The 59,921-nt window shown below is 40.4% G+C and overlaps 1 protein-coding gene and 2 pseudogenes across 4 annotated transcripts; 1 reads left to right on the plus strand and 2 right to left on the minus strand.

Annotated features, from left to right (window-relative positions):
* Positions 1–563: 563 nt before the first annotated feature.
* Positions 564–682, minus strand: LOC135276361 (5S ribosomal RNA; annotated as a pseudogene).
* Positions 683–4,395: 3,713 nt separating this feature from the next.
* On the plus strand, positions 4,396–51,628 carry LOC135268148 (zinc finger protein 492-like). Of its 4 annotated transcripts, XM_064373442.1 has the most exons (6): positions 4,396–4,600; positions 23,320–23,446; positions 23,955–24,050; positions 30,887–35,453; positions 37,192–38,253; positions 48,659–51,628. In XM_064373442.1, exons 1-4 carry the CDS (start codon positions 4,427–4,429, stop codon positions 32,176–32,178), a joined length of 1,689 nt encoding a protein of 562 aa, XP_064229512.1. In that variant the 5' UTR covers positions 4,396–4,426; the 3' UTR covers positions 32,179–35,453; positions 37,192–38,253; positions 48,659–51,628. The 4 variants fall into 4 exon arrangements, with proteins under 4 accessions (XP_064229512.1, XP_064229504.1, XP_064229528.1 ...); XM_064373434.1 differs by having other exon boundaries at positions 37,192–51,628; XM_064373458.1 differs by having other exon boundaries at positions 4,504–4,587; positions 37,192–51,628.
* LOC135276252 (U4 spliceosomal RNA) lies at positions 35,591–35,753 on the minus strand (annotated as a pseudogene).
* Positions 51,629–59,921: the final 8,293 nt, after the last annotated feature.

A 59,921-nucleotide genomic window follows, 5' to 3' on the forward strand; every position in this document is an offset into this window, starting at 1 on the left:
TGTATATGTACATGAATCTAAACTATTCTATCTTCTATTTCTCATTTTGCTTTACTTAAATAATCTTTCATATTTTTTAAGTGTTTTGTCCATGTGCTAGTGCAGCTTTGAAGTCACCAGGACTGAAATTCAGACCAAATCAGGAGGACTATCTTTTCGTGCCTTGAGTTGGCCATGGTCCTGGACCCAGCGAAAAGAATGATTATGAAGGTCAGAGTAAGATGAGCAATTGTTACATAATATTCTGTAATACTGTGTACTATAAATTTGTTCAGCTGTCCCCTTGTTTATTCACAGTTTGCTTATTTGCCACTATAAACAATGCTACAATAAAAATTCATGTGATCAACCCTTAAATAAATAAATAAATAAATATGCCCGAGAAGGGATAATTTATAAAGGAGAAAAAAAAAAGAAAAATAGATAAATAAAATCTTTCCTAATAATGTGGGAACTACCCTTCTAAGAATAAACTGTTCTAGCCATAAGAAAGCAGACAAAATCGGAAACCAACAATTTTTTTTTTCTAAAATGCTTTATTTGAAAGACATTTTTTTTTTTTAAGCCTACAGCTACTGGTATTCCTAGGCAGTCTCCCATCCAAGTACTAACCAGGCCCAACCCTGCTTAGCTTCCGATATCAGATGAGATCAGGCGCGTTAAGGGTGCTATGGCAGTAGAACAAAGATTTTTAAAAGAAAAGGAAAAAAAAAAATCTCTGGACAAGCAAATCACCAAGCCGAAAGAAAAAGCCAGCCTGGGAACTCGACTCCCATTCTATTATCAAATGAGATAGCTACAAAAATTAAAAAAAGATACATACAACCCTCACATTTTGCCTACACACACAAAAATTCCTTGTGTACAAAAGAGAGAACTCAACAGTTATCCCTCTTCTCACCTGAGGCCATGCATACCTAATTGTTTCCTTCGCCCTACTCTTTCACTAAGCCAGACTGAGGCAGAAGTGAGTATCCCTGTAAATTGCATAGTGAGTGAAAGACTACTTAGAAACAAACAAACAGTAAAGGAAACTTTTGGATTCACATTACTAATTTCAGGTAAACCTTAATTATTATTATTATTATTTTTTTTTTGGAGAGAGTCTCGCTCTATCGTCCAGGCTGGACTGCAGTGGCGGCATCGCGGCTCACTGCAACCTCCATCTCCCTGGTGCAAGCGATCCTCCTGCCTCAGCCCCCCAAGAAGCTATGATTACAGGCGCGTGCCACCATACTTGGCTAATTTTTTGTATTTTTAGTAGAGACGGGTTGTCACCGTGTTAGCCAGGATGGTCTTGATCTCCTGACCTCAAGATCCGCCCACCACAACCTCCCAAGTTAGTGGAATTACAGGCATGAGCCACCGAGCCCAGCCTAAAATTCTTAACATAGAAACATACAAAAGAACTCGTTAAACTGAGAAAAATTAATAAAAGTGTGCTCAAATTTACAGACAGAATTGTGGGTAAATCTAATTAGATTAGATTCGTTTTAGCTAAATAAAAAAAAAAAACATAATTATGAAGGAGCCCTTACCTTTGGGAAATCAAAAAGCCACTTTTGACCAGTTGTTCCTCACAGGTACACACCCGGGTCCCCGGCCACCTGCCAGGATGGCCGGTAACAGTGCCTGGAGGGCGGGGTCCCTGCGGCCTGGGGTTGGGGTTTGGGCTCAGACCCGCGCGGTGGCCTTGGGTCCTGCCCGCCCTGCCAGGTCCCCAGTCAGAGGGACCCAGCGGGAGCGGAGCAGGCCGGCAGAGAGCCACCAGGGGTGCGGATGGAGCGGGTGTCGGGGGCTCAGATTCGGAGCCATCCCTGCTATGGGGCAGGCTGGGGCCATCTTCCTTCTCTGGGAAATTTGCCCCCATTGTCCCAGCCAGTTGTCGTCGTAAGCCACCCTGCCTTGGGGCCCTGGCCAAGGAGCCCGGAGGCGCGGGACAGCAGCGAATGGGGAGGGAGCAGCGGGAGGAGGAGGGGTGGCCCTGCAGGCAACGTGGGGACTGGAAAGGGCGCCTGGATGGGAAAAGGCGCTGGCGGGTGATCTTCCCCACCACGCCAGGCCGCTGGCTCTGCTGCTGCCCCTCCCCAAATTTCACGGCAAGGACGGGCGCACCGGTGTGTGGCACCTGGAGCCCCAGGGTTCCCACTTGAATACAAGGGCCCACAAGGAGTCTGGACCTGGATCGTCCACAGTCCCAGCCCCAGACCCCAGATCCTGGCCAGATTTGTCAAAGTCAGAGGCTGGAGTCTTGGAGGGCGGATGTGAGGATGTCAGCTGAGCCCAGCCTCTTCCCAGCCATGGCCAGTCTAATGCGGTGACACTCTCCGGAGCCCCCACTGCCCCCACACTGCTGTCAAGCTCACTGGGCTAAGGGATTCATCTACCCCTAGTGTGCGCACCCTGCTCCAGGCAGAGGGTGCAGGTGTGGAGCTGCTGGTGGTCATGGTCCCCGGAGATGAGGAGGGTCTTCCCCTGAGGGGACAGGCCACTCACAGCTTGTGGAAGGGAAGCATAGACAGCACCATCCCTTGCCTGGTAGTTACACACACAGGGAGGCCATCACCTGAACAGCTGGGGGTGGGGGCCGGTTTGAGTTTGAGGGAGGGCTGATGACCCCAGGTCCTGAGCTACTGACAAGTGAATGAGCTGGGAATGTATGGGAATGAAGCCTCCTGGGGACGGGAGGGAGGGAAGGGGGTTGGACGGCGGTGAATGCCTGGACCTCTGAGGCCCCAGGCTGCCAGTGCCCCATCTGGGCTCACAGTGCCTGTGTCCTCCTCCAACCTCAGTTTCCTCACCTGTCCCAGAGGATGAATATGGCAGGGCTGTTTGGATGATTAGGCCAGATAATCCTGGTAAGCATCTATTAGCTTGACCGGTCTGAATACTATTTTTTCTGACTTTGTTAAGAAACTTTACTGCTCATATCTGAGTCACCGCACGAAGGAACAAAAAAAAAAAAAAGGAAAGAAAGAAAGAAATTTTGCTGCCCAATATCTCCTCTTGGAAAGTGAGCTGGGGAGGCAGGAACATAGGACTCTTACCCTTGGCTTCAGAGTCCCTTTCGGGTGCCCCCTCTCCTTAGGCTCAATGAAAGCACAGAGCTGGCAAAATTCCCCTACCCAAGACAGCTACAGAGTCCAGAACCAGAAGATCTTGGTTTCTGAACCAATGGTCTTTTTGTGCCATAGCTGACCCAGAGTTAGAACCTAAGCAACGCCATCTTAAACCCTGCACCCTGCGAGCACCAAAAAAAATGGTTTTTCCAAAAATAAGTTGTAATTGCTGCCCCGTTTCCTTTGGGATACTGCTAGCTACCCCATTTTCCTTGCAACTGTTGTACAAGGGCTAGCATAGAAAGTCAACACCAAGACAAAAGTATGTCAAATTGCAGGGTCTTTATTGCCTGCGGCCACGGAGGACTCGAATCTCTCTAACCTGTGGCCCCAAAAGGAGAGTGTTAAGACCTTTTATGCCTGTAAACCACCTCCTGGGCAGAGTGTGGGGTGTGGGGGTGGGGTGAGGGTGATGGGTTTCGGACATTCCAAGGGCCAGTGGACTCTGGACATTCCATAAACCACCTCCTGGGAGGGGGTGTGGGTGGGGGGCTACAGACATTCCGATTGTTACTTAAGTGGTTCACAGAAGTCAAGGTAAGCGTTAGTTTACACGTTGCATGGGTAGAGTGGAAATTACAGACCTTAGTTACTTATTACAAGTCACAGGGGCCAAGATGGCGTGGATTTGGACTGCTTGCCTGCCACATCAGGGTTATAGAGAGCAGTTTCAACAGAAAGCCGAGGTTTGGTTGAGGTATGCAGTTTCATGGGGCTTTTACCATGTCACACAATAACAGCTGGCATTGGCTTCTGTGAAAAATAACTAGCTTGCTCTACATAACGCTGATTGCAAAAAAAAGAACACTGCCCCACCAGGATGTGGGTTTTCTCTTAAAACCCTTGCTTCCCCTGAGCTCACGTGTTGGAGAGACACTAGTCCTCCGTGGTCGCCGGCCATAAATGACCCTCTGAATTGGCTTCATTTGGTCTCAGTGGTGATTCTGTACTCGCTCGGTACAGGACAAGAAGCCAGGAAGTTTATAAAAACTGCGATTTAAAAAATAATTTTTATTCCATTCTTTTAATGTGTGAGCAGCCATATAGTATATAATTAACAAATACAGGAGACCTTATGGACGCGGCTAAAGGCAAACACCCTCTGGGGTGGGCCTGGCTCAGCTCAGGGAGGAAGCCCTGTCTGAAAAGTCTGCACCTTCCGCTGTCACTCTTTCTTCAGTCAGCCAACACTTGGTCATGTCTTCTGTCACTCAGGTCTTGGGTCTTAAACCTTATCCAATAAGCGACGCTGCCCTGAGAACCGTGCGATCAGGCACGCAGCTGGGGCGGAAAAGGCGGCTTCTGAGATGTGGCGGCGGCTTTGTGTCTTGCTGCAGCTGGAGTTTTGGGTCTCATCTTACTGTCCTGTGTCCTCTGCTACTAAAGGTCCAGCCTCTGTGGCCTTGTGGCGTGCTGGTACTGGAGATCCACAGCTGAGATGCCAGGACCCCCTGGAAGCCCAGAAACGGTGTGAGTGCCAGGTCCGATCTCGGGGAAGGGGTTTGTTGGTATTCCTTGGAAGTGGCTGCGGCGCTCAGGCCTCCCTGCTGTCAGCTCCAAAATCTGTGCCCCGAGTTCTTGCCCAGCTCGGCCTCTGTCCCCTTCAGCAATAGAATGACGACCGTGCAGTGACTGTGCCTGGAGCCCTGTCTGGGCAGGTCTGCACCCGCAGCGCCGTGTCTCTTCCTTATTGTCCCTCCCAGGCACCACAGGAGGGTCGTCAGGGGAGAATCCTGACTCGGGGTGCAGGTCATGAATGAGAAGCCCTTTGGTTTGGTTTATGGCGTTCTCAAGTTTCTCTTTTCTCCTATTAAAAATTGATGGGAGTTATTGCAGAAAGGTTTTTTATGACTGGGTGATTTCAAGCAGAATTCCAAGGCTTCCTTTTTAAAATGCTACCAAGAAAAACAATAGGGAAAATCTCTCCTGCATTTTGGCTGTGGAAAACGAATACATTGCCGGCCAGGCATAGCAGTTCACGCCAGGTGTTGTACTGGAGCGAGCACAGAAAGTCAACACCAAGACAAAAGTGTGCCAAACTGCAGGGTCTTTATCGCCGGCGGCCACGGAGGACTCACGTCTCTCCAACCCGTGGCCCCGAGCTCAGAGAGAGGAGGGTTTTTAAGCTGAAAAATCACATCCTGATTTTAGGACCAAGAGGGTCAGGGGATGCAGGGCAGGCAACTTTACAGAAGCTATTTCTGGCAGTTTGTGATAAGCACAGGCAAGCAGCTTTACGTAGCGGGCTTTCTGGAATTTGGGGAAATTCTAGGTGGTGCCTGGTGGAGAGCTGCAAGTCAAACATTTCAATAGAAAATTTTTTCTTCCCTTTCTTTTCAGTCAGCATTTTTTCAGAGCGAGCTACCTCTTTTTATTTACAGACGCCAAGGTCAGCAGTTATCACAAGGAAAACGGGGCAGCAAGCAGTTATCACAAAGGAAACGGGGCCGCAGTTACAACTTATTATTGGAGAAGCCATTTTTCTTGGTACTTTCAGGGTACAGGGTTTAAGATGGCATTGCTTAGCTTCTAACTCTGGGTTAGCTATGGTACACAGTAATCCTAGCACTTTGAGAGGCCAAGGCCAGTGGATCATCTGAGGTTCAAGACCAGCCTGGCCAATGTGGCAAAATCTCGTCTCTACTAAAAATACAAAATGTGACCAGTTGTGGTCATGGGAGCCTAGAATCCAACCCACTGGGGAGGCTGAGGCAGGAGAATTGCTTGAACCCAGGGAGCAGAGGTTGCATTGAGCCAAGATTTTGCAACTTCACTGCAGCTTGGATGAAAGTAAAACTCCTCAAAAAAAAAGAAAAAAGAAAAAATTTTTTACAAGAAAATATGGTAGACAACTTGTGAGTTGTGTTGAGTCATACAAATATCACTTTCTTTGTTTGCAGAATTAATTTGTGACAGTAAATATCTCTGTTCTGTATCCTCTGAGTTTCACGCTAAATCTTATGAGCTAAAACTTGGTACCTCCTAGAAATGTTGCCATATGACTAATTGTTTACTACATGATTTTTAATGGAAAAATTTATAATAAGACATATATTGTCTGAAAGGAATAGATACTTTTGCTTTTCTCATTGAGGTGTAAAATATAAGCACCTTATAATTTTATTCCTTTAGATGAACATCGTGTTTGAGTAATGTTGCTAAATTTTCACACAGGTAGCTTTCAAAAACCAAGTTACATAACTGTGATGTGGAAATCAAAGCTTGAGCCTAACGCCTCCAAGCTAAGGCTAATATTGAACCTCCAAAAGCAGGTTATTAACAGCCCAGTTGTTTTCTGAAGAGGCTCCCTTGCATGTGTCCCAGCCTACTCACCCCAGTCATGGAAGACTCTTGTATAGTGAGAGAAGCTACAGAGCCCTGGAAAGCTGGGGACCCACAGGCAAATGCAGTTAAGGTTAAGAAGGAAAAAAACTGGTAGAATTTTTGTGAAGAAGAAGTTGTTATTGTTGTGAAGCAGTTTCGAGACTGCTTAAAATAAAGCAAAGTTCGATTGATGTAAAATAATTAAATTGCAGGCCGGGCACGGTGGCTCACGCCTGTAATCCCAGCACTTTGGGAGGCTGAGGTAGGTGAATCACGAGGTCAGGAGATCGAGACCCTTCTGACCAACATTTTAAAACCCCGTCTCTAAAAAATAAAATTAATTAATTAAAAAATGTTTAAATTAAATTCCAACTGGGAGCGGTGGCTCACGCTTGTCATCACAGTACTTTGGGAGACCGAGGCATGTGGATCACAAGGTCAGGAGTTCAAGGCCAGCCTGGCCAACATAGTGAAACCCCAACTCTACTAAAAATACAAAAACTAGCTGGGTGTGGTGGTACACACCTGTAGTCCCAGCTATTCAGGAGGCTGAGGAAGGAGAATTGCTTGGACCTTGAAGGCAGAGGTTGCAGTAAGCCAAGAACATTCCATTGCAGTCTAGCCTGGGTGACAGAGTGAGACTTCATCAAAGAAATAAATAAATAAATTCCAAAAGAGTATTGCAACAGAAGAGAATACCTGATATAAGAACTGTAAACATTGCAAAGTTCAGGCAGACAAGGGCTTTCTTTTAACGGAAGGAACAAATAAGATTACAAAGAAGGTAGAAGGTAAATAGCAAATGAGAGGTGAAAAAATCAGATTCTACATTAATGTTTTACCCTGAAGTCAGCATGTTTTTAGGAAGGACATAACGTGTTGTATTTTTATTCAAACGGAGTGTGGCTGAATTTTCAGGATCCTGTGGGCTGGAAATCAACATAACTGAAGTTTTGACCACTGAAGAAAAATTCAGCTAATTTTTAAAAATGAGAACAAGAAGAAAATGTGCAGAGTCTGTGTCTGGCTATGTGATAGATAAGAAAAAGAGCACCAATTACATTGTAGTGGAAAGCATGTTCCTTTCCATAAACTGTTTCTGGAGAACACAAAATGATAGAGAATTTTATTATTATTATTTTTTTTTTAGATGAGGTTTCACCATGATGGCCAGGTTGGTCTTGAACTCCTGACCTCAGGTGATCCACCCACCTAGGCCTCCCAAAGTGCTAGGATTACAGGTGTGAGCCACTGTGCCCAGCCGAGAATTTTATTAATCACAGCTGTTTATCAGGATTATCTCTGTGCTTCATCTTTCTCCATTTTTTCTTTGTCCTATTCCATTCGTCTCCCCTCCTCTCCTCTCCTCTCCCCCTCCATTCCCTGCTAACCCCTCCTCTCCCCTCCTCCCCTCCCATCTCCTCGCCTCCCCTCCCCTCCCCTCCTCTCCCCTCCTCTCCTCTCCTCTTTTTCTTGAGACAGAGTTTCACTTTTGTTGCCCAGGCTGGAATCATGGCACCTTCTTGGCTCACCATAACCTCTGCCTCCCAGGTTCAAGAGAATCTTCTACTTCAGCTTCCCAAGTAGCTGGGATTACAGGCATGTGGTACCATGCCTGGCTAATTTTTTGTATTTTTAGTAGAGACAGGGTTTCTTCCCATTGGTCAGGCTGGTGTCCAACTCCCGATCTCCGGTGATTACCCACCTTGACCACTCGAAGTGCTGGGATTACAGGCATGAGTCTCCATGACTGGCCACGTTTTCTACATTTGACTTTTTCTGATTTGTGTTTTTTATAATAAACTGGTAAATGTAGCTACAGTGTTTTGCTGAGTTGTGTGAGTAGCTCTATCAAATTATGAAACTTGAGAGAGGTTACGGGAGTCCACAATTTTTAAACTGTAGCTCAGAAGCATAGATAGGCCTATGGGGTTTGTGACTGGGATCTGCCATTAGGACAATGTTGTGAGACTGAGCCCTGAATCAGGGTCCTTGCTGACTCTGGATGGTGTCAGAATTCAAATTCAAATGTTAGTGAGTTGGTGTTGGAGAATGGCTTGGTGTTCAGCAAACTACAGATTTGGTACAAGAAAAAAGGTATCACAGAAACCTGACCTGGAATCAAACTCTGGTTGTCTGGGAATGGAAGGCTCTGCTCTCCTGTACACAGGCTGTCACACTGCCCATTGTCCTGTGATTCTGTGTCTCCTCTCAGGGTGAGAGGATAAAAACTTAGAGAAAAGGAACTCTGACAGCAGACTCCCTTTTCCCACAGCTGTCACCATAGCATTCCCACTCACTTGCAGGCTTACCCACTAAATATTAGCGTGTCCCTGACTTTTCCAGGACTGGGCACCACCCAGAGAAATTTCACAACAGCATTTTGATTCTAGTGTTTATTGGCAAAAACCTGCAAAAGTGTCTACACGTCTCCGGGCACGTCCACACCCTCAGATACTGAATCTGCAACAGCATCCTGTTTTCTGGACCACATCTTCCTGATCTCATCTGCCTGCATAAACACAAAAATACATCAGAGTACACCTCCCCCTCAGCCGCCATCTGTAGCACAAACCAGTTCTTTCACCTACATTGCACTGTTTCCCACTCACAGATTTTTATTCATTTACCTTCTATTTTTGGCTCAGGGGTACACATGTAGGTTTTGTATGCGGCTAAAATTGTGTCATGGGGATTTGGTGTGCAGATTGTTTTGTCACTGAGGTACTAAGCATAGCACCAAACAGGTGCTTTTTCTGATGCTTTTTGTCCTCCCATTCTCCAACCTCAACTAGGTCACAGTGTCTGTTGTTCCCGTCTGTGTTCCTGTGTTCTTATCATTCAGCTTTTACTTAGAAATAACATGCATCTGGTTTTCTGCTACTGCAATAGTTTTCTATGAATGATTTCCAGCTTCATCCATGTTGCTTCAGAGGACATGGTCGTGTGTGTGTGGTTTTAATAACCACATAGTATTCTATGATATTTATGTATCATATTTTCTTTTTATTAAGCCTTTATTTTTATTTTATTTTATTTTTGAAGACAGGGTCTCACTTTCTTGCCCAAACTGGAATGCAGTGGCATGATCTCAGCTCACTGCAGCCTCAGTTTCCCAGGCTGAAACAATCCTCTTTTACTTCATTCCCCCAAGTAGCTGGAACTACAGGCATGCACCAGCAGGCCTGGCTTATTATTATTATTATTATTTGTAGAAATGGGGTTTTGCTATGTTGCCATGGCTGGTAACAAACCTTTGAGCTCAGGCAATTTACCTACGTGAGCCTCCCAAAGTGCTGAGATTAAAGGTGTGAGCCACCATGCCCAACCATGCCATATTTTTCTTATCCAGTGTACAACCGAGAAGCATTTAGGTTGATTCCATGTCTTCGTTATTGTGAATAGTGCTGCAGTGATGCATATGTCTTTAGAATAATGTATACTTTACTGGGTATATGCCCAATTATGAGGTTGCTAAGTCAAAAGGTAATTCTGTTTTTAATTCTGTAAGGAATCATCACATTGCTTTTCACAGTGGTTGAACTAATTTACTCTCCCACTGGCCGTGTATAACCATCCCCATTTCTCTGTAACCTTGCCTGCATCTGCTGTCTTTTGACTTTCTAAACCTAGCCATTTTCACTGGTGTGAAATGATATTTCACTGTGTGTTTCTCAAAGTTCTGTAATCATTATTGATGAACATTTTTTATATGCTTGTTAGCCACATGTATGTCTTCTTTTAAAAAACAACTTTTTTGTGTTTTTTGTCTACTTTTTATTGAGGTCTTTTTTCTCTATAGACTTAACTTTCTTATAAATTATGGGTATTGGACCTCTGTCAAAAGCATGGCTTGCAAATATTTCTGTGTGTTGTTTGTTTACTGTGTTGATGGTTTCCTTGAGTGTGAAGAAGCTTTTTAGCTTAATTAGGTTCCATTTGTCAATTGTTGTTTTTGTTGCAATTGCTTTTGGCATCTTTGTTTTAAAATTCTTACCATTTTCTACGTTTAGAATGGTATTTCCTTAGTTATCTCACGGGCTTCTTTTATCATTTGAAGTTTTTTATTTAAATTTTTAATTTATCTTGAGTTTTGTGTATGGTTTAATGAAAGCGTCCAGTTTCAATCTTCTACATAGTGCCAGCTAGTCATTCCAGCACCATTTATTAAATAGGGAATTCTCCCCAGATTCCTTCTGTTAGCTTTGTCAAAGACCAGATGGTTGTAGGTATGTGGCATTATTTCTGGGCTCTCTATTCTGTTGCATTGGTGTGTGAGTTTGTTTTTGTACCAGTACCTTTTTGCTTTCTTTAATGTAGCCCTGCAGTACAGTGTGAATTTAGCTAATGTCATGACTTAAGCTTTGTTCTTTTTGCTTATGATTGCCTTGGCTATTTGGGCTCTTTTTTGTTTCCATATAAATTTATGAGTTTTCTTTTTTAGTTCTGTTAAAAAATATTTTGAGTAATTTGATAAAAATAGCATTAAATCTGTAATTTTATTTATAGTGTTCCCATTTTAATAATATTAATCTTTTCTACCCATGAGCATACAATATTTTTCCATCTGTTTGTTTCATCTCTGACGTCTTTAAGCAGTGTTTTGTCAGTCTTATCATAAAGATCGTTCCCCTCCCTGGTTAGCCATGTTCCTAGATATTTTATTCTCTTTGTAGTGATTCTGAATGAGATTTTGTTTTTGATTTGGTTTCTGCATGCCTGTTTTTGATTTACACAGATGGTACTAATTTTTGTTCATTCTGTATTTTGAAATTTTACTGAAGTTTTTTGTAAGTTTAGAAAGCTTTTCTGCCAAGATTACAGGGTATTTCATTATGTTGTCTGCAAGCAGAAATAAGTTTGACTTCCTCTCTTTCTGTTTGCAGGTCATGTATATTTTTATCTTGCCTAATTGCTCAGGCCAGGACTTCCAATTTTATGTTGAATGGGAGTGTTGAGAGAAGACATCTTTGTCTTGTGCCAGTTTTCATAGAAAAATGATTCCAGTTCATGTGTATGCAGTATGTTGTCTATGGGTTTGTGACAGATAACTCATTACTTTGAAATATGCCCCTTCCATGCCTAGTTGATCAAGGCTTTTTTTTTTTTTTTTTTTTTTTGTCAAGCCTTTTTTTTTTTTTTTCAGACGGAGTTTTGCTCTTGTTACCCAGGCTGGAGTGCAATGGCACGATCTCGGCTCACCGCAACCTCCGCCTCCTGGGTTCAGGCAATTCTCCTGTCTCAGCCTCCTGAGTAGCTGGGATTCCAGGCACGTGCCACCATGCCCAGCTAATATTTGTATTTTTAGTAGAGTCAGGGGTTCACCATGTTGACCAGGATGGTGTCGATCTCTTTACCTCGTGATCCACCCACCTCGGCCTCCCAAAGTGCTGGGATTATAAGCATGAGCCACTGCGCCTGGCCTTTTTTTTAACAAACAAAAAGTGTTGGTGTGGATTCCAATGTAGATCCCCCACTCAGTGGCTAGGCCAGAGAGTAACAGACATGAAAGAGAAACCATATGAAATTCTTCTGAGACTATGCCCCCTTTCTTCCTCATGTTAATGTTTTTTGTTTGTTTATTTTTTGAGACAGAATCTCAGTCTGTCACCCAGGCTGAAGGATAGTGGCTCAAACTCAACTCACTGCAATTTACACCCCCCAGTTTCAGGTGATTCTTCTGTCTTAGCCTCTCGAGTAGCTGGGATTACAGGTACTGGCCACCAGGCCTGGTTAATTATTTTTTGTATATTTTATAGAGACGGGTTCTCACCATGTTGGCCAGTCTGGTCTCAAACTCCTGACCTCCAGTAATCCACCTACCTCGTCCTTCCAATGTTTTGGGATTATAGACATGAGCCACTGTGCCCAGCACATTAATGTTTTTAATGCTGATAGTAGCTGTTCACTTTGAGTGGTTAGAGGGCAGTTTTTTTTATAGAGATATATTTTCTGGCTGAATTGGTCAATCTTATATCTAATCTGAGATTTTTCTTCAGGTGCTTTTAACTTGTATTTTTCTCAATGTAATCTTTCTCAGAATGAGAGCTGTTTTTCTCCAGGCTGGAGTATAGTGACAAAGTCTCAGCTTCCTGCAAACTCCAGGTCCCAGGCTCAAGTGATCCTCCCACCTCAGCTTCATCGGTAGCTGGGACTACTGGCGCCTAAAACCATGCCCAGCTAATTTTGTTATTTTTTATAGAGACAGAATTTCACCATGTTGGCCAGCCTGCTGTTGAACTCCTGACCTCAAATGATCCTCCCACCTCAACCTTCCAAAGTTCTGGGATTACAGGCACGAGCCACCGTGCCTGGCCAAAAGCTGTCTTTATCTCCAATGCTTTAGGTATCTTTTTAAGAAGACCTGTTAGTTTCCCTTTGTGTCTGTGAATGAGGTGGGCTGTCACAGGGAGAACTCTTGAAGCTATCTCTGTACAGACTACTGCTTGAAATCCAGCAGTATTTTTTCCATCATTAATAACAGAAGCGGAGGTTGAGACACTGCTCGCATTTCCATTATTATGAAGGAGCGGTTCCACCCAGGAGTCCTGCAGGCTCTCCTCCTGCAGCTCAGATTTTACTCTCTGATGTGACACTGCAGTGCTGTTGTGGCAATTTGGGTTCACATAGGTTGTGAGTTACCAGCTGTGAGTTCTGTGTTGTGGAATGTGACTCACTTGCAGATCGTAGGGGTCAAGACAGTACACTAACCCCCAGGGGAGGGCAAGCAGGAGTGCTAGATCCCAGCGCTAAGGAAGCAGAGAGCCATGGCTTTAAAATGTACACAGAAAGGAACATTCACCCTAAGCAATCATTTTTGTAGAAAAGTGAAAGCCTACCTGCAGCAGGCACCGGGCTTCTAGTTGCAAAACTACCTCCAGTCATGAAGATGTGAAAAGGTCATTCTGTCCTTAACTATAATTAATTAGCAAAGCTGGACGGCCTCCCCAGTTACAAGGTGAATTTAGGATGAATTATGTATGACATGGTTCTGTATGATTTTCTACTTGTGGACTAATTATGATGACCATCTTTCTGTCTTTGCAGTTTTTTAAGCAGATGGACTATGATACCATTTACAGTAAGATTTAATTTTGTAATCATAGTTTGTTTTCTTTTTCTCCTTCCTTCCTTCCTTCTTTTCTTTCTTCCCCCTCCCTCCTTTTTTTTCACCCTCCCTCCCTCTTTTGCTCTTGTTGCCCAGGCAGGACTGTAATGGCACAATCTTGGCTCATCACAACCTCTGCCTCACAGGTTCAAGCAATTCTCCTGCTTAAACCTCCCAGGTAACTGGAATTACAGGCATGTGTCTCCGTGCCCGGCTAATGTAGTATTTTTAGTAGAGATGGGGTTTATTCCTGTTTCTCAGCCTGGTCTCCAACTCCTGATGTCAGGTGATATGCCTACCTCAGCCTCCTAAAGTGCTGGGATTACAGGTGTGAGTGAATGTGACTGGCCTTACGGTTATGTTTTCTAACAGTCACATTATTGTGAAGCTTTTCTGGGGCTGGAGAACATATTTCTTTTAATGATATTTTCCAAACACTGTCTAGAGTTTGAAGACATGATATAAACACAAAAGGTTCCATCCAAGCTTTACTCTAGAGGGGCCTTTCCCTTTCAAGCTTTTTGTCAAGTTACAGTTGTACTGTAAAGTGCATGCTGCCTCCTAGATATGTAGGCAGAACTGTATCTCTGCCTGTTTGGTATCTATAGTCCTCTACAGTGACTTCTAGAGAGGCTGGATGAGATGACTACAAACTGTACAGGGGAGCATTCAATCATTTTACCCTGTCGTTGACTCTTGTATCATAAAACCTGAAACTGATTGAGAGCTCGTGGGTCACAGAAACACTGTTAGAGTGACATGAGTGCATTGAGTAGACATATAGACGTGAGAACCTCCACTTTCCTTTTCTCCTGTTGCTAAAGTGCTCAAATGTGCAGGTAGCATGTGCTGCTACTCCACCTAATTTGAACCTATACCTGCAACCTCAAATGGTAAATCTAGGTCTTGAGATTTTGGGAAATAAACTTTTATCTGAGAAATGCAAGCCCTTTCAGTTACCAAACCCAGAGAGACATTAAGAGAGCACAATTATGTTTTTCTCACCCTTTCAACTATATCTCTTGAAACTGTTCACTATGTTGTAGCCAAGTGAGTCAAGGAATGCCCACACACTGAGATTGAATTATGAGTCCTTTATTAAGCCAGTGACCGAGAGGTGGCTAATGCCCAAAATTCTCTCGGCCCCGAAGAAAAAGTTAGGTGGTCTTTTATACCTTAGTTTTAAAAGGGAGGGGGAACCCAGCTGAAGCAAATTTTTGACAAAAGCAGAGTAAGCAAAGGTTAAAAGATAAACTGATATACTTGAGAAATAAAACAGTGCTGGGTGGAGGGGTAAAGCTGTCCTGAAAGACATACAACTGATAATGGGGGCTCTGGGTGCCCGACTGCACCTGCATTCCCAGGCTCTGCTGGTACCACTTAACTCTGCCTCTTATCAACAGTGCATTCCTGGGTGCCCAGTGTCAGCCTGCCCTAGCTACATACTGTAGTTACATACTTAATGGTGAGAGAATAACTAAAATGAAGAAGCTAAGATGGAGTCTGTCTGGCTTAAGAAGCTAACATAAAGCCTGAACACCTTTTAGTCTTAGAAACAGTTCTAGCTGGCAAAAAGCAGGTTATCACAACTATCGTGACAAGTAGGTATAAATTAAATAATGCCACATAAGACACTATATCCCATACCCTAAACCTTAATGATGTGTAGCTAATCAATAATCAAAGTTATTTCTTTAAGTGAAGAAGACTTTCCATTTCTTTCACTTTTTGACTGAGTGTTGCTTAAAAGGAGTGCTGCCTAAACTAACCAATGGAGGCATTGTGCTTTCAGAAAAATCACAAGGAAAAGTATTATAAGCAACAGTCCTCCCTGTTGGACCAGGTTCCAAAGGAAAGGGTGGAGAGATTCAACCAGTTAGCATGAAAGATGAAGATAAATTTCACCCAGAATATGGAGGCACCAAAGTATTTCTAGGTGACAAGGATTACCTCCTATTTAGAGATGGTGACATTCTTAGAAAGTAGGTAGACTGAAATAAATCACTACTGAAATGGTGCAGTCCATTCTACTGAAGTTCTGAAATCTTTCATCATGTAAATAATTTTCATATCTCTTTTATAATAAACTAATGACAACTAATGACCAAAAGAAAAGAAAAAAAGTCTGCCTGAGAAACAACTTTTGTTTATTTGTTTATTTGTTTGTTTTTAAGATGGAGTCTCGCTCTGTTATACAGCCTGGAGTGTAGTGCCACTATCTCAGCTCACTACGACCTACACTGCCCCAGTTCAAGTAGTTCTCCTGCCTCACCCTCCTGAGTAGGGGAATTCCGGGTACCCACCACCATACCCAGCTAATTTTTTTTTTGTATTTTTAGTAGAGACAGTGTTTCACTATCTTGACCAGGCTGGTCTTGAACTCCTGACCTCGTGATCCACCCACCTTGGCCTCCCAAAGTTTTCGGACTACAGGCATGAGCCACCACACCTTTCCTTTTCTATCTTTATTTTTTGTTTCCTTTTTTTAAGATGAAGTTTTGCTTTTGCCTTCGACGCTGGAGTGCGATGGCCATCTCAGCTCACTACAGCCTCTGCCTCCCAGGTTCAAGCAATTCTTCTGCCTCAGCCTCCCAAGTAGATGGGAATACAGGCACCTGTCACCACACCTGGCTAATTTTTGTATTTTTTTCTTTTTCCTGTCCCCAGCCCCCTAATTTTTGCATTTTTGATAGAAACGGGGTTTCTCCATTTTGTCCAGGCTGGTCTCAATCTCCTGACTTCTTGTGATCCACCCACCTTGGCCTCCCAATGTGCTATACTTACAGGTGTGAGCCACCATGTCTGGTGAGAAACAACTTTTTATCTGTTTACTCTGTTGTCTCTTTGTCTGGTTTTGCAAATCCAGTTTTTGTTTTTGTTTTTTAAGAGGGAGTCTTGCTCTGTCACCCAGGGACATGATGTGAGGGCATCTCTCTTTCAACTGTACTTTACTTGGTGTAACACCCAAAAATGGAGAGTGAGGTTAATTCCACCTAGAATCTTCACATAAGTTTTGGCCTCTGCCTGAGATTTACAAGACAAGGTAGACTTTGGATAGAAAATGTACAGAAAACTAAGAGGAGGCATTTTCTGCATTGCCAGATGTCAACACAGACATCTTAAACCTCCGCTTTGAGAGTGTGGCTCTGAGCTTTTCAGGTCTTGCTCAGTGACCAGTTCTGTGAGAGGCTCTGAGGGAAAAGAGAATCTGATGGTAGAATCTGTAATTGTAAAGAACCATCTTAGGAGTGAAAGATCAAGACTATGAAGGATCCAGAGCCATAACCACAACTATACCTATGCATGAAAATGTGATACTGGAGTCGCATATTCTTGTCCTTCCTGTTACCCAAGAGCTAGTTCATCATGACAGGTAATCCCAGTTGTGGAGGTCAACCAGGGCAGGCACATTTTTTATTTAGAATCAGCCTGAATTTTCTGGGTACGGTGGCTCACACCTGTAATTTCAGCAGTTTGGGAGGTCAAGGTGGGTGCACCACCTGAGCTCAGGAATTGAAGAACCTGGCCAACATGATAAAACCCCATCTGTGCGAAAAATATAACAATTTTCCCAGTTTGGTGGCATGCACCTGTAGTCCCAGCTACTTGGAAGACTGAGGCAGGAAAATCGCTTAAACTTGGGAGGCGAAGGTTGCAGTGAGCCAATATTGCATCATTGCACTCTAGCCTGGGCAGCAGGACAAAACCCCATATCAAAAAAAAAAAAAAAAAAGATCCTGTCTCTCTCCTGCCTGACTTATCATTGGGCCACCAGCACAGGGTCCCTAGGAACCCTATCACAATCACCTAGGCATCTTTGAGTTATTTGAGAATGTCCAGAGCAGAATTTTGTTAGGCTGACAAGAGTGGCTAATTCTACTTCTGTCTCAGTCTAAGAGAAATGACTCATTCTGCGTTTGTTCTTCACCTCATACGAGAGATGCTTTTGGTTGGTGCTCAAATGAGAGTTTCTCCAGTTTCCTTGTACTTGAGTGAAAAGCAATGAGGAGATCTGGAGACTCAGACACATAAACCAATTGCTTTCATTTCATACAGTCATTAGAAAAATATATAAAGCAGACATGGTCCCTACAATCCAGAAACATTTAGCCTATAGCAGCAACTGGATAAAAGGTTGAATTGTGCATTATGTGGTGAGTATAATAAATAGAGGTGTGCAAAAGAAGTCGAGCTTTATTCGGACCACTTTCTTTTTACTTTTAATTTTTTTGAGAGAGAGCTTTTGTCTTGTGGCCCAGGCTGGAGTGCAATGGCAGCATCTTGACTTACTGCAGCCTCTGCCCCCCTCCCGCTGTGAGTTCAAGTGATTCTCCAGCCTCAGCCTCCTGAGTAGCTGGAATTAGAGGCATGTGCCACCATGCCTGGCTAATTTTGTATTTTTATGTTAGTAGAGATGTGGTTTCTCCATAGTCAGGCTGATCTCAAACTCCCAACCTCAGGTGATCTGCCTGCCTTGGCCTTCCAAAGTTCTGGGATTACAGGTGTGAGCCACAGCACCTGACCCTCACTTTCTTTATATTGTTGTGACTCGTGATGTTTTCACCTGAGGGGATATTTATCAACAGAAGAGTTGTTATTATTTGACTTTGTTTTTTTCTTTTTCTTTTCTGGGGTGTTTGGGGATGGAGTCTCACCTTGTTGCCCAGGCTAGAGTGGAGTGGCTTGATCTCAGCTCACTGCAACCTCCACTTTCTGAGTTCATGTGATTCTCCTGCCTCAGCCTCTTCAGTAGCTGGGATTACAGGTGTAGGCCACCACATCTGGCTAATTTTTGTATTTTTAGTAGTGACCAATTTTCCCCGTTTTGGCCAGGCTTGTGTGCAATGCCTACCTTGACCTCCCAAAGTACTGGGATTACAAATGTGAGCCACCACACTCAATCTATTATTTGTATTTCTTTAACTTAAGAATATGTATTACTCGGAAGGCTGAGGCAGGAGAATTGCTTGAACCCAGGAGGCGGAGGTTGCGGTGAGCCGAGATCGCGCCATTGCACTCCGGTCTGGTAAACAACAGTGAAACTCCATTTAAAAAAAAATATATATATATATATTTATTTATCATCTAATAAAATTATCCTATAAAACCTAAAGTGATTTGTTTTAATTGCTTATTAATATATAATATGAAATTGATGGAAAATTGGTTTAAAAAGTTTAAAATTTCACAACCTCTAAAATTTAGGATTCTCCTAGGTTAGCCTAGAAAAAACAGAACTGGAAATACACCTGGTGGCATAGAGAACCAGATTGTACATAGGGTCCACTTTCTGCCCCAACCCTTTTTAGATTCATCCTTGTTGGAGGCCTTATTTAGATCTGGCCCTACCTTTGATTCTCACCTCAGAACTGAATAGAAGAGATCAGAGTTTTGAATGATGAATCTTGTTCTACTTTTAGAGCTCATACTCACAATTTTCTGAAAAAAAATAAAAAATAAAAAAAATAAATCAGAAATATAAAGTATGTATTTTAGGGTCTTAATTTCAAATTTTTAACTTTAAAATTAGTGTTTGCAGAGACATTCTTTTTAGCAACTTGTTTTCTGTTCCTGCAGATCTAGTAGTTTCTCCACAAGGAACAAAAAGTAAATATAAACACAATATAAATTTTTGTAAATTACATTAAACTCTTTATTTCTGTATGACTCCCATTTGTCTGTATTTAGATTTTATTTTATACATTTTAAATAAAATTAATGACAGAGAAATGGGAAGAAATAAAAATTCTGGGTTTGTTTCTAAATATTTGGAATTATTGAGCCCTTAGGATCAGCACATAGGCTGTTATTAGAATTACGTCCCATAATGTGTTATTACAGTGCTCCGTAAAATCTTCTTGAGCACATAGTAACTGCTTAATAAACATTTTATTAGTACCTGTGTCTATATTATTTTCTAAATACAGATTTAAGGCCCAGCATGGTGGTTCACACAAGTAATCCCAGCGCTTTGGGATGCTGAGGTGGGCTGATCATTTTAGGTCAAGTGTTTGAGACCACCCTGGCCAACATGGTGAAACCCCATATCTACTAAAAATACAAAGAAACAAAATAGCCAGTCATGGTGGCACACACCTGTAGTCCCAGCTACTTGGGAGACTGAGGCAGGAGAATCACTTGAACCTGCAAAGCGGAAGTTGAAGTAAGCGTAGATCTCACCACTGCACTCCAGCCTGGGTAACAGAGCACGATTTTGTCTCAATAAATAAATAAATAATTGCAGACGTAGTCAGATGTTGCCACTTTCTGTTTTCTCTGTAAACTTTAAAAGCAAAGATGATGATACTTTAAGATGGAGATTGGTTGTCTTCATTTGTGCCGGAAGTGTTTGTGTTGTGATGAGAGTACAAAGTGTGAGAGGCTTTGTGCTGTGCCTGCTTTCTCTAACTAATGTTAATAATGAGCCCGGGGGAGCAACGTCAGCATTGGCAGGGGACTTATGGAAAACACTCATTTATTGGCTCTTTCCAAACCTGTAGAGTCACACTACATAGAGTGGGACCAAAGTTACCAAGTAATTGTAAGCTCATTAAAGCTTGAGAGGTACTGCTTAGTTAAGTGGTTATAAGTTTAGGTTGCTAATTAAACTCACATGACTAATTTGCAAAAATCTCTTTACTGGTGCCCTTCCTGTCATAGGTTTTGATTAATGTTCTGGGTGGAAGCATTCATGCTGTTTCTTTCTTTTTTTGTTTTTTTTCAAAGACCGGGTTTCACCATGTTGGTCAGGCTGGTCTTGAACTCCTGATCTCAGGTTATCCACCCACCTTGGCCTCCAAAGTGCTTGGATTACAGGCGTGAGCCACCACGCTCGGCCCATGCTGTTTAATTAAATGTCTCATGTGACTGTAAGTTGTGGCCAGAATCAAATATAGGGGGTTCAAGATACATTTGTGAGAGTTAAGTTTCACCTGTTCACTAAAGGGTGGTCCTAGAGCCACTTTTCTTTGGGTTACATAGAGACAGCAATGTGGCTTATATTTTCTTTAGTGTAGGAGAAATTGCTGGTAGGGGAGGGCAACCGAGAACAGGAAAGGAGAAACATGTATTTTTTACCTGTGGAGCAGCTTATTGTTCCTGAATCTCTTCTGTTACAGAGTACAGAAATGGCTGGAGTTTTTCTGTCTTGGTTCTTCTGCCTATGGGTGTGGTGGCAGCAGGTAAACATGTGGTGCTGACACCATTCAAAGCATATTCTCAAGACACAGGTGTAATTTGTCCAGAGAATCTTATCTGAGAAGAAATCCTAGAGATGGAGAACAAGAAAAAAGTGGCTTTCTTAATAACGAATTTTTTTTTAGATGGAGTTTCGCTCTTGTTTCCCAGGCTGCAGTTCAATGGCATGATCTCAGCTCACTGCTAACTCCATGTCTCGAATTCAATGATTCTTCTGCCTCAGCCTCCCAAGCAGCTGGGATTACAGGCTACCACATCTGGCTTGTTTTTACAGTTTTAGTGGAGACAGGGTTTCTCCATGTGGGTCAGGCTGATCTGGAACTCTTGACCTCAGGTGATGCAGCCACCTCGGCCTCCCAAAGTGCTGGGATTACAGAGTGAGTGACCATGCCCAGCAATGGTAACATATTGAATACTTATTTTATTTTTAAGTTCCAGGATACATGTGCAGAATGTGCAGGTTTATTGCATAGGTTTATGTGTGCCATGGTGGCTTGCTGCATGTATTGACCCATCCTCTTGGTGCCCTCCCTTTCCCCCCACTTTACAACAGGCCCTGGTGTGTGTTTCTGTCCCTGTGTCTATGTGTTCTCATTGTTCAACTCCCACTTGTGAGTGAGAAGATGAGGTTTTTGGTTTTCTGTTACTGTGTTAGTTTGCTGAGGATGATGGCTGCAATCTTAATCCATGTTCCTGCAAAGGACGTAATTTTATTTCTTTTTATGGCTGCATAATATGCCCTGGTGTATATGTACCATGTTTTATTTATCCAGTCTTATTGATGGGCATTGGGGTTGGTTCCATTTCTTTGCTATTGTAAATAGCACTTCAATAAACTATTACATGCATGTCCATGTGTCTTTATAGTAGAATGGTTTGTATTCCTTTGAGTATATTCCTAGTAATGAGATTGCTGGGTCAAAATATGTTTCTGGTTCTTGATCCTTCAGGAATCACCACATCATGTTCCACGATGGTTGAACTAATGTACATTTTCACCAACAGTGTAAAAGCATTCCTATTTCTCCACAGCCTCACCAGCATTCATTGTTTCTGATGTTTTAATAATCACCATTCTGACTGGCGTGAGATGATATCTCTGTGGTTTTGATGGTATTGCTCAGGCTGGAGTGCAGTGACATGATCTCAGCTCACCACAACCTCTGCCTCCTGGGTTGAAGCAATTCAAGTGGTTATCCTACCTCAGCTTCTTTAGTAGCTGGGATTCTTGGCATGCACCACCATACCTGGATAATTTTGTATTTTTAGTAGATTCAAGATATCTCCATGTTGGTCAGGGTTTCTCCATATTGGTCAGGCTGGTCTCAAACTCCTGACCTTAGGTGATCCACTCACCTCAGCCTCTGAAAGTGCTGGAATTACAGGCATGAGCCTCCACACCTGGCCTGATGTTCTTGCTGTCCATAGTTGAGCAGTGGTTTGTAGTTCTCCTTGAAGAGGTCCTTCTCATTCCCTGTTAGCTGTATTTCTAGGTATTTTATTCTTTTTGTAGCAGTTGTGACTTTCATGTATGATTTGGCTCTCTGTTAATTGTTGCGTTATAGGAATGCTTGTGATTTTTTTTATTTTTAGTGGAGATGGGCTTTTACCACGTTGGCCAGGATGGCCTTGATCTTTTGACTTTGTAATTTTCTTGCCTCAGCCTCCGAAAGTGTTCGGCTTACAGGCATGAGCCACCATGCCTGGTGAATCCATTGTTTCTTTATGATTAAATTCACACTGTAAGTTACTGTTGAGGGGGAAGTGATATTGTGTCCTTGTGTGTACCTCAGCACATCATAGAGATCTGTCTTCATGCAGTTAATGTTAATAACCCACTTAGTTAATAAGCTTTGTGACAGAATTTTTTCTCTATAGAGTTAATTATTTTTCACTTCATTATTAAGTATCTTTATGCAGCTGATGTGGATAAACAATCACTTTTAATCTGGTAGCTTCCCTTTCTCAGGTTTTCTTTGCATTTATCTATCTTTGGAAAATGAAAGCTCTCACCTTTGTTTACAGGCTAGAAAAACTGAAAATTACATAGGCTCATTCACTTACTGGATGTTTGACAAAATAGTTTTCTTTGGCCAAAAACATTGGCATTAGTGGTGAGCTTGTTAGAGATTCAGAAACTCAGATTGTTTTCCAGATTCTCTGAAAAAATAATCTGCGTTAGTATCTCCAGCCTATTGTACACATTAAAATTTGAGCAGTACTTGCTAACTCAGTATGTCTTTTCCATCTGAAAAATTTACACAATTCATTCTGTATGACATAAATATAGCACTCAAAAATATACATTAGTGTTTATACCCTCAGTTTTCTACCTCATTATCCAGAAAAGTATCATCTATATGTTGATGTTGTAGACCTTATGCCATTCTCTTTTCTCACAGAGAATACGTTAGAGAATATTTCTATGTTGAAAGTTATTTATTAGATATTGTCAGTCAGTGTTGTAAGTGAGAAGCAGCTGTCAATTTATTTTTATTTTACCTTGAGTCAAATTAAAAATTCTGCTCCTTTTCCATTTGTTTAATATGTATGTGTGCGTGTATTTTTCAGGGAGTGTTGACATTCAGGGATGTGGTCATAGAATTCTCTCAGAAGGAGTGGCAATCCCTGGACACTGCACAGCAGAGTATATATAGAAATGTGATGTTAGAGAATTACAGAAACCTTGTCTTCCTGGGTGAGCATAACTTCAATACACAATTTAATAATATATCCTATATATTTGTTTTCTTTCTTTCATTCTTTTTTCTTTCTTTCTTTCTTTCTCTTTCTTTCTTTGTAGAATAATTTTTGGTAATTTTTGCTTTCAGATCTGTTAAAAAAAACTGCAAGATTTGTCTAATAAAAAAGAATTTTAAGATGTTTAATTTTGACCTGAACTTTCCACATTCCTGAGCTGATCTGTGTCCTTCACTCTAAATTAGTATCAAGTTTAGAAATTTAGTGGTGTGACATTCTGTTTATTACATCTTAAAATCTTATTGCCACTACTTTTTGATTTAATAGTACCAGGTAGTGAAATTACAAACTTGCAAAATTAAGATGTGTTTTTAAACACTTTATTATAAATTAGTATTTTAGAATTATTTTACTAAAATATTTTACTACATTCTTTTTACTGAGCACACTACTAAGTTCATAATTGGAGAATATGAGCAAGATTCATGTAATTTTTAATAAAACAGGTATTGCTGCCTCTAAGCCAGACCTGATCACCTGTCTGGAGCAAGGAAAAGAGCCTTGGAATGTGAAGAGACATGAAATGGTAGCCGAACCCTCAGGTAGGTGAAAGTGAATGTGAGTACAACAGATGACTCATGGAAACACCTTCTGTCTTATCATTTAAAATCTCTAAAGACTTTACTTTTCCTTCAGTGATCTTCCTTTACATTTATAGTGACAACCAAAGTCCTCTTCATGGCCTCTAAAAGACCGCAAAATCCGATCGCTCCTTCATTGTTTTTGAAAATCAGTTATCTGCATAATTTGGAGAAACTTTTTATGTTGAACTGTCTTTGTATCATGTCTAAAATGCGTGAGTAGTGGTTTCCCTTCTATTATTGTTATTATTACCTTTTAAGATGGAGTTTTGCTCTTGTAGCCCAGGCTGGAGTGAAATGGTACGATCTCAGCTCACCACAACCTCCGCCTTCTGGGTTCAAGTGATTCTGCTGCCTCAGCCTCCCAGTTAGCTGGGATTACAGGTGCCCGCCACCATGCCAGGCTAATTTTTGTATTTTCAGTAGAGACGGGGTTTCTTCATGTTGGTCAGGTTGGTCGCAAACTCCCAACCTCATGTGGTTCACCCCCTGCCTCAGCCTCCCAAATTACTGGGATTACAGGCGTGAGCTACCCAGCCCGGACACGATTATTTTTGTATTGCTAATTTGTCTGCCTTTTTCTTTTGTAGCCTTGAAGTATCGTTTGAAGTTATAAATTATGATGTTCTGCTTTGTTGTTTGTTTTTCCAAGATTGCTTTGGCTATTCAACATTTATTGTGGTTCTAAGTGAAGTTTAGAAATACATTTTCTATTACTGGAGAAAATATTGAAATTTTGATAGATAGCTTATTAAATCTAAAAATCACTATAGATAATATAGCACGTTAACAATAGTCTTTCAACCAACAGACATGAAATGTTTGTATATTGATTTTTGTCATTTCAGTTTTTGTAATTGTTGTATCTTTTATTTGAAAGATATTTAAACTCCTTGGTTATATTTGTTCTTTGAAATATATTATTTTAGTGCTATTGTAAGTAAGATTGCTTCCTTTCTCTATTTTATCAGATTGTTTGTTTAAAGTGTATGGAACCATAACTTATACTTGTATGTTAATTTTCTATTTTACTAATTGATTGAGTGTAATTATTACTTTAATTAGGTATTAATGTAATGTTTATTTTTTATACAAGATCAAATGATCTACAAAATGCAACTTTTTAATTATTTGTCTTTAATTTCAATAACCTAAAATATTTTTTGACTAATTTTTATTGCACACACTTCCAATGCTGTGTTCATATAGAAGCACTGAGAATAGGCACAATATACTTTTGCACTGGTGTCTATGAATTTGAAGGGGCCAACCCCTCTTCAACTTTCTATAAACTGGTTTCAGAAGGTAAAGACATTTTCTTGAGCCCCCAGGGTGATGGGATGCCCTATGGCTTCGTAGTGGAGGGTGGTTTTAGCTTGGTTACAAAGGTTGCTGGGTCTGCATTAGGGTCCATCTTTAGTTGGTTTGTTACAAGGGGATTGGATATTTGTAATTCCCATTTTATTTTTGAACAGACTGAGTATTCTTCAGGACTTGGCTCTGTTTGGCAGACTGTACATCAGTTTTCTGCACTTGGGTCTTCATATGGTAGGCTTTATATTAAGATGTAGATGAGTTTGGCTTTCACTGAGTACCAGAGAGGATTGCCCAAGGTCACTGTGGGTTTCTACATAAGCAGAACTTGCCATGCACTGTGGCTCAGGGAACTGAAACTGAGTCAACTGCTTCCTGGAGCACAGTAAGGGCCAATGTCTTCAGGCCTGACAGCATGGCTATAAATGGATGTCTTCCTCCAGGCCTCTGGAAGGGGAGGATCTTTCCCAGACTGTGGCTGGGAGGAGTTTGGGATTATTACAGGATAAGTTCAGAATTCTCAGTGGGACCAAGTTCACTGGGCCATTTTCTGGTCTATAGCCAAGAACAGGGGTCCCAGAATTTGCCACCTGAATCAAAGCCTGTCTTCTGAAAAGAATGTTCCTCCATCTTGGGTATTAGCAGAGTTGTACAACTTCCTCCCTGGATCTTAAAGCTCTTTTAAGGGCACTTATTTTGGAGATGGGGTCTTTCTACATAACCCAGGCTGGTCTTGAAATCCTAGCCTGAATCAGTTCTGTGACTCAATGTACCATGTAGCTGTCATTACAGTTTGAGCCATGATTCCTGTTTCTCTCATAAAGTCATTTTTGTTAGGGATGGCTGATGAATTTTCTTGCTGTCAGAAAATAGGCAAATACGGCACCTTTTATTTTTCCATCTTGGTGATGTCACTCTCCCTGGACATTTTTACTTTCTATTTTCTATTTTGATTTTGTCTATAATTTTAGATTTAGGATTCATGACAATATACTAGAATTTACATTTATGCCTGAAGTGAATTAGATAATCATTAGGCAGGCAAAAAGTAAACATAGGCAGCTAAGAAAAGATTATAAGATTTTGACTCATTTTTGTCAGCCTATATTTAAAATAGAACATAAATCATTACCAAATATTTGTTTTATATATCAGAGGCTCTGACAATATTCGCAAAATCTATATATATTTTCTTTATTTAGCAATGTAAGGGTATTCTTTGCTTCTGAAGTTAGATTACAGAAGTTTTATTTTGTGTAAGAACAGCATATGTTTAAAACTTAAAAATTATCTCACTTAAATGCTTATTTATCAAAAGTTTGTCATTAGAATCTTCTGTTTATGATTACGTGGCATTTTATATGAAACTTTACTGTATTACAGTGGATGCCAATGATTCAAAATAGTCATCTTCAATGAGCTCACAGTTACAGTAAACTATTGTAGTTACTCACACAGATTCTTTGTAATGCTTCATCAATGTTACATTCCAGATTTTATGAGTAAACATTTATTGTTTTGCAGTTCCAGATTAGCGTGTTTTCTCAGTGTAGGTTTTTTAACATAACTTTATTGTGTTTTTCATTTTACAATTTTAGGCAATTTGCAATTCTGTTTATACCCGTAAGTAGGTGTGAGGTTTAATTAAGAGCAAAATCAACCATATGTCTATTATAATCTGATTATATATGTGTGTATGGCTAATCTTGTATTTATGTTTTCTTAGCTGATTTTTAATGATTGCTTTATCTTGTCTAAATGAGTAGTCACGGAAATAGTCTGATTTTCACCTTGTATTTAATAATAAATATATATTTTCTTTGTGTGAGAAAAACAGTTTTGTGACTTGAAGGTAGTTTTTGCAAAGATTTATAATTCTTTAAAATTTACATCTTCAATCTGTTTAAGTGTGCCTTTCATGGCCAGTGATGGTGGTGGTTTACATCTAATCCCCTGATTTTGGGAGGCCACAGCAGGAAGACTGCGTGAGTCCAAAAGCTTGAGAACAGCCTGAGAGACATATGGAGACCTCATCTCTATAAAATATTTTAAAAGTTAGCCAGACATAGTAATGCAGTCCTGTCTACTTGGGAGAATAAGGAGGGAGGATTATTTGAACCTGAAAGTATGAGGCTGCTGTGAGCCATAATTATGTCATGGACTCCAGCTTGGGTGATAAAGTTAGACCCAGACTCAAAAACAGTGTCCATTTCAGGCACGTTAAGTATATTTACATTGTTTTATCAAAGATTTCTGGAAATTTTGCCATACACACTAAACAACTACCAATTTTTCCCATTTTTTGGCACTTTTCAAACACCATTCAGTTTTCTCTTTCTATGAGTAACTGCTTTATATATCTCATAACATCTCTGTTTGTGGATGGCTCATTTTATTTTACATAATATCAAGATTTCCCTTTCTAGTTAGAATACTTTCTGCTGTTTTGCAAACTGAGTAAATATTTTTGTATTTTTATATTTAAATTATATCTACTGAACTATTTGGTAACAGAAATTTTCATTGCTTTTACCTATTGGCTTTTAGTAACAATGGTAAGATAATTATGGGTATGCAAATTACTCTTCTTTATATTATCATATATGTGAGAGTTTTCATATATGTGCTGCATCCTATTGCATTTATTATTATTATTATTTATTTATTTTTTTTTTTTTTGAGATGCAGTCTCACTCTGTCACCCAGGCAGGAGTGCAATGGATAGCTCTCAGCTCACCACAGTCTCCATCTCCTGGGTTCAAGCCATTCTCCTGCCTCAACATCCTGAGTAGCTGGGATAACAAGCACCTGCCACCATGCCCAGCTAATTTGTGTATTTTTAGTAGGGAAAAGGATTCACTATGTTGGTCAGGCTGGTCTTGAACTGCTGACCTCATGATCCAGCCTCCTTAGCCTCCCAAAGTACTGGGATTACAGGTGTGAGGCACCGCTCCTGGTCCATTCTATTTTATTCATCTACTTTTTCACCTTTATGCTCATATCAAATTGTTTTAATTCTCTAACTTTCTAATGTGTTTTGAAATCAGGAACTATAATGCACCCAACATTGTTTTTTTTTTTTTTCTTTTTAATATTTTTGTCTGTAGAGATTCTATACACTCCGGATTGCTGTTTGTATTTCTTACAAAATGCAGTGAGAAATTTGAAAAACTTTGTATTAAATCTGTTCATTGCAACAGGGTGTGGTGGCTCACAAGTGTAATCCCAGCAGTTTGGGAGGCTGAGTTGGGCAGATAATGAAGTCAGGGGTTCAAGACAAGCCTGGCAAACATGGTGAAACCCCATCTCTACATAAAAATACAAAAATTAGCCAGGCATGATGGTGCACACATGTAACCCAGTGACTTGGGAGGCTGAGGTAGGAGAATTGTGTGAAGCCAGGAGGTGGAGGATGTGGTGACCTGAGAGCCCACAATTGCACTCTAGCCTGGGTGACAGAGTGAGACTGCATCTCAAAAAAAAAAAAGAAATCTGTAGATTGCACTGACAAGGATGGACATCATTACAATATTACCTAGGATTACAGCATAGCTAGTATTACAGGCACTTACCACAATGCCTGGTCAGTTTTTGTGTTTTTAGTAGAGACTGGGGTTTCACCATGTTGGTGAGTTGAGTCTTGAACTCCTGACCTCAAGTGATTCGCCCTCCTGCGCCTCCTTACCTGCTGGGATTACAGGCATGAGCTACTGCACCTGACCTAAATTTGTAAGTTTTAATGTCCTTTTTTGTCTCCTTGGAATTTTGGCTTGAAGTACATTTTTAAAATGTGACAATGTTTGACTTAAGATGTATAATATTGCATTTCCTTTGCATAATATTATTTTGATTTCCTCTGCCCTCATGTGATTAATATTGGCATTAAATGTCTACTTCCATCTTCCCCTTTCTGTTTTTTTTTTTTTAAACAATTGATCTCAGTTGACTTTTGTGGGAAAAAAAGGGATCTTGGTTTTTAAACTTTTAGTAAATTTATGTATTGAAAGTATGTCTCTTAATTTGTAAGTTAATTTTATATATGTATTTAATTTTCTGAAAGAGAAAGGCAATGTTATGCTTTTAACTATTTTATTGGATTTTTACATCTTTGTTTCTTCTTTACTCTCTGTCTTGTTTTGTGTCTATTGATATGATTTTACTTATTTCTGATTTCCTTTTTTGTATCTGTACAGATTTTTTTATAAATGGTATCTTAGGAGTTACATAAAACCTATATAAAAACAACCAGCATATTTTTATTTTTTTACAAAATAAATTTCAGTTGAATAAAAAAAAAAAATTTCTTATATCTGCCCTGACATTTGTCATTGATGTTGGTAATTATGTTGTTACATTGTATATTCATTAACAGATATTTCTGATTTTTGTGTTTTGATTTTTAAAATATTAGGGAATAATTTGAAATGTTTTCTGCATCATTATGTAATGCCACAAGATTCTGTTTTTGTGTATGTGCAAATCTTTCACAAAATTAATGTATATATATTTGATTATGTGTTGTTTTCTCGAATTGCCTTACTTTAAGAAACTGCTTTTAGCATCATTTATATGTTGGAAATAAGGAATATGCAGTGCCTATATATGTTTTCAGAATTCATTTGTTTTAGAAGGTTGTTTTTGGAGACAGAGGTTTTCTTTATCACCAGACTGGAGTGCAGCGGCGTGGTCTTTGTTCGCTGCAGCCTGCGCTTCCCAAGTTCAAGTGATTCTCCTGTCTCAGCCTCCCACATAGCTGCCATTACAAGCATGTATCTGCATGCTCAACTAATTTTGTATTTTTAGTGGAGACTGGGTTTTACTGGGCCTCCCAGACTGGACTCAAACATCTGGCCATAGGTGATCCACCCACCTCAGCTTCCCAAAGTCTTAGGATTACAGCTGTGAAGCACTACACTCAGACATTTATGTTTCTTAATAACCAATAATCACTTTTTACAATTGTTTTATGTCTGTGGTGCCACAGTCATTCTGTTGCTACAGAACTTACCTTCGGTCTCAGCAGACTCAAATTGTCATTTGAAGGAATACCATAATTTCAGCACTTGATGTAATGAGAGAGAGGAACCAGTGTCTGTAAAATACTGTATCATTCAGAAATAAAAACGTATAAGGCAGCATTTTACTTGTCTTTTAACAAAGAAACCAGCAGTTGGCAATTTATTTCAAGTCACTATGTGATATTGGGAAGCAGGAATATCTGTGTTGGGAAAATATAAGAGACTTCTGTCCTATGTGGCTCTTTGCATTAAGCTCTGGGGCATTGCACACAATTTAATTTTTTACAAATGTAACTTGGTCTGCATGTTTTTATTACCTTTATATGTCTTGTAAAAATTTGAACCTGTAAAATTTTGCTATGCCATCTTGTGTTGTAGTTTGTATAATTTTATAGGTAAGACGTGTATTAATCTGAGTCAAGTAAGCGGAGTAATTTGTTTATTTATTTATTTTTTTTCTCTCAGTTGCATCTTCTTATTTTGCCCAAGATCTTTGGCCAAAGCAGGGCATAAAAAATCATTTCCAAAAAGTGATGCTGAGAAGATATAAAAAATGTGGACATGAAAATTTCCAGTTAAGAAAATGTTGTCAAAGCGCGGATGAGTGTAAGGTGCACAAAGAATGCTGCAATGGACTTAACCAGGTTTTGACAACTACCCAGAGCAAAATATTTCAATGCAACAAATTTGTGAAAGTCTTTCATAAATACTCAAATTCAAACAGACGTAAGATAAGACAAAGTGAAAAGGAACCTTTGCAATGTAAGGAATGTAATATGTCAATTTGCACACTTTCACACTTAGCTGAGCATAAAAGAATTTATACCAGAGAACAACCCTACAAATTTAAAGAATGTGACAAAGCCCATAATGAGACCTCAAACCTTTCTACATATAAAAAAATTTATACTGGAAAGGAGCCCTACAAATATGAAGAATGTGGACAAATCTTTAACCAGTTCTTACACCTTACTACACATAAGAGAATTCATACTGGAGAGAAACCCTACAAGTGTGAGGAATGTGGCAAAGCTTTTAACCAATCCACAACCCTTATTAGACATAAGATCATTCATACTGAAGAGAAACCCTACAAATGTGAGGAGTGTGGCAAAGCTTTTAACCAATCCTCAACCCTTACTAGACATAAGATCATTCATACTGGAGAGAAACCCTACAAATGTGAGGAGTGTGGCAAAGCTTTTAACAACTTCTCAAACCTTTCTAGACATATGATCATTCATACTGGAGATAAACCCTACAAATGTAAGGAATGTGGCAAAGCTTTTAACCACTCTTCAAGCCTTGCTAGACATAAGAGAATTCATACTGGAGAGAAACCCTACAAATGTGAGGAGTGTGGCAAAGCTTTTAGCCAGTACTCACATTTTACTAGACATAAGATAATTTCTTCTGGAGAGAAACGCTACAAATGTGAAGAATGTGGCAAATCTTTTAGGTGCTCCTCAGCCTTTAGTAAACATAAGAATATTCATACTGGAGAGAAATCCTACAAATGTGAAGAATGTGGCAAATCTTTTAGGTGCTTCTCAACCCTTATTACGCATAAGAAAATGCATACTGGAGAGAAACCCTGCAAATGTGAGGAAGGTGGCAAACCTTTTAACCACTCCTCAATCCTCACTAGACATAAGAGAATTCATACTGGAGAGAAATCCTACAAATGTGAAGAATGTGGAAAAATCTTTAACCAACTCTCACACCTTGCTAAACATAAGATAATTCATACTGGATAGAAACTCTACAAATGTGAGGAACGTGGCAAAGCTTTTAAACACTCCTAAACTCTTACAAAACATAAGATAATTCATACTCAAGAGAAACCCTAGAAATGTGAGGAATGTGGATAAGCTTTTAATGAATCTCAAAAACTTACTACACATAAGAAAATTTGTACTGGATAGAAACTCTACAAATGTGAAGAATATGGCATAGCCTTTAGCCAGTCCTGAAATCTTACTAGACCTAAGATAATTCATAATGAAGAGAAATGCCAAAAGTGTGAAGAATGTGGCAAAGCCTTTAACTAGTCCTCAATTCTTAACAGACATTATATGATTCATACTGGAGAGAAACTCTAGAAACCCAAACATGTGACAATGCTTGTGACAACACTTCAAACATTTCCAAACATAAAAGAAACTGTGCTGCTGAGAAATCATAGAAATGTGAATAATGTGAGAAAGCCTTTAAATGATTGTCACAATTGATTGTAGGTAAGGTAATGCATACCAGAGAAAACTTCTACAAGTATAAACAGTCACAAAACTTTTAAATAATGCTCACACCTTATTGCACAGGAAAGCATTTACACTTGAGAACAAATGTACAAATTTAATGAAAGTAAAAAAGTGGTAAATACATGCTCACAATCTTACTGTACATGAAAGAGCTTATACTTCATAAAAGCACTAAAAATGCAATTCTCTCAAAAGATTCTTCAGAAAATATAAACCTTTAAAGTGCTGGAGAGCATTTATTTCAAAGGCAAACCTTACAAATATAAAGAAAGTTGTAGTAACTTTACTTGTAACAGACTTTGTTGTGCTTATTTTGTATTAGAGGCAAACCATGAAGCAATTGCTCAAACTTTGTTCAGCATCAGAGAATTCTGCAAATGTAATACATTTGGGAAAGAAATACATTAATAGCCAAAGAAACTCCAGAGTGTTCATACTAAAAAATATTTTTTTGCAGACAAAATAAATAGGAAAGAATATTTAATGCAAAATTAAGTCTATTAAAATATCAGAGAATTAGAAATGTATAAGGCACTGACGCTTCAGACTACACTAAAGCCGCGTTCTGTGTCTACAAAATAATCTAAAACTAAAGTTGGTAGAAAAATTATTTGTATGCAACTTTAAAAGAGTAGAAAATTTTTTGGAGATTTATAGTTACGAGCATACTTTGTTTTGGCAAGATTACAGATTTTTTTTTAAGTAAATAGTGTTGTAACCAACTCTTTAATTCATACTAGTAATGTTGTAATAAATGCTAAAATTACTTCATGCTAAAACAATTATTATTTTTTAGTTTTTTGTGACTCTGTCACCCAGGCTGTGGTGCAGCAGTGTGACCTCGACTCACTGCAACCTCCAACTCCCAGGTTTAAGTGATTCTACTGCCTCAGCTTCCCAAGTAGCTGGGCGTACAGGCACATAACGGCACGCACAGCTATGTTTTATATTTTTAGTAGGGATGGAGTGTTGACATGTTGGCCAGGCTGTTCTCAAATTCGTGACCTCAGGTGGTCCACCCAGCTCAGCCTTCCAACGTGCTGGGATTACAGGTATTAGTCACTGTGCCAGGCCCATCCTGTTTCTTTATTCCTATTATATTTATACCTGAAAGCATGTGACCAATTGTTGCTATATGAAAGATACGAGAAATTGTTTTTATTAGGTGAGCATTTATGATGTCTTTTATGAAAGAGTAAGGATATTAAAATGTAAGATGCATTTCAAAAATCTAAGTAAAAAGGTTCTTTGTGGTTAACTTACAATATTGAGTGATGTATGAGGTAAGTGTTCAGAGTAGTATTCTTGTGCATTGCATTAAGCGACAAATATTTTTAGTTTTAGTTAAAATTAAATTGGCTAGGTACAGTGGCTCACATTGGTAATTGCAGTGCTTTGGAAGGTTGATGTGGGGGAAACACTAGGTCTGTAGTTTGAAACCAGCCTGGCCAATATGGTGTAACTCCATCTCTACTGAAAACACAAAAATTAGCCAGGCATGCTGGTGCATACCTGTAGTCCCAGCTACTCGGGAGGCTGAGGAGGAAGAATCGCTGTAACCCAGGAGGTGGAGATTGCAGTGAACTGAGATTGTGCCACTGCACTCCAGACTGGGTGACAGAGTGAGACTCCATTTCAAAAAAAAATTAAAATAAATTGGTAGTATATTATTTTACTAATTGTACTTTCATGAAACAAAATGTAGCACATTTTTAAAATTTCAGATTATGTATGTACTTAATTTCTTCAACGTTTCACATGTCAAATATTGTGCATTAAATTAAGTCTTGTTATTCCACTTACTTTAACCTAGTCCCCCTTACTCAAGTGTGTATGTATAAGATGGTAAGAATACTCTATTTGGTTAAATAGAGTTTTTAACCAAAGTTATTGGTTAAATAACTTTGTATTTAAAATAGAGTATTGGACTAACATCTCTAACCTTTTTGCCAATGGCTTAAAACTTCAAATAAGTTAAGGAATATTTTTCCCATAAGTAAAAGTTTTTTCTCTCTTTTTTCTGTTTTTGCATTTAAATTTATTTCTGTGAATTTTAGTGGGTACATATTTCCATTATATATACATATTCTGATAAAGGTAATACAGCATATAATAATCACATTAGGTTAAGTGAGGTATTCATCACCTCTAGAATTAATTTTTTGCATTACAATCAATTCATTTCTACAGTCTTAGTTATTTTAAAATGTACAATTAAAATGTATTTACTACAGAATCATTTTTGTAATACTGAAAATTATATACAGTTATAAATAAAATTTACAAATCTGAGTCCTGAATAAACACTTTCAAAAATTTATTGTATATTTTTCTTTGAACATGTGGCCTGTATGCTTGCAAATACCCAGACTTTTAGTTTTGATTTACATAGAGTTAAACATACACATCTATTTGTCTGAATATAAACAGTAGGTATAAACAAATTATGAATTATTTGTGTTTGAGGATGTTTGTAACTTTTCAGAATAAAATATCCATATTTGAAGAAGACAAATAATTTTAATAAGGTGTCTAATTATCTATTTCTTTTGTTTAGAGACAGAGTCTAGCTCTGTTGCCCAGGCTGGAGTGCAGTGATGTGATGTCAGCTGGCTACAACCTCCCCCTGGATTCAAGCAATTATCATCTCTCAGTCTCTCCAGTAGCTGAGACTACAGGTGTATGCCACCACGCCTAGCTAATTTCTGTATTTTTTGTACACATGAAGTTTCACCATATAGATCAGGCTAGTCTTGAACTCCTGACCTCAGGTAAATCCACCCACCTTGGCCTCCCAAAGTGCTGGGATTTATAGGCATGAGCCACCAAGCCTAGCCAGATGTCTAATTTTTTAGAAAACAAAAATCCTCAAAAATGCTGAATGCAAATCTTTACTTTGTTTTTCTTTTCTTTTTTAAAAAAATAATTCATTTCCCATAAAGACTGCCAAGAATTGCCTGTGCTGGCTGTATTTCACATCCTCCTAGTAGGATATCGAGAGAAGTTTTCAATTCCATTAATCGTGCCTCGGGTAAACCTCTTTGACTATGATATTGCCACTACTCAAAGCTGCAAATTTATACCTTGTACATTGTATTGAATTTATTACTGTAATATATTATGTCTTATGGTTCAGAATCTTCCCATACAAATTTTCTGTTTTTATTTGCCTGATACTTCTGTTAGACCCATCACTTTCTTGTTTATTATATAAATTTTTTTGTTTTGTAGTTTACAAAGTACTAAGTTTGTGAGCTGCTCTGTGATTATAAAAATGATTTTAATGAAATGTAGTCATGGGCCAGACACAGTGGCTTACACCTGTAATCCCAGCATATTGTGAGGCCGAGGTGGACATATCAACTAAGGAAGGTCAGGATTTTGAGATCAGCCTGGTCAAAATTGTGAAACTCTATCGCTACTAAAAATACAAAAATTAGTGAGGCGTGCTGGTGCACACATGTACTTTCAGTTACTGGGGAGGGTGAGGCAGGAGAATAGCTTTAATCTGGGAGATGGAGTTTTCAGTAAGCCAAGATTGCACCACTGCACTCCAGGCTGGGTGACACAGGAAGACACTTTCTAAAAAAAAAAAAAAAAGAAGAAGAAGAAAAAAAAGAAAAAAAATTAGTTATGCACAAAAAATAATTTATGTGTAATTCCAAAATTAGTGTATCAAATTTTATTTAGTTGGAACGTTCAACTTTGTTCTTTTATTCGAAGAACGCTATGTAAGCCTACTTTTCATGAGTTACTGTTTTTTTCACTTTTTATAATGGACATAAGTAAATTTATTTATTGATTGTGTCAATTTGTTTAGGTAATTACTAAGGAAGCTTCATAAGCCATCAGAGTGTTTTTTTTTTTTTTTATAATAAATGTAGCAGTGCTTGCAGTTTAACTGAGGTCCCATAATAAATATTCCTGTTAAAGTCAGATTGTGACTTCACGTTAGAGGTAGAAAATATTGAAGGTAAACAAATAAGGCTGATTCTTCATGTGGAGAGGACTTTCTTTCAGGCTGCAAAGCTGATTTTGCTGAATTTAAAATGAAATTCAGCTGTATTGATTTCCTAATTATCTTACGTTTTGTTTGCCATTTTATGTGTATTCCAGCCATGTATACATCATAGCCCTTCTTTTTCGGTGTTATGCCTACAGTTTTTCCACTGTTTTCTTCATGCTATGTCATTTCACATGCTATTTTGTGGGTATTGATCAGAACGTTGGTGTTTTCTAATGCCCTGAAAAACTGGTTTCAACTGGAGAGTGTGCTTATAAATAAAACTTTCAGATCATTTAAGATAAAAGCATACACTGTCCACAGGGGAGAGGGGTAAATCAGCATGGTGCTTCATTGTTTGTAAAAAACAACGCTTATTAGATTCTTACCCAAAGTGTGACAAATACAAAATTTGCTCGAAAATATATCATAGAAATTAAAGATTTAATAGCGTTTATGGTAAGTGAACCATAATAAATTATTATTTATTTTGTTTTTTTCCTTAGATGAAGTCTTGGTCTGTCACCCTGGCTGGAGTTCAATGGCACAGTCTGGGATCTGAGCAACCTACATCTCCCAGGTTCCAGTGATTCTTCCATCTCAGCCTCCTTAGTAGCTGAAATTACAGGCACCCTCCATCATGCCTGGCTACTTTTCACATTTTTCTAGTGATGGAATTTCACCATGTTGGCCAGGTTGGACTTGAACTCCTGACCTCAGATGATCAGTGTGCCTTGAGCTCGCAAAGTGCTGGGATTACAGGTCCCTTGGGCTTGGCGACCAAGGCAGGGCCCCTTGATGGGTGGCTGAGGTCGAAGGGGGACATTGAGCTCCCGGAGCCTGTGAACTATCTGCTGACACCCTCCCCGAGAGTCTCCGGCATGTTTCTGGAGTCCAGCGACCCCCACCCGCCACACCTCACCAGACCGAATCTCCAACCCCATGGGACCCAATCCCTGCCCATGCGGTCTGATCTGGAATCCAATGGGGAGGGCAGTAACGAGTGCCCACCTAATGGTCTCAAGCGACCTCCTCTGGTCGATCCAATCAGGAAAGCCGGCTCAAGGAGGTACCAAGGTCAGGACTGTCCGGCTCCTGCGCTGCTTGTGACATGCAGCCTCCTTGCCCGGGACGGCCTCGGCACCGCCCGCAACATTTTCCTGTGCAGCTGAGGCCAGAGAGCGCCAACATTGCGACCTGCCAGCCGGGAACCCCAATACGCATGTGCAAGCGGCTCGTCAAAAGCGCGAGCGCTGAGCCGGAGATCATGTCACAGTGACCGCCACTGGCCTGGGGAACCGTCTCAGCTGCTTGGCAAAGCAGGCGCCCTCTGTGGCAGTGCCTCAGCATTGGGCGACAGCTCCGTCTTCCGGGGATCGTCGACACGGTCCCGCGATTTCTGGAGTCCAGCTTGGCAGAACCAGGCTAAGAAAAGGTCCAGCAGAGCTTCAGGTTTGCCAAGGGCGATGGATCCCCAAGGATCCCCAAGGATCCCCTAGATACTTCAGGCCTGCCCAGATGCTGTTGGGGTGCGTCTCCTTGAAGGCTGTCCCTTCTGGGATGTCCAGGTAAGGTCAGCCTGTGTGCTGCAGGGATGCTTTATCCCCGAGGGGCTTCCCGGAAGAGAGCAGAACCGCACAGCCTCACCAGCTGCCTGCGACTGTTGGATTTCTCCGCGTGGCTTAGTCTCCGTGTGTGTGTGTGTGTGTGTGTGTGTCTGCTTGTATGTCTCCGTGTGTGTTCACGTGTGTGTGCGTGTGCTTGCGCTGTATGCTTGACAAGGGGTGTGGCCAGTGCACTCCAGCGCGGTTTCTCTGAAGTCCGCCTAGGTTCCCGTGTGCGTCCTTGGCCCAGCTTAGGGGCTGAGAGGCCCCGCGTGTTTTGTGTTGCTCCTGGTTTCTAAAGCCTCAGTGTAGTGGGGGTCGGGCTCCCACCCGAAAGACTGCAAATCAGCTGCCCGTCGCGAAGGGGTCCCTCTCCAGATGGAAGGTGAGTACAGCACCCCCAAAACCAAACTCTTCCAAGGGCCCTTGGTCCTGCAGCACATCTAGGGCTGGCCCCGTGCTCATGACCCCTTGAGGGACTACCCTGGTGTCCTTCAACGGATGTGTATTTGACCTACTGTGGATTCTTGTCAAAAGACACATTGAGCGAGCCTGTGATTCTGCACTTCTAGTAGGTACTCGGGGATGCCATTGATTATGGGTCATGATTGGGATTTCCAGGAGCAAGTCTCTGCAGTGTTCTACGGAAGGAAGTGTTGTAGATGTAGGGTCTGCATGTCAAGAGTATAGTCTGGATATAGTGTTCGTTTTTCTCCCTAACCACTTTCATAATTCAAACACACTGATCGGCAATATAGATGGAAACAGTGCGATCCTATGTTGACTTTTCTTGAATGGCTCATTTAGTTGACTCCTGTTTATCTAGGGACAGATTAAATTGTATGCAGTTAGCCACGTGATGCAATCACAGAGGGCTTGGTATCATGAAGAATTGAAATCACAGCAATTTTAAGGCAACATTAGCATGTACATAGCATCATGCCCTTCTGTTTAGGAATATTTTGTACCTACTCTGGCTTGGGAATGCTCCTTGATCTCAGCTGTCCAAGCAATTTTTGGGAGCAGGGCCTGCTGTCTCTTCCGGCCTCTAAGGAACAGGGGTCTGCACATGGGAATGGCAACATCTATCTAGAGTCTGTGCTGTGATTGCTGGTGGTTTCTAACGCTTTAGCTGCAAACACTCAGGTACTTACAGTTCTTGTAAAATATCTGTATGTATTCTTTGAAATGCTAAATGTATTCTGTCCTATAGTATGAAAATGGCACCTGAATTAGCTTAAAATGAACTTTTCTGTGGCATTTTAATTGGTTTTACCTTAACTAGGACTTAGGAGCTGTGAGACCTTTTCCTTCTGCTCTTCTTTTGGTGCTGAAAAACCCTTTCTTTAAATGAACACCAATGCACCTGCATACACATGTGGGCAAACAATGTGTGTAGTATGTTCCCAGGATTGGCCTTTCAGCTAAAAGGCCATATGTGGTAAGTTATGAAAACATGCAGGCTGTGAGTAAATCCTAATGATGGGCAGTTGTGAAAGGATGTATATGGTATATTTAATTTGTTACTTTCTTTCTCCTACGGCACCCACGGTCACATCATTCTGTGGTCCAATACAGTATTAATGAAAAGTAGACAAGTTTGCAAACACCTAACTAAAGTAATCAAGGTTAACAGAGGAGATTCATTTTTATTATTGATGAAACAGGTATTGTTTGGATTTCTTTTTTTTTTTTTTTTTTTCTCCCAGAGAACCAGAGGCGGAAAACAGAGCTTCATTCCTGAGGGAGAAAAATATGAGGTTGGAATAAGTGAAACTTTTCCACAGCCTTACCTTTGAGAAGTTTTCTTTCTTAAAATTGTTCCTTCGTATCCTTCTGATGTTTACTGTTGTTTTCTTTTCTGAGCCCTTGTATGGCAGTAAAGAGTTCCTAGAGAGAGAAGACAGACAGTAGGCTTGGTGGCAGTAGTAAGAGGAAAAATGAAAATACAGATACCAGAATACATAATTGTTTTCTGTCTCATCAAAATTGATGTGTCGTCTTCAAATTAGTAGTTGGAGTCTTTGCTAGAGTATCCAGACAATGGGCCTCTCTCTCTCCTCCTGCCTGACTAACCATTATAGATATAAAAAGCATACCTATAAATCATTTGAGTTTCACTTACTGTCATTGTAAATAGTATCACATGGTTATTGTATTTTTAATTATATTATTTTTTTGGTTACAGAGCAGTTAAGATTTATCTGGTTTCTGTTGTAAGAATTTAAGAATTACAGTCAAATATATATATATATATATACACACACACACACACATATATATATTGCACCTGCTTTTCTAAGAAGAATTTCATTATGTGTATATTCAAAAGATCAAGATTAAAAAATAAAGTGCCTCTTACATAAGGAAGGTGGTGTAAAACACCAAGAGGAAGGATCAACCCTCTGCTCCATACTTATTAATATTTTAAATATGAATGAATTGCCTAATATTTATCTGACTAAAATAAACTGTTTGCTATGGCTCTTAGTAGATTCTGCAGAAAGCTTTTGCAGTTCATTTTTGTCCGACTTTCATATGTTCCATCAGATCAGGTTCATTGTTTTAGGAAGAAGAGGAGAAAGATTTGTTAAATCATGAAGTGGTAATACACCTTTCAGCTGCGAAAGATACACAATGTACAAAGCAGTTAAAACAGATTATACGGTATAAACTGTTAAGGATGTAAGTGAGATACATGTAATCATTAACCTTGGAACAGACTGGAAATCTGCTAATGAATCAAATCAATACCCTCTCCACTGATTCATAATAATTTGAAAGAAGTGAAAACTTTAACAGTTACTGTATGTGACATTATCATGGACTGTAATTAGCTAACCTCCAGGAGATTATGTTACCTAGTTACCAGAAGGTAAATATAATTTCTGTAGATGTGCTGGAGAGATTTTCATAAAGACAGGTGCCAGATGTGGAAAAGGGTCAGGAAGGAATATTTGCTATAGCCCAAACCTGGATCATCTTTCAATAATTTTATTCCATCTGTCCTCCTTATGACATTTCATACTCCTAGTTCAAGTGAACTTCTTGCTTTGAAAAGACTTTACAATCTAATTTTGCCACTTAAAAATGTGATTATCCCTTTTATATCTTTCTGCACATTTAGATCTCACATGAGATGGCAAAGAAGTCAAGGCAAAAATTCTGCATCTGGAAAAAGAATAACACATGGGCTTCCTCTTACAGGCAAGACACTTGTATATAAAAGTATTTCATGTTTATACAAACCCCCCACCACCACTGTCAACCTCCATCTCAACAGTTCCAGCATGGCCATTATTGCCAATAGAATTATATAGAAGAATAGTGAAAAGGAATGAATGCTTTTGTGTCTATTGCATTCTCACAGTTTTTACACCCCCATTTTGCAAATAGTACATAGTACCCTACAAAGTAGTACGTAGAAAGGAAAATGGTCCCAGGACCCACTGCATATATATATATATATATATACACACACACACATATGGCTTTGATGTAAACCTTAGAAGAAACAATCATGATATATGAAGTTCCATAGGAAAATCTCAATTTGGGGAAGATATAAAAAGAGATATTGCCATTCTCTAAGGAATCAGTAAATAAAATAGAGAAAATGCATGTAAAATATATGCGTATGGAAATGTGAAGAGCTTTTTTTATAATGCCAAAAGGGAGCACAAGATAAAAACTGTTGTCATTTGTTTCCAGGGGAAGCTGTCGGTGACACCAGGCACAGTAGGATAGTTAGTTAGCTACCACATGTAAAGCTATGAGCAGATGATGCCGTTGACATAGAGCACAGGAGGTACGTGTTTTTATGGGTGCATTTCTGTGCGTGTGCATGTGGAAACCAGCAAGGAATCTGACACTGATGTACTTCATCAAGTCCAATTATAAAGAACAAGTAGAAAGATGAACATTCTGTGCATCTGGCAGCCTAACTAGCTCTGTCAATTTGTGGATGCTGCCAATATTGTAGTATAAGCTTCCATTCTATCTGTGTTGTTTATTTTGAGCTAGATTTACTGCACATTATGTGAATTGATGATGGCTAGAATGTCCAAAAGATTCTGAGTCTGTTTAAAGTTCCAAGGTGTCAAATTATGCAGGACTGTGTCACAAACATTATGAAAGGGTAAGTGGGTAGGCAAGCTGATCTCAGTATTTGTTAGACGTCCAAGAAAAATTGCCTAAAATATAGATGAAGAAGGTTTATAAAAAGATATAGAGAGTACATATGAATACGTGCAATCAAATGTTTTATTTTCAAGTTGTATTATGTCATTTTCCAAAATTCAAAGTATGTACAAACAAATAGACAAGTCAAATCAGTTCTTCTGAGGTTGTTACATGCATATTATTCAAACTTTCTCATCAGTACCATATTAAATTGCCAGAATTAAGGAATGGACTTGATGAGTGAGGGTTGTGCCTGGCTTCTTTCTGACTGGCTAGATCTGAGGAACAGGTATGTTTCTGTGCACTCACTATTAAGTTATTCTGTGATGATCATTTTGCTTTGATTTCTTTCCGTATAATAGAATGTTTATAAATCTTTCTACCACACAGTTTAGGAAATAGACTTTGCTATCATCATTAAGAAATCACTAAGTAAATTCAGAATATACTTTTTAATGAAAATCATATACATTTATGAGAGAAAGTGACACTAATACGGATAGGTCATCAATTTCAAGGCTTCTGTCCATTTTAATTTTCAACACAATGTGCAGTTGAATGCTATGCCTGAATGATGCTGGGACATTCTTATGAATGGAGAGAAGAGAGATTTAATGATTCAAGAATTATGTCTGCATCTGCATATAGGATATCATTTAATTTATGTGGCTACTCTTGTCTGCTTATGTAGCAAGTAGCTCAGATCAGAATTTTCCTGTACCAGCCAAACTCTATGCAGTTCAACTACAGTCATCGAATAAGAAAAGCATTTTGTTTATGGTATAGAAATTTTAATTAGTGTTTTCAGCCCCCATTCAATTAGTGGTTCATTGTGGTTGAATTGTGTCACTGAATACACATATATTTATATGTAACTCTGCCTTTCTTCAATGAATAAAATGTTAATCATCCTTCCTTATTGGTTTCAGAGCTATGACATCAAACAGAATCTATGAATGTAGTTCATTTGATTGGCAATATTTGATATTCATCTGTTGAGTAGATACTTATACATATTCATAATATATGCTAGGTAATGTGAGATATATAAGCCAATACAATATGCAATCATTACCCTACAGATATTTTAGCATCTAGCTGAGTAGGTAAGCCATTCTTATAAAAAAAAATCAAATAGCAATGCATACAATCCATATCTATTAAAAAATACAAGGCTGGCACAAATTGGACTAATATTAAGTTGACAAGTATTTGTTACAGTCTTCTATCTGCCAGACACTATATTGGGTCCTTCCTCTCATTAGTTGTCTCACTTAACTCCTCAATAACTCTGTGAGATGTTTTCCCCCACGTTTGAGATGAAGATAGAGGGAAGAGTAGCTATAACTTGTCTGGGCCACATAGCCATTAAATGGCTAAACAAGATTTTACTTCAGTTTACCTCCAGAAGGACATATTGAACATCTGATCTATACCAGACATAGTGTTTGACACTGAGATAAACAAAATAAAATATCTGTTTTAAGAGGTGTAGAGCCTTGTAAGAAATAAAATATGAAAAGTTTAAAGTGAATATAATGGACTAAGTGCTGAAATAGGTGTACACATAGGGAGTGATAAGAACAAAAGTGATAAGCTCAGAAACGTAATTGAGTTAGATAGAGGAGGAAAACATGAGAGGCTTCCAAGACAGGCACAAGCATAAACAAGGGTACAGTGGCACAAACAAGAGGATAGTGGGAAATGCAGCTTTTGCAGCACACAATGGTAACTCATGTGACCAGTGAGGGAGAAACATATTTAACAGTGTGCATTTTGGTAGGAAGTAACCCCAGTGGGCTGACATATTGAGACAAGGCTTGAATGATGTAGATTTTCTGTTGCCTCATGAACTTTGGGTATATGTATTTTGATTATCCAGATAAAGAATGATCAGATGTTTTAAGTGAATATAAATGGGATCAACAAATGCATAGAGACAAAGATGGTAGGTTGAGGAATGTACAGGCCGATATGGTAGATCTGCTAACTTTCTATTCTTAGGGTTAGTTGCCACATATACACTTGAAGCTTCTTATCACCTAGAGATGATCTTCCTCTAAAATCTTAAATTCCACTCACTGGCAACAACTTCTTTACTGTCCAGGTATTATTGTCATCATAATTCTCCAAACTGACGAAGACCTTTAATCCCTCAATCCTCCAATTTGTTTATCTCTATTAGCCATAATCTATTCAATTTCTGACTGATCTAGATTCCCTGCCCCACCACTTCAGCCCCTCCTTTTGCCATAAATTCCTTGTTTAATTTTACTTTACATCACACATTCCTGCAAAAATTTCAAGATTGGAACAATTCATTCTTATTTCTCTAGCTCTCTTTTCCGTTATTGGAAGAAATGATTTTCGCGACCTTTTCTCTCTATGCCGGTCACCTTCTGACTCTCAGATCATTATCTCTTATCAAAGAAATGGAAATTATCATCCAAGCACTACAAACAAATGGAGATAAGGTCCACTGCATCCAATCACAAATGTAGAGGTAGTATTCCTTCAACATGAGGCCAATCCTTCTATCTGTGCTTTGGATTCTCCTTCTTCCTTTCTTACCCAACATTCTTCCACTTTTTTCAGATTATTATATATTTACTAGCTCTTTTTCAAGAACATTGTCTAAATATACTATGTCTTTCCAATCACAAAAGCAAAACAACACTCTTTTCCTCAAGTCACTCTTTTGCTACCGTCTTATCAACCTCTAGCATAGGCAAACATCTTGAAAAAGTGGCTTAGAGTCATTGTTCTATGCTTCCTTCACTTTCAATGCATTCTTCAACTCGTTGCAATCTGAAAAACACTGCCAAGAGTTCTCTGAAACCGTTCTTGTTAAGGTCATCAATGAATGCCTTGTTTCCAAACCCTCATGGGTACTCTTACTTTACTTTACTTGTAGGATTTGATATTGCTAACTAACCACTCCCTTCTGAACATGGTTTCATTGGTGTAATGACACCACTCTCTCTCATTTTCTTGGTAGACTTCTTGTGCACTGCCATTTCCCTAAATATTAGTGTCTTCAGGGATATCGCTTAGGCATTTGACTCTTATCTTTCAATACATCCTTCCTGAATAATATCAGTTATATCTTTAATCATAATTTATGTTCCTATACCATCATTTATCATTCACATGTGGAACAATCTGATCCAAGGAATAAATCCTCAACTAATCCCTTTTTGCTGAGTTTTAGTCAGTCCTATATGTTTAAATTATTACTCAATTTGGAGAAGACCATGAGTTCAGCTTTGAAGCAGTGCCTTTCACACAGCCATCGAAAGGCCGTGGGTCCAAAACTGGATGTATCATCTCCTTCTCTCCTTCTTCCAGCCAACTTTTCTAAATATTCTCAAATACATGAACTTTTTTACCAATAACATTATTCTAGTAAATGACTAGAATTCGATAAGAACAATTGTTGCATTTACTAATGTAAATGAAGAAACCTCATCATTTAAGACATCTGTAGCTGAGTAAGAAATATATAATCCAGGTAGGTGTAGCAAAAAATTACATTTAGTTCATTTAAATTATATTTGAAAGTATATATATATATATATATATACCCCTTTTAATTAAGTTGAGACAGTTGAGTGAACTACACCTAAACTGCTAAATTTCAGAAGTCTAACTCATAAGAAACCAGTATTTTAATCAAGAACAGAAAGCACATCATTTTAATATTTATATTCCCAGTTCCCAGCAGCATAAACTATAACAGAGTTGCTGATCAATTGATATTTATTAGTAAATTAGTCTGTTTGTTATTCAATACTACCTAAAAGTGAAAAGCATTTTCAACCATGTCATTCATACATGAATACGATATAGTTATAATTTATTCTATATACTAAATGGCTAAGTAAATAAGAATATCCCAATTGTCTTTATACCTGAGAGAATTATATATTAATTAGAATATAGTAATGCTACAAGGAATATAAGGTATTAAAGTGACTAGTTGTGTTAGCTTTGTGTTAAACAAAGACTTATTTTACAGCTATAGTTTCAGTGTGAAAGTGACCACTATTCATGGGGGAAAAAAAATGTTTCACTAGCTTGATGCCACTTATTACCATAAATGGAATACTAGTATTTTATGCATTCTGCTAAGGAAGAAGGTTGACTCTTCTTCAGCCAAAACAAACTTTATATATTTTCCCTTCAATAAGGTCATTTCCTCCCTGAGCAGTGAGTATGAACTACTATGCTGATAAGAAGTTAGTAAGTCTAGTTCATATTGCAGTAACACTCTACACTTAAAGCAAATAGAAATGAATTTTACTGTTGATACAGTTTGGATTTGTGTCCCTGCCGAAATCCCATGTCAAATGGTAATCCAAAATGTTAAAGGAAGGGTCTGGTGGGGGGTGATTGGATCATGTGGGCGGATTTCCCCCTTGCTATCCTGGTGATAGTGAGTGAGTTCTTACATGATCTGGTGGTTTTAAAGTCAATAGCACCTTCCCGTTCTTTCTCTTCCTCCTGCTCCTGCCCTGTAAAATGAGCCTGCTTCCCCTTTGCCTTCCATCATGATTGTGAATTTCCTGAGAACTCTGCAGCCATGTTTCCTGTACAGCCTGCAAATTTGAGAGTCAATGAAACCTCTTTCCTTTATAAATTACCCAGTCTCAGGTACTTCTTTATAGCATTGTGAGAATGGGCTAATACAACTGTGGTCCCATTCTCCTATTATTGTGAAATATACAAACACAAAAATTATATAAAAAACATAAATGCACAGTGTAAATTTATAGTAAATGGAGTTACAGTAAATAGAATTATAGTAAATCAAGCATCCTTGTAATTCACCATCAAGTTACAAAATAGAACTTTGCCAACGGCTGTGCCCAATTATAACACCTTTTCTCCCACTCTAAGACACCACTGTCAGGATATTTACAGTATTATTTTCCTTGATTTGCATTATGGTATTAGTATGTGAAAATGTATCATTAAAGTACATAATTTAGTTTTACCTGCTCTGAAATTTATACGAATATAATAATGTAGTATAAATTTCTGTTGTGTGACTCCTTCCATTAAATGATCGGTTCAAGTAGGTACTGAGGTCAGGACTGTCGGAGTCCTGCGCTGCTTGTGGCATGCAGGCTCCTTCCCCAGGGCGGCCTCAGGGAGCGCCTCCACCATATACCTGCGTGACCTCAGCATGAGAGCACCGGCATTACAGCTCTCCAGCCGGGCACATGAATGCGCATGCGCAAGCAGCGAGCCACACACACCAGCGCTGAGCCAGGGCTCGCGTCACAGTAACCGCCAATGTTGCGTGGGGAACGGTCTCAGTGGATTGACAAAGCAGGGGCCATCTGTGGCAGTGCCTTGGTGTTGGACAACGACACTATCCCCGGGGGAATCGTTGCCACAGTCCCATGATTTTAGGAGACTGGCAGGCTGAACTAGGCAGAGAAAAGGTCCAGCAGGGCTTCAAGGATATCCAGGGCGATCCCCAAGAACCCCCACAACGCTTCAAGCCTGCCCAGACAGTTTGACGGTGCGTGTCCTTGAAAGCAGTACCAGCCAGGATTTCCAGGTATGGCCTGCCTCTGTGCTAAGGGACTTCTCCCTCCCTGAGGAGCTCCCTGCAGAGAGCAGAATCTGGCAGCCTCAGGGGCCGCCTGGCAGTGTGTGTTTCCGTGCGAGTGTTAGATGTCTCTGTGTGTCTGTGTGTGTGTGTGTGTGTGTGCATGCATGTATCTTTCTGAGTGTGTTGAGTGTGTGCACGTGTGTGTGTGCGACATGCCGACATGAGTGTGGCCAGTGCACTCCAGTGGGGTTTCTCTGTAGTCCACCTGCCTTCTGGTGGGGTTCTGCCTTTGGCTCAGCTTGGGGACTGCTGGCCCCTCATTCTTTGTATTCCTGATGGTTTCTAAAGCCTCAGTGTGGTGGGGTCTGGCTCCCACCTGCAGGTGTTCTAATCACCTGCCCTTCCTGAGGCGGACCACTCCTTGAGAAAGAAGACGGGCATAACACACCCAAAACCAAACTCCTCCTAGGGCCCTTGGTCCTGCGGCACATCTAGGGCTGGACAGACCCTAGCCGACCCATCCTCAGGACCCCTTTGAGCCCACTTCTAATTCTGGGGCTGGCCGAGCTGGAGCTTCAGGAGGTGAGGCGGGCGCACCTTCCTCCTCTTGGGATTTCGTTCCAGGTCAGAGGATGTGCACAGAAATCAGAAGGTCTTATAAGGGTGAGGATACAATCTGCTGAGCTGTGGAAAGGATCAAGCACCTTGACCCGAAGGACATGTGCTGACAGATGTCAAAGAAAGTGCCTCTTCCTCAACACACATTTCTGAGTGACTGTATACCTGTGACACTCCTGGAACCGTGGGTGCCCAAAGCTTCCACCACCAAGGAAACCCTTGGTCCTCCTATTCCATCAGATGACTGCACGTGTTTTCATAGGATGAGACGATGCCAGCCGTGGCTGGCCTTGAACTTGATCTTCTCATCAAGGATGTGTTTCCTTTCATCTGCTGTGGTCTTCTCAGAGTTGAGGGCTCTCTCATTGCTCTGTTCCTGGCTGGGACAGCTGGTCAGCACTGAAGCTGTTGCCTGCCAGGGATTTCATGGAACTAAAGAGACAGGGGTGTGGCTGGGTTCAGGCCATGTGGCCGGAAGTGATCCCAGTGTGGATGTTGCAGCAGTTTGCACTCTGCGGGATCCTCTTGGCTTCTCTGCCGGGAATCCCTGAAGGAGGCTTGGACTCTGAAACAAGTCCTCCTGTGGTCCCAGGTGTGATCTGCTTGTGCTTGGCTTTCTTGAGGGTTGTCAGCAGCCTGCTGGACGTTGGTCTTGGGCTTTGATTTGCCACAGAAGTCTTCTGAGACACTCTCTCCTCCTGATCTGCCCATATAGGAGGCCGGTTCCAGGTGTTGCCACCTCTGCTGCACACTGGGCTTGCATCTTTGTTGTTGTTCCTGCCTTTTCCGGACAGCAGTGCTGAGAAGCAGGAGTCCCTGACCTTGGAGACCAAGGCAGGGCTCTTGGTGGGTGGCCCAGGTCGAAGGGAGGCAGTCAGCTCATGGAGCTGGGGGATGTTCTGCTGACACCCTCCCTGTGGGTCTCAGGTATGTTTCTGTGGTCCAGTGACCCCCCACCACACCTCACAAACTGAATCTCCAGCCGCATGGGACCTGATCCCTGCCCACACTATCCGATCTGGAATCCAATGGGAAGAGCAGTCCTGAGCACCCACCTCACGGTCTGAAGCGTGCTCCTCCTCCACCTGTCCCAAAGAAGAAAGTCGGCTCAAGGAGGTAGTGAAATCAGGACAGTCGGGCTCCTGTGCTTCTTGTGGCATGCAGCCTCTTGTGCAGGGCCGCCCCTGGCACCGCCTCCACCATGCACCTGTGCGGCAGCAGCTGGACAGCACCAATGTTGCGTCTAGAAAGCTGGGCAGTTGAATGCACATGCGCAAGCGGCGTGTCACAAGCGTGAACGCTGAGCCAGGGTTCGCGTCACAGTGACCGCCACCGTTGCGCAACAATGTCAGCGGCTTAGCAAAGCAGGGGCGCTCTGTGGCAGTGCCTCGGGTGGTCTCGCGATTTTATGACTCTAGCAGGCTGAACCCTGCTGAGAAAAGGTCCAGCGGGGCTTCAACCCTGCCCAGGGCCATCCCCAAGGATCCTCACGATGCTTCAGGCCTGCCCAGTGTGATGGTGCATTTCATTGAAAGCTGTAAGCATCAAATGGTCTCTTAAGAGAAACTTGAAATTCCTTGAACAGGAGGTCAAAATTAGGAGGGGGTGAAACGAGCGCATTTCATCATGTTCCCATTCACATGGTAATGAGGTGTAAAGGATGAAAGACCTTTACTTAAAAAATACTGCAAAGAAAATACTGCCTTTAGGGAAAAGCCAAATTTGAATTGGAGTAAGCATTTGAAGTGGACATTGTTCTGTAAACAGAACAATGTAGCGTTTTTGTCCTGAGGTTAGTTAAAAAAGGAGAAGATCAAGAAGGAGACAAGAGAACAGAGTAGATGTTTCATAAACAGCCTGAGATCGCTTCTGTGCATCTCATACTGTTTCCTTATTTACAGCTGGTGAGGACCCACCAGCCCAAAACCTGTATGCATGAACTTCAAATTCTTACACACCTAAGTACTATAAATACAGCCCAAAGAAGACTATGTTTATCCACTTAGAACTTGCCTGCTTCACATATTTCATAAATTTGTACCTGGGTGATGGTAGACAGTCATAGGATTGGGTGGCATAAATGTGACTGACAGACCTTAAACATGCAAATTTTAGGTCCCACTTACCCTGCTGGTTTAAAACTGAATAGCGCCTTCCCCTCCTTTCTCTTCCCCCTGCTCCTGGCATGTAAAATGAGCCTGCCTCCCCTTTGCCTTCCATCATGATTGTAAGTTTCCTGAGACCTCGGAAGCCATGTTTCCTGTACAGTCTGCAAACCTATGAGCCAATGAAACCTCTTTCCTTTATAAATTACCCAGTCTCAGGTAATCCTTTATGACAGTGTGAGAATGGACTAATACAACTGTGATCCCATTCTCCTTTTATTGTAAAATATGCAAACACAAATAATGATATAAAAAACATAAATGCACAATGTAAATTTATAGTAAATAGAATTATAGTAAAGCAAACATCCATGTAATCCACCACCAAGTTTCAAAGTGGAACTTTGCCAACAGCTGTAGCCAATTATAATACCTTTTGTCCCACTCTAAGAAACCACTGTCTGGATATTTACAGTAATATTTTCCTTGCTTTTCATTATGGTATTACTATGTAAAAATGTATTATTAAATTACATAATTTAGTTTTACCTGTTTTGAACTTTATGTGAATGTAAAAATATTGTATATATTTCTGTTTTATGACTTCTGCCATTCAAATTCAGTGTTCAGTTTTTAAGATTTATCCATGTTGCAAGCTATAACTGTAGTTCCTTCATTTCATTGCTGATGAATAATCCCCTGTATAAATACACCTTAATTTACTTTTAAATTATATTGCTGATCAATATTGGATTGCTTACAGCTTTTGTCTATCGTGAATAAGAATGCTATTGCATTGGGGGATATGTATGCTAGTATACCTAAGCATGCATTTTTGTAGAATATACAATTAAAGTGAACTGGTCTGAGAGTGTGTGTGTGTGTGTATGCATATATATGTAAACTACACATATATAAATAACTTTACTAAAATGAAAAGTATAAAAATAGAAGAGAATTTTGAAAATTGGTTGTATCCATTTAATTCATTTTATTTAAGAAAGAGTATTTTAAATTCTACAGGTAAATTCCATGTAGTATTGCACATTTTAAAGAAAACAAGTGAATAGTCTGATTGAAATTTCAAAATAAAATAAAAATAAAGTGTACATGCCTAAAAGAATTTAGCAAATACCAGCACTTTTTTTCCTAATTAAAATGCATATTTTCTCATAAAAGTAGCAGGAATGCATCAATCACATTCATCTAAATTCTTAAAGAATAGTGCAGAAAGAAACAGGTAGAGCCTGTGAAGATTCAAAAGTAGAATATAATGACTAGATTTTCATTTTATGGAATTCACATTTCTCTTATAATTTCACAAAGTTTGGAAGCTTTGCCCAACATGCAATTAAACAAACATCATATGAGCTTATTAAAGAATGAGTTCTTAAAGTGTAACTTCCACATTATTTTCTATTTGCAAAAGTTCGAACATGGGAAGCTCTGCCCTGAAACCAGTAAATCAAATCAGTGATCGTGGACCTGGGAACTAGTGACTGGTTCTTTTAAAATGGAAAAAATTGAAAGACGGCCGGTTAGGAGCAGCTCAGGATTGCAGCTCCCAGTGAAAGCGCAGAGGGTGAATCGATGCCACATTTCCAGATGGATTTTTATTGCCCACAGACAAGGAGATTCCCAGGCAGAGGAGCCCCACAGGTCACCAGTGAGGCTGTTTTGGCCAGCGCGGCTGCTTTGCTGGCACCCTGGCACAGAGGTTCCCAGTGCAGAGTAAACAGGACTGGGTCCCCTGTTAGCCAGCAAGGGGAGCTCTGGGAAGGCAGAGTCACTCATTCATCTGATTAAAAAAAAAAAGGTGGGGACTGAAACAGGGAGCCAGGCCGGGAGATTCCCAGGCAAAAAAGCACCACGAATCTCAGTGCCATTGTTTTGGCTGGCGGAGTGGGTCACCGCACGGGAAATCACACAGATCCTGGTGACTTTTCAACAGGCAACCAGAACACCTGGGAGAGAGCAGATCGTTCAACTTAAAAAAAAAAAAGGCTCTGAGTCAGGGAGCCAGGTGATCAGGCTTGGCTGGTCCCACCCTCACAAAAAAAAAACAAAAAAACAGCAATTGGAAATGCTCTGGGTTGAGAGTTTCACAGCAACCACAGCTGAACCTGGGACAGTCCAACTCTGGGGGGGAGGGGCATTTGCCATTACTGAGGCACTCCACCACTATGGAGCAGTCCGCCATTGCTGAGGCAACCCACCATTACAGAGAGAGTCCATCAGTACAGAGGTGGGCCACCATTGCTGAGGCAGTTCTAACTACATCCATATAAACAGGACTGCAGGGAAGTTCACACAGCAGCTGGGTGGAGCCCACAGCAACTCAGCAAAGCCTCTGCAGGCAGACAGTGATTAGGCTGCCTCCTTGCTGGGCAGGGCAGCCCTGGAAAAAAAAAAAAAAAAAGGCAGCAGCTCAGTGGAAACTCATAAATAAAGCCCTAACTCCCTGGGACAGAATGACTGGAGAAAAAAGGGGTTTATGAGTTCTGCTGCAGCAGACTTAAATGTGTCTGCCCAGCAGCTCTGAATGAACAACAGAACTCACAGCTTAGCACTTGAGCTCCTATAAAGGACAGACTGTCTCCTCAAGCAGCTCCATGACCCCCGTATATCCAAAGAGTCACCTCATAAAGGAGAGCTCAGACTGACATTTGGCAGGTATCCTTCTGGGACAAAGCAGAAGAAGAAACTGGTAGCAACCCTTACTGCTCTGCAGCTGCTACAGGTGATCCCCAGGCAAGCATAGCCTGGAGTGGACTTCAGCAGTCCTACAGCAGAGGGGCCAGACTGTTAGAAGGAAAACTAAGAAACAGAAATAACTTCATCATCAACAAACAGGACGTCCACTCAGAGACCAAATCAGAAAGTGAGCAACCTCAAAGACGACAGGTGGATAAATCCACAAAGATGGGAAGAAACCAGCGCAAAAAGGATGAAAACACCCAAAACCAGAACACCTCTCCTCCTACAAAGGATCACAACTCCTCACCAGCAAGGGAACAAGGCTGGATGGAGAATGAGTGTGATGAAATGACAGGATCAGACTTCAGAAGGTGAGTAATAAGAAACTTCTGTGAATTAAAAGAACTTGTTCTAACCCAATGCAAAGAAACTAAGAACCTTGAAAAAAGGTTTGACGAAATGTTAATGAGAATGGACAATTTAGAGAGGAATATAAGTGAATTGATGGAGCTGAAAAACACAACAGGAGAACTTCACGAAGCATGCACAAGTTTAAACAGTCGAATTGATCAAGTAGAAGAAAGGATATCAGATGTCGAGGACCAGCTCAGTGAAATGAAACGAGAAGACAAGATTGGAGAAAAAAGGATGAAAAGGAATGAGCAAAGTCTCCAGGAAATATGGGACTATGTGAAAAGACCTAATTTACGTTTGATAGGTGTACCTGAATGTGATGAAGAGAATGAATCCAAGTTGGAAAATACTCTTCAGGATATCATTCAGGAAAACTTTCCCAACCTAGCAAGGCAGGGTAATATTCAACTCCAGGTAATACAGAGAACACCACAAAGATATTCTTCAAGAAGACCAACCCCAAGGCACATAATCGCCAGATTTATTAGGGTTGAAATGAAGGAGAAAATACTAAGGGCAGCCAGAGAGAAAGGTCAGGTTACCCATAAAGGGAAACCTATCAGACTTACAGCAGATCTCTCAGCAGAAACCCTACAAGCCAGAAAAGAGTGGGGACCAATATTTAACATCCTTAAAGAAAAGAACTTTCAACTCAGAATTTCCTATCCAGCCAAACTAAGCTTTATAATCGAAGGAAAAATTAAACCTTTTGCAAACAAACAAGTACTTAGAGAGTTCACCACCACCAGGCCTGCTTTACAAGAGCTTCTGAAAGAAGCGCTATACATATAAAAGAACAACCAATATCAACCTTTCCAAAAATATATCAAAAAGAAAAGAACATTAACACAACGAAAAATGTACACTAACTAATGGGCAAAACAGCCAGCTAGCATCAAATGCCAGTATTAAAGTTATATATATTCTAATCGGATAAAAAGCCAAAACCCATTGGTATGCTGCATCCAGACCCATCTCACATGCAATGATACACAAAGACTCAAAACAAAGAGAAGGAGGAAGATTTATCAACCAATCAGAGAGTAAAAATAAACAAATAAATAAAAAGCAGGAGATGCAATTCTCGCCTCTGATAAAGTAGACTTTAAAGCAACAAAGAGCAAAAGAGGCAAAGAAGGACATTACATAATGGCAAAAGGATCAATGTAACAAGAAGAGCTAATGATTTTATAGATCAACGAGACAGAAAATTAACAAGGACATCCAGGACTTGAACTCAGACCCGGAACAAGTAAACTTAATAAACATTTATAGAACTCTCCACTTCAAATACATAAAACATACATTACCACCTCACACCTATTCCATAAGTGACTACATAATTGGAAGTAAATCACTACTCAGTAATCGCATAGCATTTCATAGGTTTAAATGAAATATTGGTTGGCTGCTTGTTTGTTATTTTCTTCCCTTACTCCTTCCTGTTTACATCAAGTATAATTATTGGTATAAAAGAGGTTTTCAATACCCATTACTAAACTGCATTCTAGCCTGGTCAAGAAAGCAATACTCCCATTCTCTCTCTCTTTTTCTCTTCCTTTTTCTTCCTCTTCTTTATTCTTTTTCTTTCTTTCTTTCTTCCTTTCTTTCAAAAAAAAAAAAAAAAAGAAGTGGTAAACAAATTTACTAAAGTGGCAGGATGCAAAATCAACATTTAAAAAATCAGTAGCATTTAATATACTAATAACAAAACTATCTAAAAAGGAAATTAATACAACAAATCCATTTACAATAGCAACAGAAAATAAAATAGGTGTAAATTTAACCAAAGAGATAAAAGACCTATATACTAAAAACTATAAAACGCAGATGAAAGAAACTGAAGAAAACACAGATAGATTTCCTGTGTTTGTGGATTGGATGAATTAATATTGTGAAAATGCTGATAGCACACAAAGTGATCTACAGATTCAATGAAATCCCTATCATTTTCACAGAAATGGAAAAAAAAATCCATAAATTCATATGAAACTACAAAGACCCCAAATAGCTAAAACAATCTTGGGGGAAAAGAACAAATCACACTCCCTGATTTTAAAACATATTATAAAACAGTTGTAATTAAAACTGCACGGTACTCGCATAAAAACAGACATGGTTACCAATGAAACAGGATAGAAAATCCAGAATTAAATCCACACACTTATGGATAAGTTATTTTTAATAATGATGACAAGTATACACAATGGGAAAAGACAGCCTCTTCAATAAAAGGTGCTAGGACACATGGTAAATGACATGCATGAGAATGAAATTAGATTTTTATATCACACCATAGACAAAAATCAACTGAAAATGAACTAAAGACTTAAATGTAAGACTTGAAACTATAAAATGATTAAAAGAAAATGCAGCTGGGAGCTCCATGAGATTGGTCTTAGCAATAATTTTTTGGATATAACCCTGTATGCACAGGTTACGAAAGCAAAAATAGATAAACGGGATTTATCAAACTAAAGCATTAAACTAAAAAGCTTCTGTGCAGCAAAGGAAACAACAAAGCAAAACGACAACCCACAAAATGGGAAGAAAGTATTTGCAAACCATACATCTAACAAGCGATTAATATCCAAAATATATCAGAAATTCAACTTAATAGGAAGAAAACAAATACCTTGATTTTAAAATGTGCAAAGGACCTGACCAGACATTTCTCAAAAGAAGAAACACAAATGGACCGGGCGCGGTGGCTCACGCCTGTAATCCCAGCACTTTGGGAGGCCGAGGCGGGTGGATCACGAGGTCAAGAGATCGAGACCATCCTGGTCAACGTGGTGAAACCCCATCTCTACTAAAAAAAATACAAAAAATTAGCTGGGCATGGTGGCACGTGCCTGTAATCCCAGCTACTCAGGAGGCTGAGGCCGGAGAATTGCCTGAACCCAGGAGGCAGAGGTTGCGGTGAGCTGAGATCGCGCCATTGCACTCCAGCCTGGGTAACAAGAGCGAAACTCCATCTCAAAAAAAAAAGAAGAAACACAAACAGGCAATAGGTACATGAAAAAATGCTCAGCACTGAGCATCACTAATCATTAGGGAAATGCAAATTAAAAGCTTCGATTGGTATTGTTTTTTTTCTCTTTTTTCTTTTTTTAAGAAATGGGGATCTCCTTAATGTTACCCAAGATGATCTCGACCTCCTGAGCTAAAACAATCCTCCCACCTCAGCCTCTCAATGTGCTGAGATGACAGTAGCCAGCCTCTGAGTCCATTCCTTCCATTGGTTTAAAGGAAAGTTTTATTTTAAGGAGTCAGAGTTACTGAGATATTCTTTCTTCCCTTGGAACGATACTCTATTTAAAGACTACCACAAAAAAATATAAGGCTATATATTTAATCCCAAAATTTGCAAAAATTTGGCAAAGTAATGCTCCTAAGTATGCTTACATATGGGAAGTATGAATGGAAGTATATATCTGACAACTCTTCACAATTGCATTAGCAAAGCTAGTCACCAGATTCACCTGTGCTGATTCCCTGTACCATCCAACTTGCACTTTCCTCACTGTGAGAACAAGTTACAGATCCACACTTCTATTCCTTCTCTGTGTGACACCAGTGGCCATAGCAGGACTGCCCTAAGTCAGTGAGGACATCCACCAGGGTGTCTGGCTGCTAACTGGAGGCAGAGTCATCCAGATGGTCACCTAATGTGATTTTCTTTCTTTAGAACTGTTTTTTCTATAAGGAAAAACTTGCAGCATAAAGCAGGAAAGTATTTTGAAAATATTAAGGTAGAAAAGACATTGCATTAATGGCAATGCAGACGATATACAGATGCCTGTCCAGAGTGGGATTGAGGACTGCAGTCTCTGTTCATTATCTCCTGCTTCCATCTTTCCTGACTCTTTCCTTTTTAAGTGTCCTTTTAAATTCAATGTCTTCAGTGTCCGAATGTTCCCACTGTTCCAGGTGGATGCTGAGGCCATAATCTGGGATGACAGCAGGTCCTTCCCTTGGAACAAAAGATCTTTGTCACAATTTTTCTTTAAATGCATATCCTGAGTGATAATTTTGTAGGGACAGGTACAATTGGGCTGAGTATTAGACAATCTATCTAGATTTCAGTGAACTTGGCTACTCTCTCTGGGTAACAAAGGGTGAGTAATTATTTAAGTAAACGAGGGACAACTCCCAAAGGTTGCCACCCCCAGTGGCCAGGACTCAGAATCAAGATCCTTAACTGGCTTTCCCCTCCCTCCTCAATACTCTGCTTTAGAAGGGTCCAGAGTGAGGGAAGGTCATATAGGTGCTGAATTACATGTTAAACAGTGAAGCTCTTCCACCAATGACAGCCCTGTGGGCCATCCAAGTCATCCATTTTCCCACGCCATCTTCTGTCTCACATCTGCACTTGCACAGGGACAGCCTGATGATCTGTGAGCACAAATAACAAAGTATCATGGTGTCAAGAGGAAGCAAAGGAAGAGGCAGGAAGAGTCGCATCATCTACAAAGAGAGCAAAAACACAGAGCAGAGATTTGGGGAATGCATGATCATGAAGATATTTTTAATTGCAAGTCAATTTCTTAATTAAGAAAATAGCATGACAATGGTGATGGTGGGAATGAGTGCCCTAGCACTATTCCTAAGGAAGAACAATTATTTTGGGGTAATGTCTCCCGTAATTAAACTAGGTTAGTACAAATGACTTCACTTAACAGATCAAATGGTTCAATTACCTGGGGGCTGGTTTTATGTTTAATTGATCTTGGAGGACTCTTAGAAACCCTTTTGAGAAGTATCTATAGTTACTGCTCCATGAGTGCTAGACGGAGTTCACCAGCATTCCTTCAAGGCTCTAGTGGCAGGTGAGAGTTATGAGACAGCATAAGGAAAAACCCTCTGCTAAAGGTGTTCAAAAATGTAATGAGTGGGCTTGGGAAGCTGTAAATTCTCCATCCCTGCAAGGAGTAGAAAGACAGGATGGAGAAGGAATGTACATGCCAAACAAGGGTGAACCACATGAGTCCTTCCAGTGCTCAGCCTCTGTGGCTAGAGGCCCAATCCACATCTCCAGGGTACATCTGGGAAATCTCCAGTAACAGCCACATGGTCTCTGCGTGACCCAGGATTGATCCACAGGTTCTACCTCTGACATCCTGGAAAACGGTGGTCACCAGAAAGACCCTGGGTGTGGGAGTCAGGACACCTGGGCTGCGGGCCTGTCTCTGCCACTTGCCATGTGACTCTCTCTCCATCCTCCCACTGGTCTTGGCATCTTCACCTGTGACACTCTTAGGTGGTCTTCACTTTCCTTCGCTGCTCCAACAGTCTTTGAGTTAAAAACAAAGTTTGAGGATGTCAAGGCAAATATCTGTGAGGTCCCTGAGAGACTGTGGCACCTACGTGGTATGAGGTCCCTGAGTCACTGTGGCCGGCACATGGTGTGAAAGACCCAAGCAGTTCATGGGAATCTGAACTGGTTCTGGTGGACCAGGGCCGCATCAGTGCCGACATGGAGGGCAGAGCAAATGTGCTGCAGCAGCTGTAGTTGCACCTGGCCTCCTGCCACCTCCTAAAAGAGCGACTCTCTGCCTTCCCACTACCCACCTCCCAGCAGCCCAAGCTACACGTTAGCCACACCTGCCCACCTTTCCTTGCAGCCGATTGGGACCGTCTGTGTGGTCAGTATCTGTGGCCTGGCTGTGCCAGGCGATGTGCTTGACTTCATGTCTCCTCTTCTCCACACCTTCCACTGCTCTGGGAGCCCATCAGAGGCAGGGCTGGTCATCCCCGCTGTGTCACTGGGCCCTACAGAGGCCTGGCAGAGACAGTACTCGGCAGCCCAATGAGCAGGGAATGTGAGAAGAAATCTAAGCCCAGTGAACTGGAGAGCAAACAGCTCTGCAGCAAAGGTGGGTAGATACAGAGCAGAGCTCTTCCTCACAAGCGAAAGGCCAGTCACCTACAGCAAACAACAGAGAGGTGCCTGTTGAATGGGAGACTCAGCAAACCCAGGAGGTGGCCAGGAAGGGAAGCTCCAGCCCCCAGTCACTCAGCAGACAAGCAGAATCTCCCACTTCCGTGTC

This window comes from Aotus nancymaae, unplaced genomic scaffold, assembly GCF_030222135.1.
Source record: "Aotus nancymaae isolate 86718 unplaced genomic scaffold, 86718_ANA_hifiasm-v0.15.2.pri h1tg000001l, whole genome shotgun sequence".
Classification (NCBI taxonomy): Eukaryota; Metazoa; Chordata; class Mammalia; order Primates; family Aotidae; genus Aotus; species Aotus nancymaae.

Bases quoted from the DNA above. Each gene is read 5' to 3' on its own strand.
- LOC135268148 (XM_064373434.1), top strand. From the start codon at position 4,427: ATGTGGCGGCGGCTTTGTGTCTTGCTGCAGCTGGAGTTTTGGGTCTCA. The intron at 4,601-23,319 runs GTCCGATCTCGG...TGTATTTTTCAG, and splicing joins AGAAACGGTGTGAGTGCCAG to GGAGTGTTGACATTCAGGGA. The intron at 24,051-30,886 runs GTAGGTGAAAGT...TTTTTCTCTCAG, and splicing joins AATGGTAGCCGAACCCTCAG to TTGCATCTTCTTATTTTGCC.